Source organism: Camellia sinensis, chromosome 4 (genome assembly GCF_055761805.1).
Source record: "Camellia sinensis isolate YWXY chromosome 4, ASM5576180v1, whole genome shotgun sequence".
Taxonomy (NCBI): domain Eukaryota; kingdom Viridiplantae; phylum Streptophyta; class Magnoliopsida; order Ericales; family Theaceae; genus Camellia; species Camellia sinensis.
Window position 1 is genome coordinate 176,229,152 of NC_138964.1, and position 72,089 is coordinate 176,301,240.

General features: G+C 37.4%; 4 protein-coding genes, 1 long non-coding RNA gene and 1 pseudogene across 5 annotated transcripts in view; 3 read left to right on the forward strand and 3 right to left on the reverse strand.

Annotated features, from left to right (window-relative positions):
- Window positions 1-10,905: 10,905 nt before the first annotated feature.
- Window positions 10,906-12,769, reverse strand: LOC145789706 (uncharacterized). The gene is made up of 4 exons (XR_014327939.1): window positions 12,410-12,769; window positions 12,041-12,124; window positions 11,557-11,632; window positions 10,906-11,066 (listed from the first exon to the last, which is right to left on the reverse strand). It is a non-coding gene; the product is annotated as an uncharacterized LOC145789706 (long non-coding RNA).
- Window positions 12,770-17,741: 4,972 nt separating this feature from the next.
- LOC145824251 (uncharacterized) lies at window positions 17,742-25,946 on the forward strand. The gene is made up of 2 exons (XM_082923875.1): window positions 17,742-17,942; window positions 24,858-25,946. The coding sequence occupies exons 1-2, from the start codon at window positions 17,742-17,744 to the stop codon at window positions 25,944-25,946; spliced, it is 1,290 nt and encodes a 429-aa protein (XP_082780001.1).
- Window positions 25,947-25,952: 6 nt separating this feature from the next.
- Window positions 25,953-28,662, forward strand: LOC145824252 (uncharacterized). Its single transcript, XM_082923876.1, has 6 exons — window positions 25,953-26,462; window positions 26,646-26,970; window positions 27,121-27,178; window positions 27,634-27,733; window positions 27,832-28,138; window positions 28,238-28,662. The coding sequence occupies exons 1-6, from the start codon at window positions 25,953-25,955 to the stop codon at window positions 28,660-28,662; spliced, it is 1,725 nt and encodes a 574-aa protein (XP_082780002.1).
- Window positions 28,663-33,374: 4,712 nt separating this feature from the next.
- LOC114322628 (uncharacterized) lies at window positions 33,375-34,427 on the forward strand (annotated as a pseudogene).
- A 1,129-nt stretch (window positions 34,428-35,556) lies between these two features.
- On the reverse strand, window positions 35,557-37,124 carry LOC114322618 (uncharacterized). Its single transcript, XM_028269973.2, has 2 exons — window positions 36,418-37,124; window positions 35,557-35,984 (listed from the first exon to the last, which is right to left on the reverse strand). The coding sequence occupies exons 1-2, from the start codon at window positions 36,693-36,695 to the stop codon at window positions 35,645-35,647; spliced, it is 618 nt and encodes a 205-aa protein (XP_028125774.2). The 5' UTR covers window positions 36,696-37,124; the 3' UTR covers window positions 35,557-35,644.
- Window positions 37,125-59,718: 22,594 nt separating this feature from the next.
- DJ1D (Class I glutamine amidotransferase-like superfamily protein) overlaps window positions 59,719-72,089 on the reverse strand; it is a 13,533-nt gene continuing 1,162 nt past the window's right edge. The window contains exons 3-5 of the mRNA XM_028269972.2: window positions 70,070-70,510; window positions 61,107-61,469; window positions 59,719-60,064 (exon numbers count right to left, since the gene is read on the reverse strand). Of these exons, the coding sequence (XP_028125773.1) occupies window positions 59,876-60,064; window positions 61,107-61,469; window positions 70,070-70,510 (993 nt within the window). The 3' untranslated portion in view covers window positions 59,719-59,875. The remainder of the gene's footprint in view (window positions 60,065-61,106; window positions 61,470-70,069; window positions 70,511-72,089) is intronic.

Consider the following 72,089-nt stretch of genomic DNA (forward strand, 5'->3'; position numbering starts at 1 on the left):
ATTAGCTCTTGTTTTGTCAAGCCAACCATCGTGCCTCACCTTGAGGTTCCAACTGCTGCCAAGCTAAAGCTGCTTCGGGGTGTTTTAGATTCCCCCTTTCTATCTCTGTATTGTATAAACTGTATAGACTCGTACTGTACTATTATGGTAGGGATTTGGACCCTAACCCGAATGTTTGTATATGTATGTATAGTACTGTTTTGTTTTGAATGTGAATATGTTTTAAAAAAGTCTTTTTGCATACAGACTGTCACAGCTCATTGGACATCTTTTAATTACTGTTTTGGCTTTCGCCAGCCCCTGTACTCTGTATTACTGTCTTACTGTTAAGCAGGCCTTCGATAATCTCGGATTACTGGCCGGTTACGGTGCTAAACCCATAGGGGCGGGTTTGGGTCGTGACATAAAGTCCCACTTCTTGTAACTTTGACTTGAATTTTGAATGAAAATCTTCTTCTTTTTGTTCGGTCTGTTCCATTCCTGTACTTATTTTTCAACTGTAATTTGTATTCAGTTTTACCCAGGGTTTTAAAAAGCGGCCACAACCATTATGTAACGCCGTTACGTAACGGTTGTGGTGGTTATCGCCATCCGTTACAGCCGCTTTTGCAGTGTGATTCAGATTCACAGGTGTGTCGGCCGTAGCGGCTAGTATAGCGGTTGTAACGGTGTTGTAACGGCTGTAACAGCCTATTACGCACCTTTACGTAACGGTTCCGAACTGCTTTTTTTGAAAAAAACACAGCAAAAAAAAAGTTAAAAATGGGAGAAGAGAGATAGAGAGAGAAGAGGGAAGATGGAGGAGCAAGAGATAGAGAGAGAGAAGAGAGAAGATGAAGAACATGCTATTGATTTGTTAAAACTGCAAGACCTATGCTATTATATTCAGCTGCTATCATTCAACCATTTTATTTGTGTGCGTCTATCTATATATTGTTTGAAAATAATAATAATAATAATAATAATAATAATAATAATAATAAGTGTGGTCATTATCTATTTGACTTGATTAAAATATATATATATATATATATATTTAGTTTTTTATTTATTCTCTTACTGTTGTCATTGTTCATCATATATATAATATTTAGTGATTGATTTTTTGTATAATATAAAAACATTAATTATTAAAATAAAATGTAAAAAACTCAGCTTATAGTGATTTAAAAATATGAAATATATTGGATCATACTTAAAAATTTGTAAAAATTGATCAATATTTATTTTAAAACCCAATAAATATGATCATGGAAAAAAAATATGTGTATCGGTAAGTTTTTTTCAAATTGTGCAAAAAATAAAAAAAATTCACAGTTCTGGTTACCGCAACCGTTACGCTACGACCTTTACACCCCGCAACCGCAACTGCGCCACCGCCACCGTTATGGCGACCGCAACCGCTTTTCAGAACCTTTACCTTTTTCTGTTCTCCCCGAGATTCTTATCTCGGTCTTGGAACATTATAATCTATTTGTTCAGACCTGCCGTGTTTCTTCAGCCGAGATCCTTATTTCGGCTGAAGGGTACTCAAAGTTAGTTATTCTAGCTAACCACTCTTCAGCCTAGATCTTTATCTCGGCTGAAGAGTACTTAAAGTTGATTATTCCAGCCAACCATTCTTCAGCCTAGATTCTTATCTCGGCTGAAGAGTACTTAAAGTTGGTTATTCCAGTCAACCACTCTTCAGCCTAGATCCTTATCTCGGCTGAAGAGTACTTAAAGTTGGTTATTCCAGCCAACCACTCTTCAGCCTAGATCCTTATCTCGGCTGAAGATAGATAAGTGTTGGTTTTTTTAGCCAACCTTTTCAGCCTAGATCCTGATCTCGGCTGAAGAGAGCTCAGTGTTGGTTATTCCTGTCAACCTAGAGCCAAGTGTTTGGTTATTTCTGCGAAACCTCTTCAGCCTAGATCCTGATCTCGGCTGAAGAGAAGTAAGTGTTGGTTTTTCCAACCAACCTCTTCAGTCTAGATCCTGATCTCGGCTGAAGAGAGCTCGGTGTTGGTTATTCCTGCCAACCTAGAGCCAAGTGTTTGGTTATTCCTGCCAAACCTCTTCAGCCTAGATCCTGATCTTGGCTAAAGAGAAGTAAATGTTGGTTTTTCCAGCCAACCTCTTCAGCCTAGATCCTGATCTCGGCTGAAGAGAGCTCAAAGTTAGTTATTCCAGCCAACTCTGATTTCATTGCCCCTAGCTCACTAGAACTACTTTTACAGAAGAAAACAATTATGCTGAAAAGGAAACTACTTGTTTTATTGAAAAAAAGAAAAACTACAAGTACGTTAAAGAAAAGCTAAAAATAAAATAGTTTGAGATTGGCAGTGTTCCATGGCCTGGGAATGGCCTTGCTATCTCTATTTTCCAAGTGGTATGCCCATTTTCCGGCTAATCCAACCACTTTGTAAGGTCCTTCCCAATTAGGTCCTAACTTGCCATCTCCAGGTACTAGGGTGTTTCTCATTACTTTGCGCAACACCCAATCTCCAATCTTGAATTGCCTTGGATATACTGTCTTGTTATATTTTCTGGATAACTTTTGCTGGTATGAGGCGATGTGAACCAATGTTCTTTCTCTTCTCTCTTTCGCAAGGTCGAGTTTCAAGGTTATGGCTTCTCCATTTAAATCTGGGTCAAAATTTTCACTTCTAATAGTGGGAAGGCCAGCTTTTAATGGGATTACTGCTTCCATGCCATAGACCAAGGAAAAAGGTGTTTCTCCAGTTGACTGCCGAAGTGTGGTACGGTAAGCCCATAAAACATGAGGAAGCTCTTCAGCCCACTTTCCTTTTGCTTTTTCTAGCCTTTTCTTCAATCCATATAAGACGACTTTGTTTGATGCTTCCGCCTGGCCATTTGCTTGGGGGTATGCTGGTGTAGAATTGTAGAATTCTATCTTGTACAACTCACAAAAGCCTCTAAAAATTTTACCATCGAACTGAGTGCCGTTGTCAGATATTAGAGCTTTGGGTATGCCGAACCGAGTGATGATATTCTGCCAGACGAATTTCTTTACGTCTTTCTCCTTTATTGATGCGAGTGCTTCTGCTTCCACCTACTTTGTGAAGTAGTCTGTTGCTGCGAGAAAGAACTTTCTGTTGCTGGGTGCCGTTGGAAGTGGTCCTACTATGTCCAAGCCCCACATTGCGAAGGGCCATGGGCTAGTTAAAGGTAGAAGCTCTCTGGCTGGTTGATGTATTTGGTGTGCGAACTTTTGACATTTTCGTACCTCTTGACATACTTCTCTGAATCTGCTTGCATGTATGGCCACCAATATCCTTGTGAAATTGCTCTGTAGGCCAATGATTTTCCCCCTTGGTGGCTTCCGCATACGCCTTCGTGTACCTCGAACAAGAATGCCTCGACCTTGCTAGGATGGACACATTTCAAGTAAGGTCTTGTGAAGGATTTTTTGTACAAGGTCATTGATGGGGAGAGCCAAAATTGCTGTAACTTTGTTCTTATTTTGTTGGCCTCTTTCTTCTCTTCGGTTAAGATGCCGTCTTTTAAGAACACTATAATGGGATCCATCCATGAAGGGCCTAGTTCGGCATAACATACTTCAGCTACTTCTGGTTCTTCAATGCTTGGTCTTGGTAGGAAGTCGATCAGTAATGGATGTGGAATGGATGTATCTGCCATCGAAGCGAAGCCTGCTAGTTCGTCTGCTCTACTGTTTTCTTCTCGGCCGATCTGCTCTATTCGTTCTACTTCGAATTTCAAGATCTCCTTTCTGACTAACTCTTAGTACCTAGCTATCCTTCCATCTTTTGCCTCATAGTCACCTGAAATCTGATTTACTACTAGCTGGGAGTCACTTTAAACCATTAGCTCGGTGGCCTTCATGAAGAGTGCCGATTTTAAGCCTGCTAAAAGCGCTTCATACTCCGCTTCATTGTTTGATGCTGAGAAGCCAATGTTGACTAGTTGTTCCACTAGTAGGCCATCTGGTGAGGTGAGAACCATGCCAAGTCCTGCACTGTGCCTGTTGGATGCTCCATCCACAAAGAGCTTCCACATCTCTCCAACGAATAGCTTCTAGTAAGTGGAGGGGTCGGATGATGTCTTGGGGTCATGAGTGTTGCTGATGTCTTCTTCAAAGTCCACACCTATTGTTTACCCCTCACTGTCTGATTGTACCAAGTTATGACTTGTTGATGAGTCTTTGCCAGGTATAGCGCGGTTTGTCTCTTCCTCCCTTTTTCCAATCCGGCATGCCTTGGGATGTGGCTGGGTTTCTGCGGCACTCTCCATCCCTTTTTCTATTGTACCAGTCAAGTCCACTGGGCAAATGTGATGGCTTCCTGGTGTGAACTCTACCACAAAGTCTGCCAAAGCTTGGACTTTTATTGTGGTTCTGGGTTGAAACTTGATATCGAATTGTCTTAATTCCACCGCCCATTTTAAGATTCGCCCAGAAAAGTTCGCCCTCTCAAACAAAGCTTTTAATGGAAAAGCTGTTAGGACGATTATGGTGTGGGCGTGGAAGTAATGCGACAGCTTTCTCGAGGCCATCATCAAGGCTAAGGCCAGTTTTTCCAATGGTAGGCACCTGGTTTCTGCTCCCAACAAGGTTTTGCTAACATAAAAGATGGGCAGATGTTGGATTCCTTCCGCTCTGACTAACACTGCGCTGATTGCGTGTAGTGAAACTGCCAGGTACAAAAAGAGCTCTTCTCCAGGTATTAGGGTTACTAGCAACGATGGAGAAGACATGTACTCTTTCAGGCTTTTTAGGGCGCAATCGCATTCTTCATCCCACTCAAACTTGGCCTTTAATGCTTGGAAGAATGGTCGACATCTATCTGACGACCGACTTATAAACCTGTTGAGTGCAGCAGCTAGGCCAGTGAGATGCTCCACCTCTTTTACTGTGTTGGGCCTCTCTAGATCCTGGATTGCTTTGATCTGAGAAGGGTCTACTTCTATATCTCGGTTGGTCACCAGAAAGCCTAGGAATTTGCCTGATCCTACGCCAAATGCACACTTGGATGCATTTAGGCGCAACTTGTTTTTCTTCAAAATCTGGAACATTTCACCTAGGTCCCTGAGATGGTCCTTCTCATCCCTGCTTTTGGTCACCATGTCATCTATGTAAGCCTCCATTGTTCTGCCTATCTTGGTGACCATCCGTTGGAATGTTGCCCCTGCGTTTTTTAGGCCAAAGGGCATGACCTTGTAACAATACAATCCTTTAGGCATTGTAAAGGATGTGACCTCCTGATCTGATTCATACATAGCGATCTGATGGTAACCTTTGTACGCATCAAGGAAGCTAAGTCGATTGTGTCCTGCCGTCAGGTCTACCAGTTGGTCTATCCTTGGTAGGGGAAAACTGTCTTTTTGGGCATGCCTTGTTGACTATTTTGTAGTCTACGCAGACACGTCCTTTTCCATTTTTCTTTGGCACTACGACGGTATTGGAGATCCACCCGAGATAGCGCACTTCTCTAATAGCTCCTACCTCCAACAAGTTTCCCACTTCTTCCGCCACTATCTCGGCATGATAAAGTGTTGATCTGCGAGTGCGCTGTATAACTAGTCTGATAGTTGGGTGGACGTTCAGTTGGTAACAGATGAAGTTTGGGTCAATGGCAGGCATGTTATATAGTGTCCAGGCAAACACTTCGATATTAGAGGTTAAGAATTCCATGACCTCTATTCTCTTAGTGCTGGACAAAGACGAGCCGAGCAAAAAGAACTTTTCTGGGTCTTTTTCATCTATCCTTACCTGTACCAAGTCTTCCACTGCCTTCTATTCAGCTGCCTTGCCAATATCCGCAAATAGTTCATTGCTCTCAGGTTCTTTCACCATCTGTACATATCCTTTGGTAGCGCGGTTGCCATACTGTGATGAAGCACTATTTGGACATAATTTGGTCTCCAAAGACCTCTTCAATTACTCCGGCTTTGTTGGGGAACTGCAATACTTGATGGTAGGTTGACGCTATCGAATGCATGGCATGCAACCATGTCCTTCCCAAGATTATGTTATAAGTGGAAGGGACTTTCAATACCCAGAATTTCACTTGTTTCGTCATGGTTCCCGCTCTGACTAGGAGGATTATCTTACCCACTGGCCACTCTGGCATTGTGTTGAATCCGATCAGGGGAGATGTTGTAGGTGCCAAGTCTTTATCCTCCAGTTTCAGTTGTTTGAAGGTTTCGTAATACATTATTTCACATGAGCTCCCTTGGTCAATCAAAATCCGCTTGATGTCGAAATTCTTGACGCGTAAAGTGGCAACTAGTGCGTCATTGTGAGGGCAGTACATCCTTGCTATTGTTTGAAAAAGATATGACATTTGTGGCTTCTGTTCTCCCATTTTTGATGACAGGTTGTGCACTTAATACCTCCCTTAAGTGCTCAGTCTTTTTGATCATTCCCCTGAGCTCACATACCCGCTCAGGTTCGAATACCCCATGTATTACGTTAATTACGCCTTGAGGTGGAGCGTCGATCGACATCCCATTTAGGTTGTTGTGGTCCTAGTGAGCTGGCTATGTTCCTCCTTCTATGTATTGGTCCAGGTGCCCAGCTGCCACTAACTCCTCCAAATGCTGCCTCAACGACGAGCACTTTTCAGTGCAGTGCCCCTTTTCATCATAGAAAGTGCACTGGGACCTTGCGTCATAGACTTTTTGTGATTCTCCCTATTTAGTTGGCCATCGGACGAAAGGTTCATTGCGTATCTCACTGAGAATTCGGTAGATTGGTTTTTTGAACATTGTGGTAATGGTAGTGCGGACTCTTAACCTTCTTTTGTCTGGGTCTTCTCTATTAGCCCGCCTGCCTCGCCCATTCCTGCTAGGTTGTTCTACCGTGTTGACTTTTGCTGAAGTCTTTTTATTTGGTATTGCTGTTGTGCCAGATTTCACTTTAGCACGGGCGCTATCTTCCTCCACGCGAATATGTTGGCGCACTCTCTCCATTAAGGCCTCCATCGTGAGGGGTGGCGTCATAGTAATTGAGTCCTTCAACTTGTTTTCGACTGGTAGACCCCTTTTGTATTGCGCGATGGCGAGATTGGTGGGGCAATCTCCTATCTGGTTAAAAGTCTCCCAATATCGACCGTTGTAGGATCTCAACGTCTCCTTGTCTCCCATGTCTATAGAGAGTAGCTGGTCGATCTCCACTGGTGTCTTGGTGTTCGTTCTGAATCTAGTCACGAACGCCTCTGCCAACTGTGCCCATGAGGCGATGCTGCCTTCTGGTAGCCTTTCGAACCAGGTTAAACCTAGGTTGCCAAGGTTGGATGGGAACAGGATACACATTAAGGCCTCGTTCCGCCGGTATACTGCCATAACCTAGCGAAAGTGGCTTAAGTGCGTGTAGGGGTCGAATTTTCCCTCATAAGTGGTGAACTTAGGCTGGTGGAAGCTTGAAGGTAATGGTGTGTTCTCAATTGCCGGAACAAACGACGAACTTTGTAACCTTGCTAATACTTTGTCTGCTGGTTCGTAAGCAAGGCGCGACATTGGCATTCCTACCTCGATGCTTCCATATGTCCGAGGGGCCAACCGCTAAAGGGCTGAAACTCTGCACGGGTCACGTGCCCTGGTATCCTCCTTTCATCGGGCCCTTTCTTCAAGCACAGTCCGTAAGTCAGATAATCTAGGCAACTCTGTGTGCCTAGATGACGTCTGGTGCGTGTGCGAAGGCCGATAAGTGCTTCCCTCAGTGTATGACCTCTCAGTTCTCGTTCTCTCAGACCTGGAGTAGGAGCCTCAGCCTGTTCTGAGGCTCCTACTCTTTGCTTGTGATGGTGTGGTACGCATATCACGATCCTCCGAGTGGCGAAAAGGCGTGTTGCCTTTGCGCCCATCTCCTGTCGCCACCCATTTTCCTTTTATCTGGCACTTCATTGACTTCATGTCTACCACCATCTTCCTTATTAACTCGTCATGTTCCTTCACGTGATCCTCTAGAACTTGAGGGTCCATCCTCCGTCTCTGTCTTTCAAGACTTTGAGAACGACGGGGACTGCCAACCTGCCTCCCTCTTGTATCTCTCCGGGGGTTCTGTCGCTGGGGTTCTAAATCCGCCATAGGAGGGATAGAAGGCAAACCTTCGCGCCTCTCACCCCCCTTCGGGGTTTGCCCGTCAATTGCTGATTGCGACAAGTCTTCATTGTGCGCCATTGCTTCCAACTAGCGAGGAAAACTCGATCAAGAGGCTTTGTTCTTTCTGGAATTCCCACAGACGGCGCCAATTGTACGAGCACGAAATTATCTTCTCGTATAATCCTGTTGATCAAGTTTGTGCTCCTCTAAATGTCGTCGCTTTACTCCCTGAAGACACAAACGTGAGCTAGCCGGCGGGAGTGTGCCGGATACCTCTCTGATGCCTAAATTAGCAAAATAGACAAATAGACAAAAAGTCTGTGTATTCGAGAATCAAAGTTGTATTACCTCTACATAGGTTCTGTTATGAGCTTTTATAACTTTCGCTTGGCACAATTCTAGTAGGACTCTTATTCTTCCATGTAGAGTCCTCTTAGGAATCACACTCTTGAAAGATAATGCTTATCCTTCAACACCTCCCTCACTGCTTAAACCAAGCGAGATGGTTTTACCCCGGTTGGATAACAGTATGACCGAGCTAATACTAGCCCTTTGTCATACTCAATAAAGTGCCTTCCCATGTGTTGTATAGCTCGGCTATTGTTCACTTGTACTTCAGTTTTGGCTATTGAGACCGAGCTAACCATAGCAAGTCTTGACCGAGCTAACAAGAGCAAGGTTCACCAAAAGAAGCCCAAATATCTCGGCTCCAAATACTTTGACCGAGATAATTACCTTCATTCCGACCATGGTGACTGTAACCTCTTAGACCAAACTAACACTATCCACTTCACTAAGCCCTTTTTACCCCGGCCCATAAAGCAGCCCCTCACTATGCCTGGGCCTAGCTCGGCTCTAATGCACATAAAAACTCCCTCTCAGATATCATTTAGAATGCAATGCAAATATATTAAGGCCTAAAAGACTTTTGATGGATAGCTTTGCATTTTTTAAGAATATGAATAACATCATCGATGACAGACAACGGATGAAGATGAGGGTGTATCTATAAAAAAAAAAATGAGATGGTTGGATAGACAATAGATGGCAACAGCCCATTATTAGAAATGCGATGAATAAAGTTTGAATTGGACAGTAACAACGATGGACACATCAATGAATGAATAAACAACAGACAAGGGACAATGAATGAAGGACGAATAGTCCACGAGAAATAGACAAAGGCTTAGTTTTGAACAATAATAATCACAGTGGACACACTAGATAATGGATGAAGGACAACACATGAGTCTCATTTTTAGTCCTACTGTCTAAACAAACAATGGCAGTTAGATTTTAGTTGGTTTTTTTTTTTTTTTCTTTTAAATCCTTCGAACAAATTGGGTTATCGATGTTCAAAAGGTAACTCAGGGGTAGGAATGGCAACGGGCCGGGGCAGGGCCGAGGATCACCCTCCCCGTCCCCGATCCCTGATGGTGGAAATTCCTCCGTCCCCGGCCCCGATCCCCGACGGGGAACCTATCACCGCCCCCGTCCCTGCCCCCTAACGGGGATCGAGTTTTCCCGACCCCGAAAATTCCCCGGCCAAAAAATAAACTAAACTAAACAACAACAACAACAACAACAACAACAACAGATCTGATATTCAACAACAACAACATATTTGATATTCAATACAACCATAGATTTAATATTCAACAACAACAAAAACTCCAAATCTGATCTGATATGTAAAAAAAGCTTCAGATCTGCCATTTAAAATGGCGAGAAAGAGAAAGAGAGAAATAGATCTGCAATGGTGAGGTGGTAGTGGAATGGAAGAGACGGTGGTGGAGCAGCGGTGAGGGAGGGAGAGGAGATGAGCTGCGATCGACTCTCGTCGTCGAATGGCAGAGGCGGAGGTAGAATGGCGGAGGTGGAATGGCGGAGGCGGTGGTGGACTCCATCTCCCTGGTTTATTCCTTCTCTGCTTAGATCAACGTTGGTTTGAGGTCTGAGAGAGTTCTGAGGAAGATAGAGAGAGAGTGAGAGTAGATACAAATAAATAAAAGATGATGATGAAAGAGAGAGAGATAGAGGAACATTGAATCAAAAAAGTATATATATATAATAAAAGATAATGATGAAAGAGAGAGAGACAGGAACATTGAATCAAAAAGTAAATATATATATATATATATAATGAAAGATGATGATGAAAGAGAGGGAGAGAGCAACATTGAATAAAAAAGTATATATATATATAATACCACTACAAGAATTAACACTATTGGCAACAAAAAAATTGGTCGCTAAAAGTTTATTTTTGGTCGGCAAAAGTTATCTGCGACTAAATTTTTTGGTCGCTACTTTGGTCGCCAATTGAGGGTCGGTAAAAGTAATTCGCGACCAATATTTTGGTTGGTCAGCAAAAGTTAGATTTGCCAACTAAATTTTTGGTCGCTAAATATTTAATTACCGCGACTAATTCATTTTGTCGCTAAAACACTTTGGTCGCGAAAAGTGATATTTTCCCGACCAAATTTCTTAGTCGCCAATTGTCACATTTCGCGACCAAAAAGTTTGGTCGCCAATTATCACATTTTGCGACCAAAAAGTTTGGTCGCCAATTATCACATTTCACGACCAAAAAGACCAAGTCGGCAAAAGTGAGTTTCCACGACCAAGAGCTGTTTTGGTCGGCAATAGATGTATTTTTTGCGACCAAAACTCTTGGTCAGCAATTGTCATTTTTTGCGAAAAAAAATTATTTATTTGTCGCGACTAATAAATTGGTCGCCAAAGCAGGAAAACAATACACCTGTAATTCCTAATAATTCATTCAATCCATAATAAACCTATAATTTTAAAGCATCATTCAAATTAACTGAATCATTAACATTCGACACAATACATAATTCATTAACATTCGACACAATACAACTCTAAATTGAAGCATTAACATTCATTAACAACACAACACAATACAACGTCAGGGCGAGCAAAACTACTTGATCCTCTGCGAGCTGTAGCTTCAGCTGAGTGAGAAGCATCATTACCTCCTGAAAGACAAGGCATGAACCCAAATGTTCAATTCACAGCACATCCTATTTGGTTTGCTCAATCAAACAATGTCACAATACTCCAATTTGAAAAGAAATAAAAATACTTCAGCTTTCTTCATGATCTAATAAGGGATTTGGGGGGCAAGGCTTTCATGGATTAATCAAATTATATGAAAAACAATGTGCCATGAAATTCAAACACATCTTGCCCAAATTAAAATAAATAAATAAATAAAAATTACAAAGGCAGGGGACAGAGCTACTGTAAATTGAAGCATTCCAAGTACTTGCCATCACCACGTATTGACAACAGTATATCTGTACTGCTTTGTTTAGCTCAAAACTAGTTACCAGAAGGTCAATTTAGGTTTATATACAGGTATTACAGTGAGCTAGTTTAAATCTGTGCTGCTCGGCTTCAGTGCTTATGTGTCTCAGACTTGCTAAAAATAAAAATTAAAAAAGAAGGAAAAAGTGTGTAACATACTCATTTAAATCTTGAGCTAGTTTTGACGATGATGCTGTACATGAACCAGTGTCTTGACTCTCAGCAATGCAAGACGCTGTAATTCCAATTACACAATACCAATGAATCAATACGAATTTCAATTACTAATACTAATGTCATGAAACATCCATCGTTTTCACTCCCTGATGCATCAGATATTCATCTGCTCCCTCCCTTCAACGATATGCTCCCTCATATCCCACATAAACCACACACACCCCAAAACCAGACCTTCAATATATGAACTTAATGGAAATAAGGATGCCTAATACCAAAGGACAAAAAGTTCTCACATTTGTGTGCATTTAAATTTTCAAGTAGTTCTAACTTATTTTTATTAGCTTGATTTGAAGATCACCTTAAATTCAACATACAAATGTAGTGGATGGGCTAAATTTCATATGGTTTGTCAATAACGCAATGTACAAACTACTAAGCATTATAGTGAGAACAAGGTTGATACCATCTTTAGAGCTGTCAGGTAACTCCTTGCAAGATTGCTTCCCCAAACGACATTTCTGCAAAAATGAGACACCAAATACTATGCCTGTGAATACATTAAAGATTGTTATCTATAGAGTCAGCAAATGAGCAAAGCTAGTAACAAATCAACAGAATGAAACTGAAAAAGAATGGTTCAAATTGGTATTCAAATGTTCAACCCCTTCCAGCAGGAAAGCTCAAGGAGTCTTTTCTTTTTCTTATATTTTCCTTTGTGCTTGTGAATAGGTAGGGTCATGGGAAAGAGGTTTGACATTTGAGCATGTCAAACAAACAAAACTAGAGAACAATATCAAATTATATGCATACAAAAAAATTGGAAACAACAAACCTGAAGATGTGATTTCAAGTGATAAAGGGCAAGACCTTTTACCCCCATTGTCTTAGGTGTTGCTTTTGCAATTCACATTAAAATAAAATTCAAAATTAGCTCACTACACCAATATATAATTTCGGAAAGAATTAATCATGGGAGATGTAACCTTGCAATGTACAATAGTCAGCCATAGTAAAATGATCTGTTAAACAAGGCAGAAATATGTTGCAGGATCCAAAAACAAAATGTACTTGGGTTTGATCCCAACAATACAGGCGTTGGCTGGAAAGTGATATCATCAGTTAAACCAAACGTTTAAAAGAAAATCTGTTAACAGAAGGCTTTGAAGCACAATAAATCACTTTCTTTAAAACAATATTTGCTCCCACTCAATCAAAGTTTACTAATAGGTTCACTTTCTATCAGAGTTTACCAAGTTCATGCCTCATCCATCAGGCCAAACCCTTGGCGTTAACAGACACCTTTAATTAACAATTACGTGTTGATCAAACATGCCTATTATAATTTACATTTAAAATTTAAAACGAAAAGTCAAGTGTTTCACACACACTGAGTAATCTGTGTACCACCATGCCAGGTTAAGGATTAAGGCATAGGGTCAAAATTAGCTTTAATTTATTATTAGAGTGCTGTGTTGACAACACCTGCTCCAGAACCATCAACTTTGAGAATGCACATCTCTTAATCTACTTACTCAAAGATCATGAAATTTGGTCGAAGTGTTCTTTATTAAGTCTATTTTCAAATGCCGCTAGTCGCAACAAGTCAGATTGTGTGTAAGTGGAGTTATGATCTAAACAATACATGGAACTCATTTTTGACAAAAAGACAGAACAAATGGGTGAACTGCAAAAATCATTATCTCTTAAACCACAAACCCAAAAAATTATGAAACTCAACAGGTTTAACCTACTATTGAGTCTAGTTTCTAATCCCACTGGTCTTGCTTGATTTGGTTTTGTAAATCTCATTTTCCAAACCTATTTGTAAAATCAACAAAATCTGTTCAGTTATGTAAAACACTATCATAAAACCCATTTTATAAGGCCAAATGAGGTATCAAATGTAAGGACTCATGAATCCAATGAATTATACTGGTGTATGTAACCTGCAAGGAAAAAAAAAACTGGTAGAATAGATCACCAGCTTCAGTTTCAATACTGATTCATCCAGTAGGACTTGGTTCAACTTAACAAATCTGACCAAATTTGTCAAAAGTAATTCGTACCACAATGTTAGATTAATAAATAAAACTAAAAAAATGAAGAAAGATAAGTGAAATTCATCAACAACACATACTTGAACTCAATAATGAAAATAATAATAAATAAATAAATAATGAAAACCAAACTTTGTAGCAATATTATCAAATTACAAGTATATAAATTGCACTTGATTTGAAACAATTATAAGTTATAACCAAATAGCCTGTGTATTCTTGCAGTTCATTTAAGTCCAAATAAATGTCAGCCCCATCAAAAAGATATTCTGCATTTTCAAACACCCATTCCCCGCTAAACAAGTTGCTCCGGAGGATTGGGGGAGGAGGGTTTCAACTACCACATTTTCAAGAAAATGATATTTTACAGAAACCCAATTCCCAATCTCATAAAACCTCAAATTCTTTCTTTTCTTTTCTTTTTATTAAGTTCTTAACAAAAATCTCCAAAATTAATGCATAAATCTTGATCGATTCCGAAAACATAATCAACACAAATCAAACGGTTAAATACTAAATCACTAATAGCTCAACTGCAATAAGCCAAACAGAACAAAACCCAATTAAGATTTAAGGGCAATTAACGTATATACACGAGCAGAGTATAAAAAAGAGCATGTTTTTGATCACTTACAGTGACAGGTGTGTCGACCCTTTGAACATTGCTCTCTTCGACGAGGATTTCCATGGCTTTCAGGCAAAGGGACTTGACTTCGGACTCTTTCAAAGGCTCGCACTTCTTCAGCCGCTCAATTTGACTGTCTAGGTCTGATATCTTCCTCTTTGTTTGGTCTCCTCTGTTACACACATAGAAGGATCGAAAAATAGAGAAGAAGAAGAAGAAGAAAAGTCGGAACTAACCTGTTAGAGCTGCAAGTCGAAGCTATGTTGAAGAAGAAGAAGAAGAAGAAGAATCAAAGCTATGTTGAAGAAGAAGAATCAAACCAGAAAAGGAATCAATTCATCAGAGCTCAAATCTCTCTCTCCGTACTAAAATTCGCCGCATTATATATATATATATATATAGAGAGAGAGAGAGAGAGAGAGAGAGAAAGGGAGAGAGACCGAGGGCAAAGGTTGAGTATTGTTGAATTCTTGTACTATAGTGATTTTGAATGGTGGCCTAGGGTTTGTGTTTATGTGAATGTCAAAGAGAAAGAGAAATAGACAGTGAGCAAAGAGAGAAACAAAGAAGGGCAACGGTGAGAGAGAGGGAGAGGGAGAGCAAGCGAATATTTTTATTTGTTTGTCTTCTACGTTTCAAATTTCCCTCCCAAATTTTTGGCGACCAAAAGATCATATCAGTCGCAAAAAAGGTACCTTCGCCGACAAATTTTTTTAGTCGCCAAATCTCAATCAACGACGACTAAAATATTTATCGCTAAAAGTACTAATTTGGCGACTAATTTTTTTTAGTTGCTGAAAAAAAGTTTTTGGCGATCAAATTTTTGATCGCCAAAAAATATGTGACCTTCCACGACCAAATTTGTAGTTGGTCGGCAAAAGTATACCACTTTCTGCGACCAACTCATTTTTTGGTCGCCAAAATATAACCTTCTGCGACCAATAATATTTGGTCGCCAAAAATAATGGTCATTCACGACTAATTAATATTTGGTGGCCAAATGTCATTTTTTTGCGACCAAAATTTTTTGGTCGGCAAAAGTGGTCGGCAAATGTGTAAATTCTTGAGGTGCACTTCGGGGGACAAACGGGGCGGGGTCGGGGCCGGGGTCGGAGTTGAAATATGTATCCCCGTCCCCAGCCTGAATATCATCGGGGATTTATTTTTTAATACCATCTTCGGCCCGTGAGGGATATTTTCCGAGAAATAACCACTTAATTCGAGATCGGGTCCTTGTCGGGCCGGGTTCAAATTGCCATCCCTACTCAGGGGTAGCTGCTATAGCGAATATTGGAAAATGAGACTCGAGACTGCATTTGAAAGATATTGCGGAAACTTGGGTAATTAATCGAGCCCAGAAGGTGGGATTTGGGCCATGTTGCAGAAAAGGCGTCATCTAGATCGAGCCCGAAAGGTGGGATTTGGGCCATGTTGCAGAAAAGGCATCATCTAGATCGAGATTAGACTCTAAAATGGCAATAGCACTAGTTCAAATGGCGCCAATTCTAAATTTTCCCACAGGCTACTAATAAAAGATTCAAGATTACTTCATAGTTTATGCAAATGTTCCACTAGCCACACTCAGAGAAGGGAACAAATATGTAGATGCCTTGGCTTGCGTCAAACTTATAGAATTTATTGTAATTTTTTTTTTCAAATCTCAAAGAAAATCTTTCTAATTTATCCAATAAAAAATCATATTTTAAGAGCATACAAAAATTTAGAACCCAGCCATGTTTCCCATTCTTCCAGAAGAATAAGATTTTGGAACACAATTCAATAAAGTTTTCAAACAGCATACAATTAAGTTAGAGTAATGATTCATCCCTCTTTTTCCCCCCACCCCCTTTGACCCCCCTCTCTCTCTCATTGGTTACCTTTTCTTTTTCTTTTTCTTTTTTTTCCTGCTCCACCAATCATCCCCTGCCACGTGGCAAAGGGGGTGAGGGGGTGACCCCCAAAAGGGGGTCCCAAGCATTATTCATTAAGTTATTGATATTTGTGAAACAAGAGCATGCAATTAAGTTATTGATATTTGTGAAACAACAAGATCTAAACGATCGAATTTGATTTCAACTCTGTAGTTCAATTATTTTTAAATTGAATTTTTTATTTTTTTATTTTTTAATAAATATTTTTAAAATTTTAAATTATTTTTTTATTTTTTTAAAATTTTAAATAATATTTTTATTTTTTTAAATATACCTTAAACATATTTAAATAATAAAATATTTATAAAAAAATATTTCAAAAAATTAATAAATACATAAAAAAATGAAAATCAGTGTGTTTGGTTTGAGTTTTCTGAATTAAATTTTTTGAAAATTGAGTTTTTTATTTTTCGTATTTTTTTGTTTTTAGTGAATATTTTTAAAACTTTAAGCATTTTTTTTTAATTTTTTAGATGCACCTTACTTAGATGTATCTAAAAAGTAAAAAAATTGTGAAAGAATATTTAAAAAAATTAATAAATACATAAAAATACAAAAATTGTACTGAATTCTAGTAATTTTTTTTATATTTTTGGTATTTAGTGAATTTTTTTTTAAAAAAATTTTACAATTTTTTTACTTTTTTGGTATATTTATGTTAAGTGTGTCTAAAAATTAAAAAAATTACTAAAAATATTAAAAACAATTCAGTAAAAATAAAAAAATACGGAAAATAAGAAAGTAAAATTTTCTGAAATTTGTTTTCAAAAAAACGATACCAAACAAGCTGATTAACAATTTGTATTTTTTTTTTTACATTTTTAATATTTAGTGACTTTTTTTAAAAAAACTTTTATCAATATTATACTTTTTAAATGTTTAAAAATTAAAAAAATTACTTAAAATATTAAAAAACTTAGTAAAAAAAAAAATCTAAAAACCAAAACCAAAACCAAACAAAATGATTGCTAATAAAGTTATCAAATTCCAGTAGTTTGACAACTTTAAGATATCGCAACTCTTTGAAATCGAATTTTGAAAATACGATTTTATAAAACAATGCAATGAGAAATAAGTTAAAAATCATACATAATTAGGATATTGTGGAGACATAATTTTTGAATGACAACACGTGGTCGAGGTGTCACCGAAGTGCCAGCCAAGGTGCCACATGTCCTAATCATGACGCCGAGATGATCTCGGCTAGGCCAAGGTTATCTGTGAAGAAACCGGAATCCGAGATAAGCGGATAAGGGACAAGAGTCCTAGATTGGGAGAAGACTTCAGTTTGGGTAAAGATAAGACTCTTAGAGAGTTTATCGTAATCCTACTGGGAGTCCAAGATTAGCAGTAATCCTAAGTCCATTAGAGCTCGGCTTCTATTGGGATTAGGATTGTGTTGGCTATAAAAGGGAGACACTCCCATGGGTCTAAGGTTGTTCGGGCTTAATCTATTCTGCCGGTGCTCTCCAGCTAAGTACTAATTTGGCAGTGTGGTCAGAAATCGACACACACAATTTGGCGCTGTCTGTGGGAAAGAAAGAAGAATAGATGGCCAACGATGGACAAAAAGAGAAGGTTAGGGACGACACTCCTAATGGGAGTGGGAAACCTGTAGACCTTGACGTCGAAGAAAACAATTATAACAAAGAGACTCACGATAAGAATCACGCCGGAAAGAACGTTGGCCAAGAGAGCGACGTACCAAAGAAAATGGACCGGAGCAGGTATTACAACGAGGACGACCATCAGGTATGGAAAGAAAGGTGCCTACGGAGGGACGATGAGGTAAAGGCCATGGTGAACAAATTGGCGGACCTACAAACAGTGGTTAATTTCATGATGCAGAATAACGTCATGCAGCCACCGTTCCCACTACAAGATACGCCGATTCCAGCAGTAAAGGAGGATGCTTGAAAAGAGGGGCAGAAAACAGTCCCTACAGTCCCCCAGCACACCAGGACCGAAAAACACTGTCACCGGCCTTCAAGAGAGGTCGGGCGAAGAGAGTCAAGAAGGGAAGAATCGAAAAGGACGCATCGCACCAAGGAAGCCGACCCCAAAGAACATCGGCATGTTCCAGGGCAGGAGTTGTGCTTCGACACAACCAATGGAGGGAAGTCCAAAAGGACCCATAATGAAACTGCGAGTAGTGCACCGAAAAGGCTGAAGTCAGAAGATAGCCGAGCTCTTGGACGGACCAAAGAGGATCTGGGGGATCACCTACATAGGAAGCAACAAGATGCCGAGATAACCTCCCCGGTCAAGCCGAGAACGCCGTTCTCGGTAGAATTTGACAAATTCGAAGCCCCAAAGAGGTTTAGCATGCCGAGATTCCAGATCTACGATGGTAAGTCGGACCCCAACTTTCACGTCGGCTTGTACCTGAACTCGATGGCGTTGTACACCGGGAACGAGCCGTTGCTCTGCAAGGTGTTCCCCTCATCCTTCGGAGAAATTGCATTGGACTGGTTTCACAAGTTGCCGAAAGAAACTATGAAAACCTGGGAAGGCCTGGTTGAGATGTTTGGGGCCAAGTTCGTGACAAACAAGCTACAGCCATTGAGGGTGGACGCCCTAATGGCCCTGAAGATTGACGAGGATGAAAGCCTTAGGGTCTATGCCAGAAGGTATTATGAGGTATTCAACTGAATACCAGGATGCAACCAAGAGGTGGCGGTCGTGTCGTTTAAAAACGACTTAAAGGATGACTGCCTGCTTCGAAAATCACTGGCAAAGACATTGTCAAAAAGCATGGAGGAGCTGATGGCCAGGATAGAAAAGTATGCCAGAGCCGAGGAGGACACGTTGGGGACAAAGGCGTCCAAACAAGAAAAGAGAAATGGTTCGCCGAAGCAAAGCCAAGATAACACTGGATACGAGAAGACAAGAGCTCAGCCCAAGTGAGCAGATCCCGGATTCCAGATCTCGGATCCCAGATCCCAGAAGACAAGATCTCGGCCTAGATGGTTAAGTCCGAGAAGAGAAGAGCTTGGCCTAAGTTAAAGAATTTTTATATAAGGTTCACAAAGGAGTATGTGGAAGCCATGCAGGGGGCAGATCCCTTGCCCATAGAGCAATATCGTAGGGATTCTTTTGGCCTTACATGCAAAAGGAAGCTGAAGCCTATGTAAAAAAGCATGAAAATGCTTTGAAATCTACCTGCAACGTGCGATAGAACATCAATTCGGCTAGGGGCATACCAGCAACAACTTGTTAGGGCTTACAACAAGAAGGTCAGCCCAAGAGAGTTCAAAGTTAGGGACCTCAGCCTGAAAAAGGTTGTCGACAATGGGGCATAACGGCTGAAGCAATAATAAAGTGCTAGTTTGATTTTTGAAATCTGTGCGATAGGACTGACCAGTCCTATGACAATGTTTCTGATTGAAACATGACGAATAACTTAGACTTATTATATGGCAGAGTAGAAACTTTACTTGCATATAATAAAGTTGAACTAAGTTGGGTTAACTTGGACTTGTCATATCGGCAAAATCAGACACAGATTGGAACTAAGTGCCTTAGTAAAGAGACCAAGGTTGATAACCTCGGCCAGTCTTTGTTCGAATCTTATGTCGGTGACGAGGTCAAAGCCACGTGCCTAATGAAAACCCAAGTGGAACTTAAGTTCACATTAGGGGGCAAAGGGCAAAAGAATGATGCTTGGGATTGGTTTAGACACTTGTTGAAATTAAAATTTACAAGTTGAAGTTAAACCGAGGACGTATTTAACACTTGTTGAAATTTGAAATTTACAAGTTGAAGTTAAACCGATGTCATGTTTAACACTTCTTGAAATTGAAATTTACAAGTTGAAGTTAAATCGAGATCATATTTAACACTTGTTGAAATTTGAAATTTATAAGTTGAAGTTAAACCGAGATCATTTTTAACACTTGTTGAAATTGAAATTTACAAGCTGAAGTTAAATCGAGATCATATTTAACACTTGTTGAAATTTGAAATTTATAAGTTGAAGTTAAACCGAGGTCATTTTTAACACTTGTTGAAATTGAAATTTACAAGTTGAAGTTAAACCGAGGTCATGTTTAACGCTTGCTGAAATTTAAGTTTACAAGTTGAAGTTAAACCGAGGTCACGCTTAACGCTTGTTGAAATTTAAGTTTACAAGTTGAAGTTAACCGAGGTTATATTAAAAGAAGATTGGCTTAAGCACTTGTTGAAATTTTTGAGAAAAATTTACAAGTTAAGCCAAGGTTATGTTGAAAGAAGTATCCACATACTTGCCGAGATTACCATGTTGCCAAGACTTGGAAGAAACTTGAAGACAGAAGTCTTACTAAAAGTGAAGTATCGAGTTATAAATAACATTTGTGAAAATATTGTAAAAAATATTTTCAAGTGTTAAGCCGAAGCTGAGATGAACCGATTAGTGGGTATAACCGAAGTGTTACACCCCAAGGAGATTGCACAGTTAAGATGTATTTTGAAGACATGCAAATTATTTTAAGTATAGAATCATACAAGAGTAAAAAGAAGACACATACAACCACGTTGAAAGAAGAAAGTAAAGAATGCATTCAGAAAAGGAAGGAAGACACTTCGACCTAACATTGAAGAATGATTGTTTAGATTACAAAAAGGCTGGTGTGAAGTACGCCGGTGTTAGACGGTGGCAGTAAGCAAAGAAGTGCAACGAAAGCCTCATCGGAAGGAGAGAGTGAAACTGGTTGCAGAAAGCTTTGCAAAAATAGCAATGGAGGATTTGAGAGAGAAAGTTTGAACAAGAACGAAGATGTAGAAGTGAAAAGACAGAAAGAGAGTTGATTTTGATCAAAAGCATGAAATGGCGGCAAAATGGCAATTATGGTGCCTTGGACAACGTGCTTGTCAGACGGCGCACGTAAAAGTGATGTGACTTGATGGGGCGTATCAGGTACGGTCGAGTAGGGAAAAGATGCATGGTAAAAACGGCTGAAATACTATGCGTGCCAGCTCATACGCGTGCTGAAACTCTTAGAGTTCTTGATTCAATAAAGCAAATACCTCGGGTAGGGGGACAGTTTTGGCTGAAAAACTTGAACGAACTTGGTCGTTGGTTCTAAGGCATTGATGAAAGTAGACTATAGGTCATGGTCATATTGAGTCGACGAGTTCTGACTTCGGCAATAGATGATGAAGCGAGCTTAGCCGACGTGCTAAATGGAAGAAATGATATAGGTTCCATTACCTCAAGATGCTGAGGAATAGAACCTAGGGGGCAGTTGTGGGGACATAATTTTTGAATGACAACACGTGACTGAGGTGTCACCGAAGTGCCAGCCAAGGTGCCACATGTCCTAGTTATGACGCCGAGTTGATATCGGCTAGGCCGAGGTTATCTGCGAAGAAATCGAAATCCGGGATAAGCGGATAAGGGACAAGAGTCCTAGATTGGGAAAAGACTTCAGTTTGGGTAAAGATAAGGCTCTTAGAGAGTTTATCGTAATCCTACTGGGAGTCCAAGATTAGCAGTAATCATAAGTCCATTAAAGCTAGGCTTCTATTAGGACTAGGATTGTGTTGGCTATAAAGGGAGGCACCCCTATGGGTCTAAGGTTGTTCGGGCTTAATCTATTCTGTCGGTGCTCTCCAGCTAAGTACTAATTTGGCAGTGTGGTCAGAAATCGACACACAATTTTCTCAAACTACTATCTGATCTGGATCTAGGTTTTCGCAACTATCTCTTTCTGATCAATTTTCTCAGCAATGTTTAGGCATGGAAACAAATTATCAAGGTCAATGAATGGTATTAGGGGTTTTCGAGTGCCTGTATTGTTTACAGTTCTAATTCTATTTCTTGTGGCTTTGATACTTTTGTTTCGAAATGATGGGGAGAAACCCAATTCTTCGGTTGGGCTAGTAAAGCAAAAGTGGCACTATGCCAAATTTGATCTTTAACGGCGGTTTCATTCACGACGGTAACAAGACTATCGTTAAAAATATACTTAAAATGGCGGTAAAGATACCGCCTCTAAAATTTTAGTATTTACGGCGGTTACGAAAAACAGCCGATAAAATGTGAGTGTTAATGATGAAAAAACAGAGTGAAAGTGAAGGGTCAGTCTTTTATGGCAGTTGTTTGAAGACTGCTGTAAATGTAGTCCACATTTTTCTAATTCCCTCTCAAAAAAAATTGGATTCCCTCAATTAATTGTTAAACGACATCGTATTTTACCTATTTCTTCTAATTGATTAGTTTTTTTCCCTTATATCTCTAACTTCTGGAAGAGAGGTGTTGCAAAGTGAAATGAAAAGTCACCGTTGTCGTTTGAAGGTCATACGACGTACCAGCATTAGAGGTCGTTCGAAGCACCATTGTCGCACTGTAGCACCATCGTTAGAGGTAAGAGATCTTTGCCTACCTTCTGATTCCCCTATTGGCTTCATGTTGCCTCCATTGGTTTCTTTTTCCATGCTTTTCCTTCTCTTTCTATTGCCATTCTACCTTTGCTGATAGTGTTTCTATGAAGCTATCAATGATTAGAGGAAAGGTAATTTCACTTTAGGGTTTGTTTCAATGGAATCAAGTATCAACTATACATTTCTTAAATCTCCCTCTTATTATTAGTTTTGATACACATACATATACATATATACATATATACGTACATATATATATATAGGTTAACAAAGATTAAAGAAGCCAAAATAAACAAACCCATAAATCAAAACACAGTTTTTCAAGGAGATTTGTGTGGGTTCACAGATTAGAGACACTAAAATTGGGGATTTTTGCATATACATGCAGGCTCTCTCTCCTTCAAGAGAGCCTTCCCTCTCACTCATCAGTTTGGATCTCTCTTTCATTGAAGAAATTTTAGAGAGTTTTGAGCAAAACCCAAGTTGAGAAAGACCTCCATTTCACTAAATGTTCTTTTTGCTAATCAAAAAAATGCTTGAACTCATTTTATTAGTTATTGAAATTCAGAATTATTATGCTTTTGTATGTTCAAATTTTGAATTTTAGTGGCACTCACTACCTGTTTGATGAAATGTCTATTATGTCTTGTGTTTGTTAAACTTGTAATATGAAGGGTAATGGATTATTTATTAAGGTCTATAATATGTAGACTTGCATATATTTCAACTTGTAACTATTGTAATATGTAGACTTGCATATATTTCAACTTGTAACTATTGCCATGTAGAGATGTACATGCAATGACCTTTACTTAAATCTTTTTGGATATTACCCATAATAAATAAATAAGTAGGCACATAAGTTTGTTTCCACTAAACCCAACTATCAGGTATTGTCAAGTAATAATTAGAGACAAATCATAATGGATGTTCCACACACACACACACACACACACACAAAAAAACAAAAACAAAAAAACTTGCCTGCACACACCCACAACAATTTGAATTTCAAACCTTCCTAATGACTACCCATCTTACTTTCCAGTCCTTTTTGCTTACGACAGTCCCAACCTTGAAAAGAACCATAAACATCTTTATCTTAAATCTGAATAGACTTTGATAAGAAACCAATCTAAAGATTTAAACTTTCAAACTCCTATAGCAATTCAAAACTGCCACTGATTACTATCACAAACATTTCACATGACTATCAAGAGGCATTGCCACAAAAAGCCTTCATAACAGTCCTAGCTACAATAGTTGATGCTAGAAACTCCAAATTTAACCAAAAGACTAAAAATGAGTAATATCAGTTCATGTAGTTTTTTCATGTACTCAAATAAGTAGTGGATATCATAACACAATTCCTTAAAAAAAGACTAAGCTTTTGGAAAAATTCTGTTTGCAGTACACGAAAAAATAGTTCTTGGAGTCTTTGTTCCTAAGGATGATGCATAATTAGTTAGTTGTATGATGCAGAATTTTAAGGACAAAACAACATTGAAAACAACATACAGAATTTTCAAGGATTGCATCATGTATACAGAATATAGAATTTTTAAGGATAGTTCAGAATTTTTAAATAGCATACAGAATTTTCATTATGATTAATTTTCTGAATTTTCTGAAACTGAAGATTTAAAATTTTGAATTTTAAAACAGCATACAGAATTTTTAAAACAGAAGTTTTAAAATTCAGAAAATTCATAAATTTTCTGAAAACAGCATCATAATTTTATAAACTTCTGAATTTTAAACAGCATACAGAATTTTATGATTAAACAGAAGTTTTTAGAAAATTCAGAATTTTAAAAATTATGTTTAAACAGAAGTTTTTAAAAATTCAAAAAATTCAGAATTTTTAAGGACAATTATGTATACAGAATTTTCAAGGACTTCTTAAACAAATTTTGTTCTTAAACATCTCCCACAAATTCAGAATTCAGCTGTTTTGTCCTTAAACATTGTATCATAAACATTGAAAAAATTTTGTCCTTAAACATACAATCCTTAAAAAAAATTTGTCCTTAAACAAAGACTTCTTGGAACTAAGATGCCAACTGTCCTATATTTAAGATTCTTTCTTTTCGTGTTGATATGTATCAAAATAAGTTATTTGAAGACACTTGGCAGTCCAACTAACTAAGGGAAATGATTCTCTATGTTTATATTCAGAGACTTGCACCTTCTTCTTTTTTTTTTTTTTTTGAATTTCTTTATTGTATATAATCATGCTAAGTATATGTTGACTCATACTTTTTAATTTCTTTGTTATATGCATGTTTACATATAAAATTTCAGGTAATCTTGAAGATAATTGGTATGGATAAGGATTGGATTCGTATAAAAAATAGGTTAGACCCTACATATGTGGAAGGGGTTGAAAAGTTTATTGAGTTTGCTTATGCTAATAAGCCTTTAGAGTCGAAGATATATTGTCCGTGTAAGAAATGTGTCAACCTTAGATATGAGACACGAAATGGCGTAAGAGAGCATATCATCATAAACACTAACTACATAAGATGGACAATTCATGGTGAGGCCTTGGCTCCATGTGGTAGAAATGAAGTAAATGAAAATCAAGAATTCGATGTGATTGATGATATGATTGGTTTGGTACATGACACATTTCGAGTTCCAATGGAAGATGGTGTCTTTACTGAAAATCAAATACATGAAAATATGGGATTGGGGCCTAATGAAGAGACAAAGAAATTCTTTAAACTATTAGAAGATGCACAACGTGAGTTGTACCCAAGTTGCAAGAGGTTCACAACTCTTTCTTTTGTTATTCGATTGTTGCACATAAGGGTACTTAATGGATGGAGTGATACATCATTTGATATGTTGCTTGAGTTGTTGAAGGAGGCATTTCCCGAGGGTGAAACATTGCCGAACTCATACTATGAAGCAAAGAAGTTCAACGAAGCCTTAGGCTTTAGTTACACAAAGTATGATGCTTGTCCTAAGGATTGTATGCTGTTTTGGAAAGACAAAAAAATGCTTGATAAATGTGAAATTTGTGGGAGATCAAGATATAATGAATCGAAATTTTGTTTAGAGGATGGAACCACTAAAGTAACACAAATTCCTGCCAAACAAGTAAGGCATTTTCCTTTAAAGCCAAGGCTCCAAAGGCTATTCATGTCAACAAAAGTAGCATCACTCATGACATGGCATGCAAATGAACGCACCGATGATGGGATGTTGAGACATCCAGCTGATTCACTTGCATGGAAAACTTTTGATGAAAAAAATCAAGATTTTGCTAGTGACAGTCGAAATGTTAGACTTGGATTAGCATCTGATGGTTTTAACCCATTTAGGACAATGAGCATTGCTCATAGCACGTGGCCTGTTGTGATGATGTCATATAACTTGCCTCCTTAGTTATGCATGAAGCAACCATATTTCATGTTATCTTTGCTTATTGATGGGCCTCGTGGTCCTGGAAATGATATTGATGTGTATTTGCAATCTTTAATTGACGGGTTAAAGGAATTATGGACTGATGGCATACTTACTTATGATGCATCAAGCAACCAGATGTTTCATATGCATGCAGCTTTGTTGTGGGCCATAAGTGATTTTCCTGCATATGCTAATTTATCTGGATGGAGTACAAAAGAAGCATTGGCTTGTCCATCTTGTAATAAAGATACCCATTCTAGATGGTTAAAACATAGTCAAAAGTATCGTTATATGGGCCATAGGCGGTTCTTAGATGAAGGGCATAAGTTTTGGAAAGATGCAATAGGTTTTGATGGAAGTGTTGAAACAAAGAAAATGCCACCTCAATTATCCGGTGATGATATTTTCAAACAAATAGAATTCATTGAAAATAAATATAGGAAGGGTGATGGAAATGAAAAGACACGTGTGTCTAAAAAAAGAAAAGTTGTTGAGGTTGGGAGAGGCATTCATAAAACCTTGAAGGAAGAATATAATTGGAGAAAGAAAACTATTTTTTTTCAATTACCATATTGGAAGGATAATTTAATTTGACACAATCTTAATGTTATGCACATTGAGAAAAATGTGTGTGAAAATATACTTTGGACCCTATTGAATGTTGTGGGAAAAACAAAGGATAGTCTAAAAGCTCGTCGTGACCTTCAAGAGATGGGACTTCGTAAAGCTTTTCACCCTCAACAACGGCCAAATGGTAAAGTTTTTTTACCTACAGCTTGTTTCACAATGAATAAAGAGCACAAAGAAATATTTTGCAAGGTGCCAAAAAATGTGAAAGTCCCGAATGGATACTCGTCAAGTATTTCACACCGTGTACAACTCAAAGAGAGAACTATTTCAGGGCTTAAGAGCCATGATTGCCATATTCTAATGCAACAATTGTTGCCTCTAGCTGTGAGAAGGACACTGCCTAAGAATGTTTGTGAAACCTTGATTGAATTAGGTACTTTTTTTAGATAGTTATGTTTAAAAGCAATACATCCAAATGATTGTGGTCATCTTGAAGAGAAAATTAGATTAACTCTTTGCCATCTTGAGAAAATTTTTCCACCTTCCTTCTTTGATATCATGGAGCATTTGCCTGTTCATTTAGCGGAAGAGGCAAGACTTGCTGGACCAGTGCATTATCGATGGATGTATGCTATTGAGAGGTATGCATTAATTTTTTAATTTTAGGTACATATAAATGACGTGCGCTGATCAAGCTTATCTTCTAACTAAATAAATTTTATTTTTTCATAGGTATTTGCTTACACTTAAAAAGTACGTGCGTAATTGAACCCATCCAGAGGGTTCCATTGCAGAAGGGTATTTAGCAGAAGAGTGTTTAACATTTTGTAATCGATATTTGCATGATGTTGAGACAAAATTAAATCGGCCGATACGAAATTATGAGGGTGAACAAAGGGGAAGTTCTTTAGGGAAAGGGAAAGGGAAATTATTCCTACTTGATAAAACTACATGGGAACAAGCATATAGATATGTGCTAGCCAACTCTAATGTAGTCACTCCATTCCGAGAGTAAGAAATCTACTAAATTAAATATTCAATTTCTAGTCAATTAAATAACATATTTAATATCCTATACCTATTCTCAATCATGCAGGAAACACATTCAAGTGCTTAAAGCTGATAGACATCGTTTAAGTGAGCGTGATCTTATGAGAAAGCACAACGAACAATTTCCTCTTTGGTTAAGAGAGCACGTAAGTCATACATGCAAACATTGGATTAAAATAGTGGTATATGTATACATAATGGTATCTCTGATATGTGATTTCTAATACATTGGATTAAAATGTAGGTTCAACACTTGCAACAAACTGAAAATGCAAACATCTCAAATGAAGTAAAAATTTTGTTCGTAGCACCAGATAATTGGGCAAGAAGATACAGTGGGTATATTATAAATGGGTTTAGGTTTCACACTAAACAACGTGAGGAGAGTAGAAAAACTCAAAACAGTGGAGTGTCATTGACTACATATACACAAAGTTATGTAAGTTCAAGAGATAGACGACCAATTAGTGGAGAAGTTACTTTCTATGGGGTTTTGACTGATAGAATTGAGTTGAGATATTCTAATGACTTCAAGTTTGTGTTATTCAAATGTAATTGGGTTGATAACAATGTGGGGAAGAGGCAAGATGAGTTCAAGTTCACACTTGTGAATTTTAAGCATCTTTTGTATCAACAAAATTGAATGTCAGATGAACCATTCATCTTTGCATCCCAAGCACAACAAGTTTGGTATATTCAAGACCCTATTGAGAAAGATTGGCATATAGTTGTGAAGATGACACCTAGGGATTTGTATGATATGCGCGGGAGGGAATCTTTTGAAGATGCAATAACATGTCTGCAAGTTGAGCCATATTCTAGTCAACATCTAGATGATCCAACATACATTCAGGAGGATAATGTTGATTGGGTTCGGTCAAATGTGAATGGAACAACTGTTGATGGTGGTGATGATGCCACTATAGATTATAGTGGTGAAGAGAAGGATTATGACGATGATAGTGATGAAAAAGAAGATGATTATGATGATGACAGTGATGATATTTATGTTAATGGTGGTGACAGTGATGATGACGACTATGATAATGATTATCAGTTCTTCTTTTGTGCATGATTCTATGTTATCCTAAAAGTTAGCACATGTAAGGCAGTGAGACTTATTTACTTTTTATGTAATTTGTATTCATTAGTTAGTGTTCATAGATTCATTAGCATCTAACTAATAAGTATTCAAATGTGTTTTTTTTTTCTTTTTTTTTTTAGATGACTACGAAACGAAAGCAGCCTTGTTGGACAGCTGGCTCCATGGCTAATGTTTCAAAACCAGCACCTACTACTAATCAGTCACAACATCAACCATAGCCTCAGTCTCAGCCACAACAGGCGCAGCTGCAATCACAGCAACAATCACAGCCGTAACAGCAGGCACTACAACCTTGTATCCTTGCATAATTTTGCATATATAATTTCATATTTATTTGCACATCCTTTCATCTAACTAATAAGCATTCAAATGTGTTTTTTTTTTTTTTTAGATGACTACAAAACGAAAGCAGCCATGTTGGACAGCTGGCTCCATGGCTAATGTTTCACAACCAGCACCTACTACTAATCAGTCACAGCATCAGCCACAGTCTCAGTCGCAGCTACAACTGGCACAGCAGCAATCACAGCCACAACCGCAGGCACTACAACCTTGCATCCTTGCATAAGTTTGCATATATAATTTCATACTTAAGTTCGTAACAGATAAGTTTGCATACATAATTTCATACTTATTTGTACATCCTTGCATCCAAGTAACAAGTGTTCAAATACTTTTTTGTTTCGTTTTTTTCCAGGTGACTATGAAATGAAAGCAACCCCGTTGGACAGCTGGCTCCATAGCTGATGTTTCACAACTAGCATCCACTACTAATCAGTCACATCCTCAGTCCCAGCCTCTGCCACAACCGCAGTCAGAATCACAGTCGCAACCACTACAACCTCTTTGCAACAATATGACTCCAACCTTGAGCTCTTCCCAACAAAGTAATCATGAATTGCAATCATCAAGTGAAGTAGGTAATTTAATTTGAATAGCCATCAAATATAGAGCAATTACCATTACATGCTACGCTATGAATTGGAACCTTGAGCTGAAATTCACATGTTTACTTAATTTTTGCTTTCTTTTATGCCTATTTTATAAAAGTTTCAATAGCTACCAGCACGGGTCAATCAGCAATTAGACAGACAAGAGGGCCTGGTCGTCCTTTTGCCAGATTGGGCACGGGACAAAAGTTAATGGTTACATTAAATGAAGAGAATCAACCTATTGGCGATGAAGTTGCAAAATTACAAAGTCAGTTAGGCATTCTAGCCCGGAATGGGAATTTTGCACCATTAACTTTCAATGATTGGAGAGCTCCACAGTTAAACCCCTATAAAGAACGTATATGGCAGGAAGTTAAGGTATGAAAATGCAAGTACTATATAAATCTTATTCTCGTACTCATACTTTAATTAACAAATATATTTGTTTGATATCTCGTTATATATATAGGAAAACACTGATGCACCAGATATTTTCAAGCATAATTGCTTGATGTCAGTTGGAAAGAAATTGAAAGACTGGAAAGACCAACTGAAAAGAAAGCACTTCAACAAGTACAAAACTAATGAAGAACGCTTAGCAAATTGTCCTGATAGGGTGGATCCTAGTCAGTGGAAGATTCTCGTTCAATTTTGGAATAGTCTAGAGGCACAGATATTAATTGTTGCATTCTATAATTTTTTTACCTTAGAATTCTGTTTTTTATGACCTGATAATGACTTATTGTGGTTGTTATTCCGGTTATGGTCAATAAAGTCTTTGGCTATGCTTTAAGTAATGTTTGAGGATGACTGATTTTAGTGTTAGTTAAGACTTAATGATGACTTGTTACGGTATTGATTACATGACTTATTATGATTATTATTTTGGTTATGACCATAAAGATAGCTGCCCTTGACTGAAGTAAAATAAAATCTCAATTAGTTTATGAATATAGAGCAAAGCATTGTCTAAACACATGCATATATTTGCCAAAGAATATGGTGTGTAAAGGTTTGGCTATTAAGCTCTTTTGTTAAAAGGTCTAAATTGTTTCAAGAGTTGTTGGAGAAAGACTTGTACCAAATCTCGATATCTATTTATTGTGGCAGGAACGCAGTACAACCAACAGTGACAATCGAAAAAAAATTGACAATGTGCCATACAAGTGGGAGAAAGGCCCATTGTTGGGTAAAGGATGAGGTAAATGATAGGTTAACAATTTTTTTCTCAATATGCATTGTATTTGGTAAAGTTATTATGTACTTATTGTTCCTAATAATGAAGATGTATAAGAGAGATAAGGTGCAACCAGATCGATAATGGTCTACATAGAGACATACACAAAGAAGAAAGGAGATCCAGTTGATGAGGCATCAAATGTAGCCATTGCATGTGTAATAATATGAATGTTTACGATTAATTATTTATCTATTCATGTTCTAATAATTTTTTTTTTCTTATATTTTAGTCTCGTTTGAAAGAGGGATTGTCTCAAGTGCCCGAGTCCTTACAAACTGAAAAATTTCGAGAGGAGCTATTCACTGAGGTCTTAGGAGTAAATAGGCATGGTCGTATACGTACCTATGGATTGGGACCTTGCCCATCTCAGGTGTTTGGGACAAGATATTCTGGACCTCGACAACGTATAGACATGGATAAATTGCGCACAGAGGTACGAGAAGAGGTGCGGCAGGAATTATTAGCTGAGTGGGATGAAAGGTTTACTCAGTTAGAGTGCAAGTGTGACAAAATGCAAGCTCATGTGGAAACTATGGGATATCCAATGCCTCAATCACCATCAATGCCTTCACATATTAGAAGGGTAATGTGTATTTAATCCTAGTTTAATTTAAGTATGTTTTACTATAATAAATTAGATATTGTAAAGTTAGCTAATTATATGGTTATGTTTAAACAGAATGGTTCCAGACTATCATTCAATATGCAACAGATTCCGGATGCCTCTAGTTCTCACCAATTGAATGAAGAGCAAATGGTATCATATGAAGTAAGACAATGTTTACGCATAATGAGTATTTAAACATAGTTATTAAATTTTTTCATAAACATTATTATTAGTTCTATTTCTTCAAGAAATACTAGTTAAATTTCTGGGTTAGTTAGAAAACACATTATTGCCTCCCTATAGTTTAAAAATATACACATCTCTGGTATGGAGTAAAATGCAAACGCTATTTTCTTTTGTTTTTGAGCTAAACTAGAAGAAGGTAAAGTGTATTTAATCCTAAATACTTTAATGTGATTGCTTTCATACATAACATTTACACATTAATTTTTTTTTAAGGTTGGACAAGAAGTAGAATTACTTACTTCTAAATTGCCAAAACAAGTTGTGGCAATTGGCATAGTTGTTTATAAGGACCCAAGTAGTAGGTGGACAACAATTGGGGCTAGAATTTTGGAAAGTTCGTATTACGAAAGCGATAAAGCCTTGTCAAAATTTGGTGAAAGCTCTTAAAGGTGTCAAAACAGTTGGAGATGCATTTCACAAATGTGTAGCTTGGCCTTTGGTTGATGTAATGCATATGCACTAATACTATATTTATTATATTTTTAAATCTTAGGGGTAGCTAAATTTATATCTTTTATACATGTGCAGATTGGGGATCCATTTGCAGACTTTGCAGATTGAGGGGAATTAGATGGACCATGTAGATAAAGGACATACTTTTTGAAACTTTTATTTTGGCACTTGTGTTTTGAGACAAATATTTTGCAACTAATTGCTACATTTGCAGGTTTGAAAGGAGCTAGATAAAACATGTAGATGATGTACATGCTTTTTGGGACTTTTTATTTTGGCACTTGTGTTTTGAGACAATATTTTGGAACTAGTAGCAGCATTTTGTAGATTGGGGGAGCTAGGTGGACCATGTAAATGCAAATGTCTTTTGGAACTTTTATTTTGACACTATATTTTGAGACAAATATTTTGAACTAATTGCTACAAGTGACATGTATTTTGAAACTAATTGCTACAAGTGACATGTATTTGGAACTTTGTTACATGTGACATGTATTTTGGAATAAATTTTGTTAATTGAATATGGTGTATGGATTTGTATGGCTATAAATTGTATTGTGGCAGCTTATATATTGTTATGTATGGGAGCTTTAGTAGGTTATACACTTCTATTGAATGATTTTCATTGAGTACACTAGCAGGTATTGAATATAAATGTATAAACAAAGTCAGTTTAACAAATGGTTCATAATTTTCGGCGGTTTAATTTTGTCGCTAAAAGAAAATCATATTTATTTTGAAATATATTTAACGGCGGTAAATAAATGCCGCTAATTGTTGTAATCTTTTGCGGTAGTAAAAAACTGCCATTTTTTACTCTAAAAATACTGTCATTAACAAAAGGTTCATAATTAACGGCGGTTTAGTTTTGTCGCTAAAAGAAAATTATATTTAATTTTGAAAATTATTTAACGGCGGTAAATAAATGCCATTAATTTTTGTAGTCTTTTGCGGCAGTAAATAACCGCCATTTTTTACTCTAAAATACCGTCGTTAACGGCATGACATTTACGACAGTTCTACAAACCGCCTCCAATTTTCAAGATCGTCGATTTTTTATGTGGCGGTTAATAACCGCCGTTAATACCGCCGTTATTAATAATGGCGGTAAAATAACCGCCGTTAAATTATTTCCGACACTTGTATAGACGACGGTTACACTTTTTGTTATCTTACCGCCGTTAAAAGTTTTTGTGACGGTTGTATGGTTATTAACGGCGGTTACAAACTGCCGTTAAAGGCAAATTCTGGCGTAGTGTGGAATAGTTTTGAATCATTGGTTCAATTTAACCTCAATGTGGAGTTCAGGAATGGAACAGATGTTATATGGCAAATACCTGATTCACCGAATGTAGTTCTGTTTTTAGCTCATCGATGTAGTGGCCGAGCTATTAATTTTTGGGACAAATCTCCTAAATGCCCAAACTGTATTGGTTTGCCTGAAGAAAGGCTAATTGTCCTTTACGCTCTTGCTCGCAAGTTTGCAGTTCTTACCATTTTGAGTGCGGGAACTTGCTGGTCAGTTGAGGAGGAAAGAATGATTGTAAAAGGAATTATCGAGTGGTGGGTTGAGAAATACAAGCTTGAAAAACTTCCACTTGTGGCTTTGGGGGCCTCCTCTGGTGGGTACTTCGTTTCAATGCTTGCCACTGATATGAGATTTAGTAGCATTACGATAATGATCGCAGAAGGCTTATTTATTAATGGATATCACAAAGGACTACCCACCTACACTATTTGTGTACATGCCCGAAGATGAAGCTAGCAAGCAGCAGATAGATGCAAATCTTAGGTTTTTGAAGGAAGAAGGCATTGATGTTGTAGAGGTTAAATGCATGGAGTTCCCGTTGTCACCAAATTTCTTAGCTGACAGGATCCCAGGTCTTGATAAGACTATTTAAATGAAATTATTTGATCTATTCCAGGACAAGGGCTTTATTGACAAAAATGGTTATATGAGAGCTGATGGGCGAGCAATACGTTTGAAAGCAGCTCTCAGGGAGAGTAAAATTATTCCGCCAGATATGCACTTAGTCCATCACATTCAAAAGGAACTGAATCTTGCTTTTGCATATCATGAAATGACTAGCTTGCAGTCTGAGGAAATTTTTGACTGGTTTGAATCTCAAATGAGGTGATCAATAATCTAATTTGTCAGTTTCTTCCTTTCTTCAGTCATTGATCAGCATTAGTGACGGCACATTGGTCAAACTGACTTTGAACTAAGTAATGTAACTTAGATGAGTGCATAACTAGTGCCCCCAAAACAACTCAAATTGGCGGGAAGCTTAGTTGTAAAAATTAAATCTCTATAGCCCATCTAAAATCTTGTGAGTGAGTTGTGCAAAAAGGAAAAGGCATGGCATCTTCTCAAATGAGTTAGATAATGGTGGAAGTGTGCAAAAATTTGCAGAGTGTGTAATGCATGAATCTTGAGTCTCAGGAAAATATTTGGAAGTAATGTCATCTCAGATATAGAAATCAGCACTCAACTCCTACAGAGGAATGACATTTTTAACATTGTTCCGAAGGCAAAGGTTCCTGTTGATGGTATTATTATTAATGGTTAGAGTCATGCGAATGAGAGTATGATCACAGGAGAATCAAAGCCAATAGCTAAGAGACCCGGTGACGAGGGCAGTGAGTATCACTCCACCAACCGCACATCAACTAATTCAAGGCAAGAAAAGAAAAGATACTATCTGCATTGCACTTGCTGATGACACTTATGATCAACCAAAGATTAGGACGAATAATGTTTTTATTACTCCATCATTCAAGATTTTATTGCGTTGTGCATAATGCTTGGGCTGAACATACATTTTACTAACCTGATTTGAGTGCAGAACTAGATTTTTTATGAGTGGATTATTAGTGATTCTGTGGGAACATAATTTTTGAATGACAACACGTGACCGATGTATCACTGAAGTGTCAGCCAAGGTGTCATATGTCCTAGTCATAACGCCGAAATGATCTCGACTAGGCCAAGGTTATCTGCGAAAAAACCGAAATTCGGGAAAAGCGAATAAGAAACAAAAGTCCTAGATTTGGAGAAGATTTCAGTTTGGGTAAAGATAAGACTCTTAGAGAGTTTATCGTAATCCTACTAGGAGTCTAAGATTAGCAGTAATCCTGAGTCCATTACAGCTAGGCTTCTATTGGAACTAAGATTGTGTTGACCATAAAAGGAAGGCATTCCTTGGGTCTAAGATCGTTTGGGCTTAATCTATTCTGCCGGTACTCTCCAGCTAAGTACTAATTTGAAAGTGTGATAAAAAAATCGACACCCACAGATACAATATAAATATTCCAAACCACTTAGTTTGAATTTAAAATTAAAATAAATAAATAAAAGGGTCACTGCAAGCATATGCAGCAACTCATGTCTAATCTACCCTTGCTAGATGTTGAAACCAATTTGTTGATTACATCACATAGATTACTGATCATCTAAAATTTCCAAATTACATATCAAGCAAACAAAGGTGTTTGATTAGAAATGCTACTTGTGCTAGTAGATCTATGAGGAGGAATGAGAGGAGGCCTCTTTGCAGTGAGAGAAGAAAAGGAACCCCTAGATGAAGATGAAGATGATGCCCCTTTTGAGATGAACCTTGAGGAGGAAGTAGTCCTAGAAAGGTGAAGGCGACTTGATGATCTGTGGCTGTCTAATAATCCTCCATAGCTTTTGCAAGTCTTTAACCTCTTATTGTAAGGGTTCTCTGGTTTTGCAAGATCCTCCAAGCACCTCACATTTGCCAAAGAAGTGAATGACTGTGACTTCCCCTGAAAGTGCTTTGACAACCCTCTCCTACATATTGGAAACAAATTAACAAATAAATGAATAAAGAGAGAATTCCATCAACAATTTTGAAATTCGTTAATTTAAGATTACCACAAGAGATAAGCAAACTCGACTAAGTTCATAGGAAACACAGAACTAGAAATATATATATATATATATATATACTCAAACTTGAATCATTAAAACTCGTTCAAGATTGGCTCGAAAGATAAATAAACTTGAATACATTTTGAAACTCAATAAATTTTTGAATTTGATACAATTATAAAACTATATAAAAAAGCCAAATGGCTAGAGCTCATCTCAATTAAATTCCTTTGAGATTGACTTGCAAAATAAGATTTAAAAACAATTTTGAAGTTTATTAAGTTTTCAAAGAAAGTAGATGCAGTTTAGGCTGCAACTAAACAAGAAGTAATTAAAGAGAATAGGTACTTACTTGAAGGGTAATTGTTGCATAAGAGAAGACATGTCATGCAATGAGCCATTTTCCAGTTGGCCAGAAGCCACAGATGGCAAAGGGGGTGAAGAAGATGCAGAGGAAGTTGTTTCTTCCATTAAATCGGACTCCGAAGAAGAAGAAGATGCAATACTACTACTTGAAACCTCAGAGGAAGAAGATGATGAAATTGAATGATCAACTCCATTTCCATTACCTTCTTCTAAGTCATCCATAATCCCATGGTTGCTTTGTTGGTTGAAAGAAAAAGACTCCATTCTTATTCTTATATCATCCAAACAGTACTACCCTTTTAATATCAGTTTCTGTCTTAACAACCAATCAAACATGCAGCTATTCACACCACCTTCAAATCTCAGCCTAAACACACCAAAAAAAAAAAAAAATGGAAACTCAAAGATATATGCTTTATGATAAACTTGGAAACAGAGGAAAGAAAAGTCCGGAAAAAAAAGATAAGGGTAAGGACTATATATACACATTTCATTCTATAGATTGATTAGCAAGATTCGGCATTATCCACTTACTTTTTTTATTTTCTTTTTTCCCCAATGGCCACCACACCACTTGTCCCTACCACAACCCACCTACAAATAGTAAAAAGAGATATATCTGAGGCCTATCCCAAACCAGCTTCTAAAGTGCGTGATTCGAATTGTAAGTTTGTAATTTCTGATACCAGAGTCAAACTTATCTAAACCCATATGTCCAAAATATTCTCAATGGGAACCGTGACTTTCCCCGTCCATGATTAGAATGGAGTGGTCAATACACTGTTTATCTCGCGGGATTTATCCAATATAGTCGTATGAAAAATTAAATTAATTAAATATTGGTCATATCAAATTATATTTATTTTAAAAAAATAAATAAATTAATTTTAAAATTATATAATCCTTGTATTTTTACAAACATATATGATATAATTAAGTAATTATTGATATTTGATCAATTTAATTTTTTTTTATATCAATAATATTATCGACTAATATCAAAAGATAAACAATTTGAATTCTCGAAATGACCCAATATGAGTTCACAATGAGCCGAACCAGACATTTCCAACCTAATCATGGACTGGAGAGGCTGGAGAGGAGCTCCTCCCAGCTTGTTTTTCCAAATCTCTTTGTTTGTTACTTGAAATGATATTTAAAATTGTTGAATTATGTACAAATTTTTTTTAAAAAAAAATTATATATAAGTCTACTTTCTAGACTCATCAAAAAAATTATTGACTAATTATTAGAAAAAATATGAGAGAAAAAGTTATCTTACTCATATTATTGAGTTTGAAAAATAAATCTCATTTTTAAACTTAAATAAAAATATCAATTTTGAAATGTAAAATTTTGATAATGACAATGGCAAAAGTAATTTGAAATAGAAAGATAAAAGGATTTAAGAAAGAAGATTATACGTACTACAAGTTACATTTCGGTTCATACTAATGAGAAACATGTTCGATTTTTTTTAATAGAATATAATGCCAAAATAGTTAGAATTTTAATGTAGTTTACATAGTTTTATATATTTTATTAGAGATGGCCATGTGAGAAAAATGCTTGGTCCATACAATTGAGTTGGGTTGAGAATTTGAGACCATTAATTTTTGAATTGAGCTTGAAATAAAGAGTTTTAATCTAGTCCAGCTTAGCTCGGCCTAACTCATTCATTTATAAAATATTAATTTTAATTTAATATTATTTAGTTATAAGATAATAAAAAATAAGAAAATTATATACACAGTTCTTAGGCTTAAATCAAAACATCTGTTCAGAGATCATATTTATTTTTAGTATTGAATTTTATTAATGTTTCAAATTAAAATAATCCAAATAATTTAATAGCTTTTTAAGATAAAATAAATAAATAAATAAAATTATTAGCATATACTAATTAGGTTAAGTGAGCAAGTTTGGAATTTAAAAATATCTTTTAAGGTTGAGTTAGAAATAGCTTAGATTATGCTTGATTTTGGATTCGGTCAAGTTTGAAATAACCCATATGCTTAAAGTCTAGTCCAAACTCTGCCTATCTAATGCCTTGTCCTCCCCTAATTTTTATACAACGATGCTCCGCCTATCTCATTTTTTTGGATCATATTATAGTGAAAATCTTAGTTGGTAACATAATAGTAGTGTAATGAATCACATTACTCAAGTATATCTTACGCTCAATGTAACTGAAGAGATTAATGCTCATATGTAACATAATAGATCAATGGTCATATGTTATATTTAATTTTCATTATTATAATTTTAATTTATTAAATTTTATTGTAATATATTATGTGAAATAAATAAAAAAAATATATAAAAAACATATTCTTGATGTAATCCTGGCAACTACCTTGACATATTAACATGTATGTAGATTATTATATAGACTAGTTGGTAATTTAGTTTGTATTTTTATTTATTTATTTATTTTGAATTTTTCCACATATATTAGCATGTTCTATTTATTGAATGTAGATACTAAGACTGTGTTTGGTTGGGGGATTTGGAGAGAGATTTGGAAAGGGAAAGAGAAAATGTGTGTGAAACTATGTGAAATGTAAGCATGTTTTTTTCACATTTCACCTACCTTTTCCATTTCTCTTTCCAAATCCCTCCTCAAATCCCTCAACCAAACACAGCATTCGGAAACAATTCTGAGAGTTGTCCTGAGTAACTAGTGACGGTTGTTTTGGGAAGATTGTTAAAAATTAATATTTTAATATTTTTTAATTTTTTTAAAAAAATATGTAAAAAATATAAGAACTAATATGATTTAAAATAGATTAAAAATTAAAAAGTATTTTTTAACTCACTTTTCTAAAAGAAGCTTGAATATACTTGCTTATACAATGGCTCGGGGTTTAATTTTTTGGGTCAAGCAGTAAGAAAAAAAATCTCATAAATTTTCTACTCCCAAAATAGGTGAGTTTTTTTAAAAAAATATTCCCCCCCCCCAAAAAAAACTAATTAGAAAATTAATTCACTTTTCAAACTATTTAAGAAACTAACTTACTTTTTAAACGTATTTTTAAAATGCAATTTTGAATTTGAAATTATATATTGAACATGTAATTTCATCTTAAAATCGCAAGTTAAAAATGATGGCATGATAAAATTACATGTTGAAAATGTAATTTCAATTTCAAAATCGCATTTTCAAAATTCGATTTCAAAAGCAGGGTAGTTTCTCAAATAATTTAAAAAGTGAGTCAATTCTCTAAATAGTTTCTTTTTTTGAAATATTAAAAAAAAAAACTCCAAAATAGGTAGGTCTGCCTTTACAAATTAATCAAAATATATGTAAACTGATCTAAACCCTCCTAATCTTTGAACAAAAAATAAAAGGCAAATTACCTACAACTCCGTTGAGATTTAACAAAATTATAGATTTTCTTTGAGGTTTCAAAAATTATATTTTGTCCCATCGCAATTAGCGCCGTAACGGATATCATAAATAGACTAAAATGCCCTTTTGATAAAAAAGAAAAAATTACCTACATTCTCTTGAAATTTAACTAAATTACAAATTCTCCCTGAGATTTAGCTAAATTACATATTCTCTCCTGAGATTTAACTAAATTATCATTTTTAAATAAGTTATAAAATGTAAAAATTAAAATGGAAAAATACTTATCACACTACAAAAAATTAAGATTTTAGAGACTAAAACTTAGGGACAATTATTTTTAGGAGACTAAGCCTCTGTTTGGCAAGATGGTTTTGAGGCTTTTTTGGCTATTTTAGCCACAAAAAACAAAATATGCTATTTTAGCCATAACAAACAAAACATCACATCCAACCCATAATCATTACATTCTTCTCTCACAAAAAAAGCCAAAAAAGCCAAAAAGCCAAAAAGCCCTTCACGAACCAAGCTTTTTAGCCCAGGCTAAAATAGCCAAAAAAGCCAAAAAGTCAAAAAGCCAACCCACTTCCCAAACCAAGCCTAAATATGTTTGTTGTGAAAAGTAACGTTATTATATTTTTAGCAACGAAAATTGAACATTATTTTTAACATTTTTGAAATTTTGAGACATTATTTTTTTGCTTAAAAAAATAAGCCATTTTGAGATCAAATTATTTTGTTCCAGAAAGTCTATTTATTATTGACATTTTCAAAATTTTATTGCTAAAAACCTTATTTTTTACTTTTCAGGACGACTTTTTAGCGATTATCCTCACGACGATAGAAATTAATCCCTAAATATTTTTTGTAACAAAATTTTTTCTTTTAGAGATCAAAAAAATTGGTCTCTAAAACTCTTACATGTTGTAGTGTTAGCTAGTGAAAATATCATAAAATTAACAAATAATTAAATAAGTTAAAAATACAAAAAATTGTTTGTCAAAAATTCTTAGAATATGTTTGGTTTGATTTTTAGAAATTTATTTTAAATTTATTTTTAAAAAAAATTTAAAAATTAATTTGGTTAAGTAATAAGAAATAAAAAATTATTGTTATTTTTATATAATTTTATCTTTTGAGTGGTTAGAAATAATTTTTACAAATTAAATATATTTTTTCATATTTATTTTTGTTAAATTAGTTTTTATTTATTTTTTTAAATTTTAATTTTTTTTAAACAACAAATCAAATATGGTTCTAAAAACTTTTTTTTTTTTCCATCTAACATAATTCTTTTGTAAATTTTGTTAATTTATCAAAAGAGTTTCAACAGAAATAATATTATCTATCAATTTATAATTTGATGATGTCAACTAATTATTCTTAATGTTTTGTTATAAATAAGAGTTAAATTATTATGTGAATATAAATCTCAAAAGACGAGATATAATTTTTGAAACCTCTAAAAATGATATGTAATTTAATTAAAGGATTGTTTGGAATGACCTAAATAAATGTAATTTTTGTCTTTTTATAAAAAGATGTACAAAAAAATAGAGATGTGATGTGATAGAAAAAAGATAAAAAGATAAATTATTTTAATGTTGCCAAACTTGACCTAAATCTGAAAAGAGAGGTAAGTTATTTACACAAAAATAAATAAATAAATATTTACGTGAACAATTGTATATGAGCGCAAGGTCTCTGGATCCACCAAAGATCTTTTAGAATGTTTTTTTTTTAAATTTTTTAAAAATAATATATTATATGATTGAGATTTAATATTAAAAAATTAATATAATTTATCATTAAATTTCAACTACACAATAATCACTCTTTAAAAACTTTAAAAAAAAAATTCGAAAGAATCCTTGCTGACGAAGAAAACCCTCGAAACAATGGATAAGGCTCGGCCCCCGACGCGTCTTATTATTTATTCACATCTCTTTTTTTTCCTTCTTCCCGCGGCGACCGTTGTTTTTTAACAACAATTTTTCTTTTTTCATACTGATTTGACAACCTATGCCATGTGATAAACCACTATTTATAGGTAATAAAATTTTCATTATTCATCACTATTAATGTGATTTATCACAAAACATACCATATTTTTCGTATGATAAAATTTTTCTCCGTATCATTTGACTCAAAAACTCATTAAAATTTCCATTGCATATTTTTTTTTTTATAATTATTCAAATATTTCACAATATATTCAAAGCAATTCAACTTATAATTTATTAAAAGTTACTTATCATATTATTAGAGAAAAATTAGTAAAACATTTCTCTATAATTTTAGATAATAAGAAAAATTTAATATATTTTTTCTTATTAGTTAAGATTCCTTAATAATATTATTATAAAAATTTTAAATTAAAATTTTTCTGTAAAATTAAAATTTCACTTTAAAAAATTAAAATTTATCTATAAAAATATTAAGAACGGATTTCAACTATTATAAAAATATTATATATTCTTCCTCTTATAAAATTTTTAATATCAAGAATCTAAGGCCTCTTTTCAATAAATAGATAAGATATAAAAAACGACCCCGCTACGTAGCTCGAAATTTTTTGGCACGAATTTGGCTCAACACCAAAATGACGTCATTTTGGTGTCTTTTTTTTTTTTTTTTTTCTTTTTTCCTGTGTTGTTTGCAGAGAAGGAGAACGGAGAAGAAGAAGAAAAGGAAGAAGAAAAAGAAGGGAGAAGAAGAAGGGTGGAGAAGAAGATCGGGAGGAGGAGGAAGGGGGGAGGGGAGGGGAGGGGGCCATAAAAATCGGGCTGGAGGAGGAGGCGGGGCTACGTCGGGCTAGCTGCTGCGACAAACTGGACAGGAGGTGGTTGCGACTGCGACTGCGACTGCGACAATCAGCGAGGCGGTGGTGCGACGATCGGCGAAGAGGTGAGGAGGTGGTGCTGCGACGACGACGGCGAGACGACTGCGACAACGGTGGTGCTGCCTCCTTCTCTTTCTCTTCTCCTCTCTTCTTCCTCTCTTCTCTCCCTCTTTCTCCTCTCCTCTTCCCTCTGTTTGTGCAGAGCTCCTTTGCTTGAAAAGGAAAAAAAATTTCGAGCCATTTCGAGCCATAGAGTTTCGAACTTTGGATCATTTTTTGTATGAAAAAATAAAAAAATAAAAATTCAAAGAATCCGTACAGTTAAAACGTGGCAGACATGCTGGAGGGATGAGTCAGCAGGCACTAATCAAGTTCGGAACATATCATCATGTGTGAATGTCCATTATCCTGCTCCGCACCTTTAAAGTTTAGGCTCATACTTATCCATCCACATAAGAGAGACCAACATTAAATAGGTACTCCTCCTTATGAACCCAAAGGACACTGTAAAATCAGAGCATCTCCAACGGTAATAGGTATTTTATCTATCTAAATATTATTATAAAGTATATATTTCATTTTGCCTATCAACTATTTCATATTTCTACTCCAATCATGCTTTTTATTTTAGCTATTCATCTAAATACTATTAATTTTATAAAATGCCACATCAGCAACAAAGATGGAGGGAAATGATCCTAATGATTAAACTCATTTTGCCTAGCCTTGAAAGCTAGCCACATGTAGCTAGTGAATATGAGTTGAGCTAAAATGCCTAATCATATGCCTAGTGCATTGGAGTTGAAAAAAATGAGTTATACTAGGCATTTTAACTAACAAGCATTATATGCCTAGTGGGTTGGAGATGCTCTTAGTTACTAGTTAGGTCCCATCCTACACATGTTTATTTGTCCTTAAATTCTATCAGTTTTATTTTCCTTCTTTTCTTTTTTTTTTTTTTTTTATGCCCTGGATATGGATATTATCAATTCATATTCTAAATTCTTGAAAATTCTATTTTCGGGTGTGTATTATATATTCTCAGTTATGAAGTTTGTAGTATTTAGTTATAACTTATGTGATTAATTATGACTTGATTATATATATTGTAATATTAATTATAACTTTTTGTAATGTTAGTTATGATATTATTTATAATTTAAAATATCTTTAATTATATGTTTTATAGTGTTTGATTACGATTTAATTTTTTTTGATTATAACTATAAAAAATTCAATTATGACATTTGTAATAATTAATTCCACAAATATCAAAACTTGCCTATGATACGCACCCTAACATAATTCCTAAATTTATACTACATAACAACTCATTTCTTTTAAATTAAACCCTGTTAGATTATGAAACTACAACGTTAATAATTCAAGTATCCTTCCCACAAAAAAAAAAAAAAACAAAACAAAACAAAACCTTTATATATTAAATTACATACACTTTATTAGAATATTAATGGTCAAGTTTTGTCACAATTAAGACTCTACATTTTTATGTTATAAAAATAAAACTAAAAAATAAAAAACAAAAAATAAAACTACATTTTTATGCTACGGCCTTGTAAGTTCAAAAAAAAAAAAAAAATTCCATTTACTTTTATAGAAGAAGAGAAAAATAATTGTTATACATCATTAAAATATTTTAGTAAAATTTTTAATCTATTATGTGACTCAATGTGGCATGTTGAGGTAAGTTTTATTATCTTATTAATTTTTTAATATACTAATTGTGTGAGTGATTTTCTGATCACGTTGCCCGTTTAATAATCAGTTAGAGAGTATCGGCAGAATAGATGGCTTCAGCTAACCTGTAACAGAAAGAAAAGGCTCCGGCGGTGGCTCTTCCACCCGGAGGCACTCTGATGATCAAGTCAGTATATTTCTCAAAGATAATCAAGTGCTAAACTCACAAGCTTGAGTCTTAAAAGCGTACCTTAAACCCGTGGGGGTGCCTCTCTTTTATAGCCAACTCAATCCTAATCCCACTAGAAGCCTGACTTCTATGGACTCCCATTCAGTGCTTACTTTGGATTTCACAAGAGATAAAGATAAACTCCCTAAGAGCTTTATCCTTATCTTAGCAAAGTTCCCTCTTTACTCTAGGACTCTTGTCCCTTATCTTTTATCTTCTTATCTCGGATTCCGATATCTTCGGAGATAACCTCGGCCTTGCCGAGATCACCTCGGCGTCACGACCAGGACACGTAGCGCCTTGGCTGTTACGTCGGCGTCACCTTGCCACGTGTTGGTATTCAGAAAATACATCCCCACAACTGCCCTCTAGGTTCTATTACCTCGGCATTCTGAGATGATGGAACCTATATCTGTATTTTCTTCCAGTAAATCGGCTTAAAATTTGACAGCTGAGATCATTCATTTCAGGCCGACATGCTTTCCCTAAAAAATCAAGATTTTTAAGGACCTTCTTACGCACATGAGCTGTCATGCACTTCAACCCAACCGTTTTAGCCACGCGTTTCCCTCTTACTGGTCCGTACACGTGACATGCCTGTTAGCCGCCTCTTTCTTTATGTGCGCCGTCTGATGCCCTCGTTCTTCTAGGCGTATTGATTGCTTTTGCCGCCGTTTCTGTTTAATCAAAAACTTTTTCCCTTTTTTCCGTCTCTTCACTTTTTCATTCGAATCTCCTGCTATCTCTCTCTAGCTTTCGAAACCCTCCATCGCTTAAGCTTCCAAAGCTCTGCAACCTTCTCCGTTCACCCTTTTCGGCGAGATTTCCACCAGTCTTCTGCTCCTACAACCGTTGTAGGACATCGGCAAATCCCTTTCCGGTTTCTCTTTTTCTGGTAAGCTACTGTTCTTTTTGTTTTAAATTCCCTGATGTTTCTTCTTTTTCTTTTTTTTTTTTTTTTTGCTGTCGCCATTACTGTACCGTTTCAACCTTTTTTAATTCATAAATCGTACATCTGAATGCATTCATCTATGATTTTGCCTTTGCCCATATTTTGAATACACGCACTGTTTCACCACTTCTTCGCACGTTTGCCACTGTTCTTGGCCATATACTCTTGTATTCTTCATGTTCTTGATAGCCCATCTCGGTTCTTGTTTCTGAAACTTCGTTTTTGTTTTCTGTTTTTTGCATCTTTTCTAGATTCTTGCTTTCAATCCGTGTTTCCATAGATTTAGGTCTGGGATTTGTCTATAGAACCCATAACCTAGGAAAAAAACTGAATCCTGCACCTACCTTATTGTTTGCCGAGGCCCCAATAACCTTTCAAAAACATCTTCTGAAACTCACCTTCTAAGATTAAGCCGATATCATGGGTATGTGGGAACATAGGGTAAACACCCCCTCCAAACTAGAATACTTTAGACAGGAGTTTGAGATCCCAGCCGACGTCCATTTGAGGTTGGCTGGGGATGATGACTCCATCATGCCCACTGCCGACTCTATGCCTTTCCCGTAGTCGCTTTTATCGAGTGTGGACTTCGGCTTCCACTAAACATTCTATTTCGTGAGGTCCTCCATTACTATAAGTTGAACCTTATGCAACTGGCCATCAATTCTTACCGAGTGATCAATGGTATTATAGCCCCAGCTAAACAGAAAAACGCTAGGATCACCCTTGCCGACATCCAATATTGCTATACCATGTGTGGCCTTAACTTGAAAGAAAAATGCTACATTTATTACCTTAAGCCGAGGTCCACAGAATTCAAAATTGTAGCCGACCTCCCAGACTCCAACAAGGGAGCTGGTAACGATTATTTTATTACCTCGGGGAACTGGGAGTTCGCCCCAGATGAAGACCTCCATCTCTTCCCTCTCCCACGATCAGTCTTTATAGAGGGTAATGGTAAGAGCCCTGTATTCATACTTGTTTTACTTTTAAAGTCTTGTATACTTTATCTGTTTCCTAATGTCTGCTTTGTCTTTACTTTTGCAGTTCTTCCTCAGCCGCCAAAAAACTTTTGCCAATCCTTTCTTCCCAGCAAGGATTTAAAGAAATTACTGGACCTGCCAGTTCAGAAGCGAAAAGCACCCCTGCTTCTCAACTTCATCCCAACATACAAATCAGCTCTCCCCAACGTCCCCAGGAAAAAGAAGAAGAAGAGCTTATCTCCTCCCTTTGCTACAACTCTTCTAGTTGCATCAACATCGCGAACAGACCAAGGATCAACCTCTAATCCAGCAGAACAGCCGTCGATCTTGGCTCCATACCTCATTCCACCATCCCAAAGAAAGCGTCGCCGACGTCTTGTTCTTACAGCCGAGATGGGTCGTGCAAAGCCAGTTGCTAAAGAACTCCTAGCCAACATTCCATCATCCATTGACGAACAACCAACACAAACCCAACCTCCAACAAAACCAAAAAGAGTTAAGAAAGCTCAACTGAAGGCCAAGGTGGCTCAGGTTGAGTCTGAAGACGCTCTGCCTATTTTAAAATTGACTGAGAGTGACAAATCTCAGCCTTTTGCTGGGAAGAGGCGCTCTGAGTCTCAACCATCAGAATCCCAACTGTAAGGCCCCGGTGTCCCATATCGGGAATGGAGGGGGAGTTCCTAGGCTATAAAAGTAAAAACCTGGACCCTTATATAGCATCGAGGCCTTTTCCCGAGTGGTGAAATCCCTATTAGAACTCCCCAGTTAAGCGTGCTTAGGCTGGAGTAGTTCTAGGATGGGTGACCCACTGGGAAGAACAAATCCGTGCGGGTATGATCCAAAGCGGACAATATCGATGACGTGTAAAGGGTCGGGGCGTTACAAATGGTATAAGAGCCGACTCTCCGGAGTACCGAGTGTAGGCCCCTGGCGTCTCTCGGTGCATGTGGGCGGGCTTGCGAGCTGGCAAGCTACTGCACGGGGACGTGCAACCTTATGGGGGGTGGATTGTAAGGCCCTAGTGTCCCACATCGGGAATGGAGAGGGAGTTCCTAAGCTATAAAAGTAAAAACCTGGACCCTTATATAGCATCGAGGCCTTTTCCCGAGTGGTGAAATCCCTATTAGAACTCCCCAGTTAAGCGTGCTTAGGCTGGAGTAGTTCTAGGATGGGTGACCCACTGGGAAAAACAAATCCGTGCGGGCATGACCCAAAATGGACAATATCGATGACGTGTAAAGGGTCGGGGCGTTACACCAACAACCAAAAAAGTCGAGATCTTCTTCCGCAACAACTTCGGGATCAAAAAAGCCCGCTGTCCCCTGGGCCCCCGAAATCACCCTAGAGGATAAGCCCGTATTGGCAAGTGACAGTGCCGACGATATCAATGTCAGCGTTGCACTCAGTACCGCTCTACTTCTCCCAGGTGACCTGGAGCGGAACGCCAAGTATAGCGAGTATGAGAACTATGCCTTAATGTTACAGCACTCTGTTCAGGTAAACGTCTTCTACTTGGCAAATTTTTCTTTCTCTTTATTTTACACTTTGAATATTCTTTAATACCCCTGTTTTCTTTCAGGCCATCCAGCATGCCCACTCTTTCTCAATGCAGTTTTTTGAGAACAGGGAGAGGCTTGCCGAGATGAAGAAGGAGATCTCCAGCCTCCAAAAGACCAACAAAGGCTTTCAGTCAAAAATGAAGAAGCTGGAAGACCAAGCTGAGGAAGCCATCAAGGCTTAGATCGATGCCGAAGAAAAGGCTGAGGCTACTGAGGCCATTAGGAAGGTGGCCGAATCACAAAAGAGAGAGGCCGAGGAAAAAATGGCCCAAGCTGAAAAAGAGCTTCAGGAGGCCCTGGCCACCAAAGAAGCTGAAATCAAAGATGCTGACGAAAAGGCGTACTCACAGGGTATGGCCGACGTTACTGAGGCCTACGAAAAACAAGTGAACGAGGCATGCAACAAGGGTTTCACCCTTGGTTGGATGTCCCTTCTTAAAAAGCTTAATGTTCCTGATGACTCTCCATTGCGGAAGGCCGACGCCATTCCCTTGCCATTTCCTCCAGCCCCAACTCCAAGTGAAGATGTCGGCGAATCTGATGTTGAGGATGAGGCCGAGGAGGAAGAGGACGAGGCTTTGGTTAGAAAATCAAAAGATGCTGATGGGGCCAAGTCCCCTCTTCAGAATAAGCAAGTCCTAGACTTGACTCAAGATGAAGAAGGCGATGAGGTTGTCCAAGAAGCTGTTCCCGATATCGCACCAGCCGACATCCCTTCTGAGGTCAAGACTGTTGAAGAAACTCTCCAAGAAATTGACGCCGAGATAGCGGCAGAGAAGGAGGCCGAGGTGGTATCTGATCTTCAAATTCAACAATCTGGAGGAGAGGAGCCTTAGCTCTAAGTCTTTTTCTTACTTGTATTTTGTTGTTTCTTTTTCTTTTGGAACAATATATGTTTTTTTGTATGGCCGATGTGCCCTTTTCTTCATGAATGAACATAACCTTTCTTCTTTAAGTGCTTGCACTCCTGTCTTCTCTCTTTTTTGCCTTTGCATGATTCTATACTTAGAATATTCTGCATATGTATACTCTTCCTCCTTTGTGTAACCTTCTCGGGGTGACACATCTCGGTTATGCCAACCGATGATATACCTCAGAAAGTTTCTTGTCTTTGGTTTATCTTCAACTTGTAAATTGCTACAAATTTCAACAAGCGAAGATAAACAAATATCTCGGCTTAACTTCAATTTGTAAATTGCTACAAATTTCAACAAGCGTTAAGCATTACTTCGGTTTAACTTCAACTTGTAAATTGCTACAAATTTCAACAAGTGAATATAAACAATTATCTTGGCTTAACTCAACTTGTAAATTGCTACAAATTTCAACAAGCGTTAAGCATTACTTCGGTGTAACTTCAACTTGTAAATTGCTACAAATTTCAACAAGTGAAGATAAACAATTATCTCGACTTAACTTCAACTTGTAAATTGCTACAAATTTCAACAAGCGTTAAACATTACTTCGGTTTAACTTCAATTTGTAAATTGCTACAAATTTTAACAAGTGAAGATAAATAATTATCTCGGCTTAACTTCAACTTGTAAATTGCTACAAATTTCAACAAGTAAAGATAAACAATTATCTCGGCTTAACTTTAACTTGTAAATTGCTACAAATTTCAACAAGCGTTAAGCATTACTTCGGTTTAACTTCAACTTGTAAATTGCTACAAATTTCAACAAGTGAAGATAAACAATTATCTCGACTTAACTTCAACTTGTAAATTGCTACAAATTTCAACAAGCATTAAGCATTACTTCGGTTTAACTTCAACTTATAAATTGCTACAAATTTCAACAAGTGAAGATAAACAATTATCTCGACTTAACTTTAACTTGTAAATTGCTACAAATTTCAACAAGTGAAGATAAACAATTTTTTCGGCTTAACTTCAACTTGTAAATTGCTACAAATTTCAATAAGCGTTAAGCATTACTTCGGTTTAACTTCAACTTGTAAATTACTACAAATTTCAACAAGTGAAGATAAACAATTATCTTGACTTAACTTCAACTTGTAAATTGTTACAAATTGCAACAAGCGTTAAGCATTACTTCGGTTTAACTTCAACTTGTAAATTGCTACAAATTTCAACAAGTGAAGATAAACAATTATCTCGGCTTAACTTCAAATTGTAAATTGCTACAAATTTTAACAAGTGAAGATAAATAATTATCTTGGCTTAACTTCAACTTGTAAATTACTACAAATTTCAACAAGCGTTAAGCATTACTGTCTTCTCTCTGCCCCCAATGTGAACCTGAGTTCCACTTGGGTTCTCATCATTTCAGAAACAATCATTATGCATTTTTTATCAATTTACAAGTCATTGGAGAACTCTGCTAAAATTTTATTGATGACGTCGGTAAAAAATAACAAGGAACATCTAATGATAGAAAAATTTTAAATTACAAGTGTTCCATGGTCTTGGCAATGCTTTGCCCTCATTATCTTTGAGTCGGTATGCTCCATTGCCCAATACCGAAGTAATTCTGTAGGGTCCTTCCCAGTTTGGGCCAAGCTTGCCCTCTCTGGGGTCCTTCTTGTTGCCAACAACTTTCCTCAGGACTAGGTCGCCGACCTGAAAATCCCTTGGACTGACCTTCTTATTATAAGCTCTAGCAAGCTGCTGCTGGTATGCTGCGAGCTGAATTGCAGCTTTTTCCCTTCTTTCTTCTAAGAGATCCAGATCTCGGGCTAGAAGTATATCATTAGTGCCATTCTCTACTCCCTGGGTTCTGACCCCTGGGATGCCGATCTCCAGTGGGATGACTGCTTCTGTGCCATAAGCCATGGCAAAGGGGGTTTTCCTTGTTGATCTTCTCGGCATAGTCCGATATGCCCATAGTACATTGGGCAACTCGTCTACCCACTTTCCTTTTGCTGCCTGCAGTCTCTTCTTTATCCCGTCCAGAATTACTTTGTTAGATGCTTCTGCTTGCCCATTGCTTTGAGGAAAACTTGGTGTTGAAAAGTAATTCTTTATCTTGAATTTCGCACAGAAGTTCTTGATGAGTTTGCTGTCAAACTGCGTTCCGTTGTCGGCAACTATTGCTCTTGGAATGCCAAATCTGGTGATGATGTTCCTCCATATGAAGTTCTTGACGTCCACATCTTGGATTTTGGCAAGAGGTTCTGCTTCTATCTACTTCGTGAAGTAATCTGTTGCTACCAGCAAGTACTTCCTTTGCCCAGTTACTTGGGGCAACTGCCCAATGAGATCCATGCCCCATTGGGCAAATGGCTATGGACTGAATACAGGGTTCAGGTCAGCAGCTGGCTAGTGTATCAAAGGTGCGAACCTTTGGCATTGTTCACACTTCTTCATGTAGGCTTCTGCATCTTTTTACATGTAGGGCCACCAATACCCCTGGGTAATGGCCCTGTGAGCTAGTGATCTGCCCCCAGCGTGGCTTCCATAAATCCCTTCATAAATTTCGTATAGAAAATCTTCAACCTGCAAAGGGTGTACACACCTTAAAAGGGGTCCAGTGAAGGACCTTCTGTAAAGATGTCCGTCCGCTGTCAGACTGAATCTTGCCGACTTCAATCTGACCTTGTGTGCTTCCTTATGGTCTTTTGGCAGTTTTTCCTCTTTTAGGAATGAAATAATTGCATCCATCCAGCTTGGTCTCAAGTCCACACACATTGCTTCTTGCTCTGTGATCGGCTGTTCTATGCTCGGGCTTGACAGATAGTCAGTCATTATTGTTCTTGTTTTTCTAGTTTGCATTGAGCTTGCCAAGTTGGCCAACGCGTCGGCGTGGTTGTTATCATCTCGGCTGACTTGAAAAAGTCGACAGTTGCGAAACAAGGCTGCCAGCCTGATGACTTCCTTTGCGTATGCCGACATTCTCTCATCCCGGGTTGCAAACTCTCCTGTTGTTTGATTTACTATAAGTTGTGAATCACAAAAAATTATTACCTCATCTGCTTCTGCTGCCACTGCTAGCTTTAGTCCTACAATCAGTGCTTCGTATTCTGCCTCATTATTTGTGGTCTTGAACCCCAATCGAATAGACTGTTCTAATATCTCCCCATCAGGAGATATTAACACTACTCCTGCCCCCGCTCCTTGCCGGTTTGAACTCCCATCGACAAACAGGCGGAAGGAGTCGCCGATGTAAATGCTGCAGGGTTTGAGTTTTTCCTTTCTTTGTTCTTTTGCCTTTGGCTGGGCTTCTCCTTGTTTGTTTGGACATCGTTCATCTTGGCTCGACGGAGCCTGATGTTCGATGGATTCTGGCGTGAATTCGGCCACGAAGCCGGCCAAAACTTGGCCCTTAATTGCTGTTCTTGGCCTGAACTCCAGGTCGTACTGGCCCAAGGCCACTGCCCATCTTGCTATTCTTCCAGTTAAGTCTCCTTGTTGTAGCAAGGACTTCAGTGGGTGTTCTGTTAACACTATAATTTTGTGTGCTTGAAAGCAATGGTTTAGCTTCTTTGAAGCCATTACTAAGGCCAGCATTAGTTTCTCTAGTGGTAGGTACCTTGTTTCTGCATCGGCCAAGGTTTTGCTTATATAATAAACAGCCTTTTGCTCCCCCTTTTCCTCTCGGGTTAGCATTGTACTTACTGCGTGTTCTGAAACTGCCAAATATAAAAACAGTTCTTCTCCAGGTTCAGGTGTTGAGAGGACTGGGGCCGTGGTCAGATACTTTTTTAGGTCGGCCAAAGCGGCCTCACATTCCTCAGTCCATAGGAAGTCCGTAGCCTTCTTCACCAGGTTGAAGAAAGGTTTACATTTGTCTGAACTCCTGCTGATGAATCTGTTGAGGGCTGCGGCCCTTTCAGTTAGCATCTGCACCTGTTTTGCCGACGTCGGACTCTTCAACTCTTGGATGGCCTTGATTTGATCTGGGCTGGCCTTAATGCCCTTTCTTGTAACCAGGTACCCCAGAAACTTACCTGATCCAACTCTAAATGCGTACTTCGATGCGTTAAGTCGGAGCCAGTATGTTTTGAGTATATCAAAGACCTCTTTTAGATCGGCAAGATGGCCCTTAGGTTCCTTGGTCTTCACGACCATGTCGTCGATGTAGACTTCTACTGTTTGGCCAATCAGGTTTTTGAACATCTTGGTTACCAACCTTTGGTAAGTTGCTCCTGCGTTTTTCAACCCAAAAGGCATTACCTTGTAACAATACAGCCCTTTCAGGGTGATAAATACTGTCTTCTCATCGTCTAGGGGGTACACGGCTACCTGGTGGTATCCTCTGTAAGCGTTCAGGAAGCTCATCCTTCCATGTCCAGATGTGGCGTCTACCAACTGGTCAATCTTGGGTAGAGGAAAGCTGTCTTTGGGACAAGCTTTGTTCAGGCTTGTAAAATCTACGCAGACCCTCCATTTACCGTTCTTCTTCTTTACCACTACTGTGTTGGATAGCCATGTCGGGTAATGAACTTCTCGGATGGCCCTGGCCTCCAGAAGTCTGTCCACTTCTTCCTCTACTGCTTCGACGTGTATCAACGTCGGTCTTCTGGCTCATTGAATCACAGGTTTTGCCGACCTGTCGACATTCAGTCTGTGGCAAGTGACCTCGGGGTCGATGCCAGGCATTTCCTAAGGTGTCCAGGCGAACACCTCAATGTTGGCTCTTAAAAAAGTCTCCAACTCTTTTTCCTCTTCTTCGGCTAAGCCCGAGCCGAGAAGAAAGAAGCGTTCTTCATCCCCATCCTAGACGAGGACTTTCTTTAGCGCCTCTTCGCTCTTCTGGGCTGGTTCTTTGCCGACGTCTTCTAGGACTTCTACGTCCTCATCCTCAATTTCTGCCTTTTCTGGCTCTCGAATGTTGCAGGTGGATTTCATTGCTGCCATGGAGCAATTCTTTGCCTGCAGTTGATCTCCTCTGACTTCTTCAATCCCATGCTCTGTTGGGAACCGCAGTAGTTGATGCAATGTTGAGGGAACTGCCCTCATTGCAGCAGCCATGGCCTTCCCAAGATGATGTTGTATAGCGAAGATGTGTCAATCACCATGAATTCTGTCCTGATCTTCTTAGTGCCAGCTTGTACTTCCAAGCTTGTTGCGCCCAGTGGCCACGTCGGTGTTCCATTGAAGCCGACCATCGGGCCATTGGATTGCTCCAAGTCATCAGTATGAAGCCCCAGCTCTTTGTAACATCTAACATATATGATGTCGCAAGAGCTGCCTTGATCAATCAGGATGCGTTTCACTTGGCACTCCCCAACCTGGAGGGATACTACCAAGGCATCATTATGTGGATGCTGGACCATCTCTAGGTCGGCTTCAGAAAAGGCTATCGTCGGTCCCTGGCATTCTTCAGGCCGAGGTCTTTTATGTCCAACCTGGTTCACGTGCTGTAGGTGTTTTACCTTCTGGGTCTCCCCTCGTATGTCGTTTTCGTTCACCTTTGAGTGAATTACGTTAACCACCCGTGGTCTTTCTGCGGGTGGTTGCTGTGCTGGGGGAGGCAGAGCTGCTGGTGCTTGAGGCAGTCTTGCTTGTTCTTCTCTAGTCCTGGCCTCATCAACAAGGTCCCTCATATGTCCTTGCCTTACCAAGTCTTCTAAGTGTGCTTTTAGGGCTCTGCAGCCCTGAGTTGGGTGCCCTTCTTCATTGTGGTAAGCACAACGCCTACCGACGTTTCTTCCCATGAATTCCCCTAGTGTTCTTGTCGGTCGTCTAAAATAGGGTTGGTTTCGTATTTGATCCAAGACTTTGTGGATCGGGACTCGGAACATAGTCGTTACTGCCTGTTTAGCCTTCAATTCCGTTTCTTGTTTGGTCAGTCCGTTGTTACCTCGGCTTCGCTTCGGCGAGCCGTTTCCTTTCTCCTGCTTTGTTTCTTTATTTCCCGACGCATCTTCCTCGGCTCTGGCGTACTTCTCGATTCTCGCCATAAGTTCTTCCATACTTTTTGGCAACGTCTTTGTCAAAGATTTCCGTAATGGACAGTCATCTTTCAGGCCATTCTTGAAGGATACGACCACCACCTCTTGGTTGCAATCAGGTATTCGATTGAACACCTCGTGGTACCTTTTTGCGTAGGCCCTAAGGCCTTCATCCTTGGTGATTTTTAAAGCCATCAATGCGTCGACCCTTAAGGGCTGTAGTTTATTTGTCACAAACTTGGCCACAAACATCTCGGCCAGGCCTTTCCAAGTTTTTACGCTTCCCTTTGGTAGTTTATGGAACCAATCTGATGCAATTTCCCCGAAGGATGAGGGGAATACTTTGCAGAGCAACAACTCGTTCCCACTATATAACGCCATTGAATTCAGGTATAGTCCAACGTGAAAGTTGGGATCTGACTTACCATCATATATCTGGAACCTCGGCATACTAAATCTCTTTGGTGTTTCAAATTTGTCCAATTCCATCGAGAATGGTGTCCTCGGCTTAACCGGGGATGTTACCTCGGCTTCAGCATTCTGTTGTTTCCTCTTGAGATAATCTCTCAAGTCTTCTTTGCTCCTCCCTGGAGCTCGGTTATCTCTGGACTTCAATCTCTTTGGTACACTACTTTCGACCTTGTGGTGGGCTCGTTTTGATCTCTCTCCATGTGTTGTGCCAAAGTAGAGCGCCTGCCCTTGAACATGCCGATGTTCTTTGGGCTCTAGGTCCTTCGTATGATACGTTCTTCGGGACTCCTCTCGTCTCGGCTCCTCTCGTCTGACTTCCCTGGAATGTCGGTGAGAGTGCCTTCCGCTCCTGGTGTGCTGAGGGACTTCGGGGATTGTTCTTCTTCCTCCCTTCTGGGTATTAGTTGCTGGCATCGGCGTATCCTGCAGCGGGTATGGTGGCTACATGACATTGTTTTGCATCATGAAGTTAACGACCGACTGTAGGTCTGCCAACTTGTTTGCCAATTCTTTTACTTCCTCATCCCTCCGTAGGAACCTATCCCTCCATACCTGAAGGTTATCTTCGTTATAGTACTTACTTTGGTCTGTCCTCTTCGAAGTGTCGCCCTCCTGGCCGACGTCTTTCTCTCTGTGGCCTTGGTCATGAGTTTCTGCATTGTGGTTGTCTCCTTCAATGTCAAGGTCAATTGGTCTGCCACTCCCAGCAGGAGTGTCGCCCCCAATGTTTTCCTTCTGTCCGTTACTGGCCATCTATTCTCCTTTCGTTCCCACAAACGGCGCCAAATTGTGTGAGTGATTTTTTGATCACACTGCCCATTTAGTAATCAGTTAGAGAGCACCGGCAGAATAGATGGCTTTAGCTAACTTGTAACAGAAAGAAAAGGCTCCGGCGGTGGCTCTTCTACCCGGGGGCACTCCGACGATCAAGTCAGTATATTTCTCAAAGATAATCAAGTGCTAAACTCACAAGCTTGAGTCTTAAAAACGTACCTTAAACCCGTGGGGGTGCCTCTCTTTTATAGCCAACTCAATCCTAATCCCACTAGAAGCCTGACTTCTATGGACTCCCATTCAGTGCTTACTTTGGATTTTACAAGAGATAAAGATAAACTCCTTAAGAGTTTTATCCTTATCTTAGCCAAGTTCCCTCTTTACTCTAGGACTCTTGTCCCTTATCTTTTATCCTCTTATCTCGGATTCCGATATCTTCGGAGATAATCTCGGTCTTGCCGAGATCACCTCGGCGTCACGACCAGGACACGTAGCACCTTGGTTGATACGTCGGCGTCACCTTGTCACGTGTTGGTATTCAAAAAATACATCCCCACACTAATTAAGTCCTTTATATGTATATTAATATTTGTCATGTGCAGTGGTAGTAGCAAAATTATTGTTTTAGGGAACCAGTACTTGTAAGAATCAAGATTAGGTTGTGTGGGAGAAGAAAGAGCAGGATAGTTGTGATGGTGTATATTGATGTTTCACACAGAAATGATGTATTATTATTAGAAAACGATATATAAATTTATTTTTTAGATTCATTTTCTATAGTGAAAATAATCACATAAAGTGTAGATGGTCATTTTCCATTATAAAAAAAAATTCTAATAATACTAGATATAATTGACATAAAGTGAAATCAAGTGTCAAAAACATTACAATTGAAATCACAATGACTAAATTAAAACTAATGAGAAAATTTAGGAAGTTTCTAGATTTTTTTTCTGTTCAAAAAAAATCTAACTTGGTTACCTCTGTTCAAATATATATATATATATATATATCTAACGGGGTTACCCATTTAAATTGAAGTTTACAAATCAAACTAAATTATTAAATGAAAATATTATACATTATAATTTTTTTAAACTAACTAATGTGTTAAGCAATACCAAAAAAAATTAGAATTTAAAACAACACCCATGTAGGTGGTGCAACATTAATAAACAAGAAAATTTTATAATATTTTTTTAAATTTATAGAGCATTGCTTTTTAAAAAATTATATTAATTTAAAATAAATTGTGGAGGCCACTTTTGTTTCATGGCTTATCGGAATTGAAACTTGGAATTTGGGGCCCACACTCACTTACACTTCAATAGACCAAAGACAAAATTATAAGGTTAATACTATTACCTTATTTGGTTCTAGAATTTTGAACCTACTTATTTTTGATTTGTTATATTTTTATATTTTTATTGAATTTTTTAAACATTTTAAATTAATTTTTTAATTTTTAGATACACTTAACATAAATAAATATAATATTTTAAAAAAAAAATCTATTAAAAATTTACTATATACCCAAACTATAAAAATTTAGTACATTTTCATATTCTTGTGTATATATTAATTTTTTTATAAATATTTTACTTTTTAAATACATCTAAGTTAGGTGCATATAAAAAGTAAAAAAATTACTTAAAATATTAAAAAAAATATATAAAAAGCAAAAAAATTCAATTTTCACAGAATTGGATTCAAAATTTTGGAACCAAACAAAATTATTTACACAAAATATATATAGAAACACCATAAGAATAAATTTTGTGAATAAAAGTCATCTTCATAATTATAATTATTTTATTTTAAAATGAAGAATTTATATTGACTCATATTATTCTGTATAATTTTTTTATTTGTATAGCATTATTTAAAATTTAAAATTTTCAAAATTTTTCATATCTTTGCAGATATCATAGCCCCCTAGCCACTAGAGGTGGTCATGGTTCAGTTTTGGATTGTTTGCGAATTAGTTTAGACCCGTTCGCATGTATGCAGTTTGAAAAAAATTCAACCGGTAATCGACCGCAATGCAGATTGCAATTTGTGCAGATAGGGTTCACGGATGTGCCGGCAATTTGCAGATTGAACTTTTTTTCTATAAAAATTTATTTTGAAGTCCTTTTTTCCTCCATTTTGTAAATATTTATTTTGGGCCTTTTCTCCCATTTTTTAAAATGCTCCAACATTAATAATTAATAAATTAAAACTTATAAAATTAAAAATATAACAAAATTAATTCCTAACACAAACAAATCAATTAAAATCTTAAACTTTTAAATCAAATAATAAATTAACACAAACACATCTTTCAAAATCCTAAACTAGATCATCAATCTCATTCACTATTTATTACCCAACAACACAATTAAAGTAAAATCATTCAAAATCCTAAACTTACCTAAAAATAATTCTTCATTAACTTTTACATTCATAAAAAGTACAATAATAAAATAAAAATAAGTCAAAGTGCGGACAGATTCTTACGGTTGCGGGTGCCCGCATCGCACGATCATATCATATTCCAAACAACATTCACCCATATTATATCTGTAAAATCGCCCATATTATATGATTCAAATAACCTTATACCCAGTCCTACTAGCCATCACTTGTGCCCCGAATGATTGTGTGAGAAAGAGGTGAGAAAAAATATAACCTCCACTTTTTTATAAATATTATTTTTCCCCTTCCCACCATCTTATAATTTTCCCAAGAATAAAATGGAAGGAAGGGCCAATTGTGACCAAAAAGAAAAAGTGGAGGAACATAAAGGTTAGAGTGGACATGGTGATTGTTAGGCTTTGACCCGACAACATGTGTGCCTTTTCGGTGCAGAACTGAAGAAGACTCTCCTGAGCCAATGGAGCATCAATTCTAATTGTCTATCAGAAGAATGGACTTTTACTAGTCATGCTTGTTGGCCAACTAGAGTGGATTCAAATCCTCTCTACCAATTGTTGTAATAAATTTTCTCAATTTAAAACAAAAACAAATTTGTAGGATTATTTTACAATCATTAAATAATGTAATTGAGATTCTCTCAATGGAAAGCGGCAGTACCAATTATCAATTCTTGCCTCTCAAGACTCACAATAAAAATTAGATTGAATATTGAATAATTATCCTAATTTCATAATAAGCTATCCCTAAAAATCATTTTGCACAATAAAATTCGTACACATGCATCAAAACCCCATCCCGTGACACTGGCCAAGAATCTTCTTTCTCTAAATTTCATTGCCTCAATGCATTATGTGAAAATCTTGATATACAGATATCTTAAGATATAATCTTACGACTGACAATACAGTAAAGCAGATAGGACTCTCAATTAAAAAACTCACACTTCAAAGTTTTTTTTCTTTGATATACATTACTACAAAGTAAATGATTACCCATTGAATACACTTTACCTTGAACCAAAATTGTGATAAGAAGTCTGAACTCTTTATCCTCCTACTTGAATGGAAATGAAATGAAGTTCTTGTTCTAAATATAAATAATAAACAAAAAAGAAAAGAGAAACGAAACACAACCCGCAAAAACATTTGTAGTTGAAAGCAGAAACCAAAATGAAAAGCACCATGCATTACAACACCACATAGAATGTCATTTGTTTGTCACTGGTACTCACAGAAAGCCATATAAACATGTCTTCCTGTATTTTTCTGCAGACAATGTACATACACAAACTGGAAACATGATAAACAGTTAGAACAATACCCGAACACCAAGCAACGCCATTAGCTGAGAAATGAACTCAGGGTGACCTGGCCATGCTGCTCCAGTTACCAGATTCCCATCAGTAAAGCAGCGACTTATTGGATCAGGTTCTAACCATGTTGCCCCACCTAAGACCACGTTGAGTTTCACTGCAGGGTATGCAGTACATTTCTTGCCCTGCAAAAGAGTCCATCACTAAATCAGAACACAGTAATAGCACACCGACAAACTTCCATTTTCTCGACAAAAGAAAAAAACACACACACACACAGCAACTAATGTGCGGACCATAACTAACATTCACTGGCAAAGAATTGATACTTTATGACACTGTTGGCATAGCATTTACAGTTTTTCTGATGTAAGATTGAGGAAAAGTTTGGGTGCCAATATTATATTCTGGACTAAATATCTATCATTTTCATGTTACTTAAAGGGAGAGATTCACAATCGAACTTGAGAACAAAAGCATGTCCTCATCAGCACAGAGGAAGATGGCGTGAATATTGAATTGTCAAAAAAAACCCAAGGTAAGCTCAAATTGCAAAGTTTTGATGCAAAACATCATGACTAAATTATAGAACACTATCTACAAACTGCCCTTGAACACCATCTCCTGTTACCGCATATCTCAAAGACGGCCAACTAGCCATTGTATAAACTTAAATTTGGGTAAACCACTAAAATTTCTCTCCCCCAAACTCCTTTCCTCCCGACACCAAATTGAGTTTTACTCAAATTTTGACTCGAATCAAGAGAGACCCATTTCCTTCACTCAAATTTCTATCCAATCAAAACTTGACAGGTGCTTTTACCCAAATTTGCCAAATTCTCCTGTACTCCCAACTCCTAGCATCCGCTCAAAACTTGACTCTTGGCAATTTTGCTCTATTTTTATTTTTTATTTTTTAGAAGGGGAATTTTACTCAAATTTTAGTTTATCCATTGGAGTGCTTCATATCAAATGAAACTTTTCATTTAAACTTCTACTCTAATTTCTACTCAATTAGAGTACAAGTATAAGCAGGGGTTGGATGATAATCAATTTAAAAAAACTAATCAAGAAATTTAAAAAAATCACAAAAGCAATAATTGAAAGTGTAATTACTATGGATGATAAGTTCACCACAAAATAGAATTTTCTTGCTATAAATGTTGGATCAATGAAATATGCTAAACAAAATTTCATATTAAAGCAACAAAAATGTTAATAATCTACCTTGAGAGCACCAGCAGCAGACAAAATCTGCTGTCCATGGCAGATTGATGCTACTGGCTTTCCAACCTCCATGAATTCCTTCACCAATTTAATAACTGACTCATCCAATGCTAGGTATTCTGGAGCTCTGCCTCCCGGGATCACAAGAGCATCATAGCTTGAAGCATTTAAACCTTCAAAACTAGCTGTTAGCGTAAAGTTATGACCTGGTTTTTCACTGTAAGTTTGGTCACCTTCAAAATCATGGACTGCTGTTGGGCATTTATCACCCGCTGCCTTCTTGGGGCAAACAGCATCAACATGGCATCCAAGCGCTTGAAGGGACTGAAAAGGAACCATTACCTCATAGTCTTCCATGTAATCCTGTAAAAGAAAAATTGAAGCAAGGATGCCTTGTAACATTAGATAAACTTGCAAACAACTAGTATTATGAATAGGAGTTGAATAATGATAAACTTAAATATTTCATATAATGAAGCAGTTTGTACACTAGAAATTTCTTTAACATTACAACCAATGAAGAACTGCTTATATTGTTTATTTAAAGTTTCAAGGCATAGTTTCAGTCCAAAATAGTAAGACTTTGACGCATCTATCAAGGCAGTTCTCAAAATATAAAGACCAAAGCAAAATAACTTTTAAGTGCTTTATCACTATCATAATCATTCAATTGCATTCATATGGATTAGAGGAAATGAGACAGCCTTTGAGCACTCCCTCTCAATTAAAGGACAATGCACCCTTCTTTTGGTAAACTTTACTCAGAAAACTGTAGACACCCCATTTTTGACCAACCTTAAGATTCAGACGTCACCGATTAAGCGCTCGGTGATGTTGCATATTGTGCTCCTTCAGAAGTTTCAGAGTCTCGGCTGCGAGCCTTGCCTCCGGACTTCCGGATTCTTTTGTACCTTGCCTCGGTTCGCGAACCAGACTCGGTTTTCTCTGTTTCTTTTCCTGAGGGGAGAGAGAGGTCCCGTAGAGCATCTCTCAGTGGCCGTGGGCTACATTTCGTGGTCATAGGCCATTTTGCCCGTTTCGGAGCCCGGTTCCCGGTTTTCGGAGCCGTCAAGCCGTGTGCCTCGGTTCGGGACCGCCTAACCACTTCCATTTGCTCCGGTTTTTGGCATGCGTATTATTTGCTCCCTTTTGAGGGACACTGTGGTCCGAGAGACCAACTTCGTGGTCGGACACCACTTCCGGTGCCTAACAGCCCACTTTCGGGGCCCCGAACTGCGTGTTTTGGCTCCCGAACCTTCATTTTGCATTTTTGGGCTCCGACCCGAACTTGAGATAGTCATATTTTGAGGTCCTTTTCATGTTTGATTAAGGACCTTTTGTTGTTTGAGATCTCTTCCTATCACTTGCTTCTTTAACGCTCTTTTAGGCCTATTTTTGCGCGGTATTTTAGGCTTACTTGTGAACTGTTTTGGACTTAGTCGTAAACTACAAAGTGTCTTGTTTTGAGCCCCTCTTCAACTTTGTTGAAGGGCTCTCGGTCATTTGGGTCCAGCAGCTACCACTTGCCTTTATATCCCACTTTTTGGCTTTTTTGGAGGGAAACTTGGATTGTTTTCCCTCCATTTTTTTCCCTCCATTTTTCCCCCCCATTTTTCCACCCCTTTTGCCTATATATACAGCATCCCAGGTCTGTATTAAGGGTTAGAAAAAAACTATTTGGAGCTCCTATATTGTATCTCTATCTCTCTATAATTCTAAGCTTCAAAATCCTTAAGTTTCTACACCCATTTCTTCACCACCACCACCAAGCACCACCACCACTACTCCATTCCAGCAGATAGGAGTGGCTTTCCAGCAGCTAAGAGGCAACATTTTTCAGTCCTAAAGGCAGCAAAGGTTGGGTCTTCAAGGGTGAGCACTCTTCTCCCTCTTTCTAGCTCATTTTTGCCTCATTTTTTTAGCCTCTTTGCTTGCTGTTTTGAGCTCCGACCAAAACATAAAATGCCATTTTTTTGAGCTATATTCCATGTTTCATTAAGGGCTTATTACAGTTTGAAGCTTATTTTTGGCACTTTCTTCATTACCCCTTTGTATGCCATTATTTTGCATGATTCTTTTAGCCTATGTGTGATCTGTTTTCTAGCATGATGTAAACTGTGGTTAGGCTTATTTTGAGCCCTTCTTCTACATTGAAGAAGGGCTCATCCTTGTTTGGGACCTCCATGTATCACTTACCATTATACCCCTCTTTGGTCCTCATTTTTGCATGTTTTTTTAGCTTATCTTGCTTCTGTTTTTCGGCCATGATCAGAACTGAAAGTGGCCATAGTTTGACCCCCTTGTCATGTTTCATTAAGGGTCCTTGGCTATTTGATGAATATTTTGCATACTTCATGTTATACCCCTTTGTTGGCCTATATCTAAGTTACACGGACGCGGGTACGAGGATCGGGTGTGGGTGCGTATCTAGGGGTCGGACACTTCAAAATTAAAAATTAAAGATACGTGGATATGTATCCAAATTTGGATACGGGTACGGGGATACGTTAAATATATATATATATATATATATTTTAAATATAGTTATTAAGATGAGTTATATTATATAAATAACAAATAATTATTTTACATATATGTGTTTATTTATTTTTATTAATATATATAAGTATATATTATCTTATAAATATCTTATATGTTATACAATAATTATTATATAATATCTATATAATTTATATAATATCTATTGTATTATATAATTTTTTTTAGATGAATAATATTACATATTATTATATTAATGTAATTTATACTATATATATTATATATTAATGTAAATGTAATACTTGAATAATAATTTATAAAAATTATTATTATATATGATAAATTATATAAATTATATATATGATAAATTATATAAATTATATTATATATATTATATATGATCACTATATATGATCATTAAATCAGAGGCGAAGAGAGAGAACAGATTGAGAGACGAGAGAGAGAGAGAGTAGCAGAGACGAGACGAAGAGGGAGAGAGAAGCAGAAACGAAGAGAGAGACGAAGACGATCGAGCTCGAGGTCGAGATCGACAGTGATCGAAGCCCTAGACGAAGACGATCGAAGCCCTAGACGAAGACGATCGTGATCAATAGTGAGAGCCCTAATCGTGATCGATGATCGAAGCCAACAGTGACCAGTGACCAGGTTTTCTTCCTTTCTCCTCTTCCATTTCTTTGCTGTCTGTAAAATGCCGTGTCCGAGAGAGATGAGGTGAATCCGACACAGATCTCACACCCGCACCCGTGTCGTGTCGTGTCGACACGGGTACTTCGCCCCAAAGTGACGAGTCCATGTAACATAGGCCTATATCTTGCGTTGCATTTTGGGCATGTTTGTATATTGATTTGGGGCTTGCCATCTACTGTAAATGTTCATATTTTTAGCCCCTTTTCAGTGTTGTAGAAGAGTATTTTTTTGTTTGGGCTTTGCATCTACCACTTGCTTCTTTGTCCATTTTTCGGTCCAATTCTTGCATAAGAGCTTAGCCATACCTATATTTGTTTTTGGGCTTTTTACAGTTCTGTAAAACATCATATTTTTGTCCCCTCTTCAATATTGTAGAAGGCCCCTAACCTGTTTGGGGTCAGCAGCTGTGAGTTGCTTCTTTGTCTCACATTTAGGGCCATTTTTGCATGCTAGTTTTGCCCTATTTATGTTTGCTATTTGGCCATGCTTTGAACTGTAAAAATGCTTATCTTGGGGCTGCCTTGCTTCTGTCTTTTCATTCCATGTACCAATTATGCATGCTTTGTATAGCTGTAGTTCATTCTATGTGCCTAATTTTGCATTTCGGGAGAGATTCCATGCATCGGGTGCACTTTCGCCTCATTTCGGGGTTGTTTTCTCCCACATTTCAGTGCTGAAATTCCATTAGCATGTTTGCATATCATTTTCCATGCCATTGCATTGCGTATGCCATTGTCTCGGTTTGCGTAGGGGTGCAACTCGGGCGGGCTCAACCCGAGCAACCCGAGCCCAGCCCGAGTTTTTTTAGGGCTTGGGCAACTATATCTTGCAATCTGGACGGGCTTGGGCAAAATTTTGATGCCCGAATTGCAATTCGGGCCGGGCTTGGGCAGAACCAATGGCCAACCCGAGCAACCCGAACCCGAACCCGAACCCGAATTGAATTTAATATATTATATAAATTATATAATATATAATATATATATATAATTTAATAAATTATATAATATATATAAATTAAGTAAAAGAGTTAGTCTTAATTTTTATTTTTTATTTTTTTTTTTGGTTAGTCTTCTATTAAGTAAAAGAGTTAGTCTTAATTTTTATTTTTTATTTATTTTTTGTTAGTCTTCTACCATTAGATTAGCATCTTTTATGTCTACCCTTAGATCTACCTACAGGTTTCTGGACTCGGGCAATTCGGATAATTCGGGCAATTCGGGCAATTCGGGCTAACCCGAGCTCAAAATACAAAGCTCGGGCCGGGCTTGGGCAGCAATGCTTGGGTTCATGGTCGGGCTTGGGCGGGCTTGGGCACTGCCAAATACAATTCGGGTCGGGCTTGGGCAGACCCCCAACCCGACCGAACCCGCCCGAGTTGCACCCCTACGTGCCCGTGTGCACGCATTTCGAGGCACCTCATTTTCATCCATCGGCCTCTTATGTGAGTGTGGCTGAGGCTCTCTCATGTTAGTGTAAGTCCATGTTGCATTCTATATGCCATTTTAGCCATATTGCATTGCGTATGCCATTGCCTCGGTTTGCGTGCCCGTGTGCACGCATTTCGAGACACTTCATTTTCATCCATCGGCCTCTTATGTCAGTGTGGCTGAGGCTCTCTCATGTTAGTATAAGTCCATGTTACATTCTATATGCCATTTTAGCCATATTGCATTGCATATGTCATTGCCTCGGTTTGCGTGTCCGTGTGCACGCATTTCGAGGCACTTCATTTTCATCCATCGGCCTCTTATGTGAGTGTGGCTGAGGCTCTCTCATGTTAGTGTAAGCCTATATCATATTTCCATGTCATTTGCATTGCGTATGTCATTTTCTCGGTTTGCGTGCCCGTGTGCACGCATTTCGAGGCATCTCATTTTCACAGCATAGTGCATACTAGGTTGTATCTTAGATCGCATTCATGCATTTCCTCGATTTGCGTGCCCGTGTGCACGCATTTTGAGGCATCTCATTTTCATAGCATTGTGCATGCTAGGCTGTATCTTAGTTGCATTCATGCATGTCATGCATATTGCATTGTGTTCGGAATAGGAGTTAACCCGGGCGCGGGAAACGAGGTGCGTTTCGTACTCCGAGTGACGGAACGCGTCTCAATTCCCCAGTCACCGACACTCCGGACCATCCATGATGGAGTTAGGTTTTGTTGTGTTTTCATGTACATTCATTCTACATTGAATTGCGCAATTCGGCTCCTCGGCCATCATGCATCGATATGCGTGATTGGTGGCACGAGGATCGAGGCATGCATATATTTGTGAAATACATTGCTATGCCCCTTTCCTGCTCTCTGTTGCAACAAAAATCAAGAATCAGCAACTTTCCGGAGTTTGGCGCGCATTTCAAGAAAAAGTGCAAACAGAGGCTAATCGGGGCATCGCCATGGATTTCCGCGCAAAGGCAACCCGCACATGCATCATTCATCACCCGGAGAAGAGTCAAGGCAGTCCCTGGCTTGCATGCCAGTTTATTTATTTTTTTTAGTTAATTCGTTAATTAATTAGAAATTTGTACATTATTTGGATTGTATTATTTGGACTGTACTATTCTTTTATTCGGGACCGTATATTTATTCGGACCCTCCGAGCGAGGGCAAAACTGTAATAAGTGTGCGTGAGTGTGATGTATGTCTTCCAACCCCACGTATTTCTTCCCTTTTATTTATCCGCTTATGATGGTTAGATTAGGGCATGTTTCAATTAGCATACAGTATGACAGCATGTTTGCATTCATTCATCTGTATTGCATGCACCGGGCTCGGCGCATCATACTAACTGCATTGTATTTTCAATTCCAAGTTGAATACATGTTAGCTGTAGCATTCCATATGCCATGTTTAGAATAGCCGAGCCTACTATAGTTGCATTTTGCATGTGTTGCATTAGGCATTTCTGTATGTTTAGGACCATGCATGATTTCTAACATAGTTTCTGTTTTGGCTTGGAGTACTCGGTAAGTTTTATGCTTTAGCATCCTTGCATGCGTGTGAGTGACTGCCATGAATAGCATGCTTACCATGAGTCTATTTGCTTATGTGATATAACTGCCTGAATGCCTGTGGGTGAAGGTTGGGTTATTTGGATTGGAACAAATCATCAAATGTGTATTTTAAGCCCACTAGATAGTGGCAAAAATCATGTTTTCTAAGCCCACCTGAGGGTAGCAAATCCACGTCTCAGCCTACTTGCGAGTAGCACCATCAAACCATTTTCAAACAAACAAACATGAAATGTTTTGTTCCAATTCAGGCGATCCAGTCTATACTTGTATGCTGTGCGCATCACATAGTAATCTAGGCTAATAACCGGAATAAGAACACACAATGTTTTCAAAAATAGATATCATGGTTAGTAGAGGCCGATCTTTGATCGGGCGAGCGGGGGTGCTCACGAAGTGACCTTCCCCAATCGTACCCAAGTTCCCGAGCCGAGACAACTTTGGTGATGACGGACACGTGGCCTTTGGCACCGAGTCAGGGTTTCCTAAATTCCCCCATAAAAAATATTTAGGTGGCGACTCTGTATCTGGCAAAGCAGTCCATGTTTGGCACTTCTTTTCAAAAATCTGTTTCTCAAAACGATTTGCCGGATTTGGACTCTTTGGTTCAGATTAAGAATCGTGACAAATTGAGAGTCCTGAGCTGTAGTGACCCCAAATGAACGGAACGGGAGCTCGTTCCTCCCGGGAGCGTTCGGGGACGTCTACAAAAACATAAGAACAACTTATGTAATAGTTTAGACAACATAAGACAAACATACTTAATAGTTTATACCGAGACATACATCACCAGATGTTACAGCGTTAAAAGGGTCAGCTCTTGTTTGAATTTTTTATTTTTTATTTTTTTTTTATTTTTTGGCGTTTTGCAGGCTCATTCAGTTTATTGCTGTTTCCTCTAGAGGACAGGCTTCGTGATATGAGAAAACCTGGTCACTTTATCTGTGCCCTGTCCAGGCATTTCATCCCTCACAATGAACTGAAGTCACTTGCTAAGGTTGAGATGCTTTGGCCGTTGACTGCTCTGAATCGCAGCATTGATAGTAGGGGTTTGATTTTGGCAATACTTATACAAACTTCAAATTTTCTGCAAACCTAAACTTCTTTTTCATTTCAAGAAATTCCCAAGATGGTTCCTTTATCCGTAAATTTAATTTCTTGGCAGGTACTATCTATAACTTCAACCATCCTACACCAAATTAAATTCTTGCAATACAATAAAGTACACCTTTTGGAACCTCATTTTCAGTTCCAACCATAATAGGTAATTCCATTCAATAAAACTTCAACTAAAAAGCAAAGACACAGACACAAGACACCAGATTTTCTAAAAGAAATGTAGGACATGACATGGGCAGGACACATGCAAAACATATAGTTTAATATATTTATTTATATGTCATATATAAGGAGAAGCACTTCTTATGTCATGTATATGAATATATTCATAGACAATAACCAAATACAATGTAACACTAATTTTTAAAGTCCAAAGGAGGAGAATAATAGATACAAACTTACATTAGTTTTCTTTTATCATTGGATTCCGAGATTGTTTATTCAAACTTGTAACATGTATGTCTAAGCAATAGACACAGGTTTCCCAAGTGTCTAAAACATGCCCAAGTCATGAGTGTCGTGTCAACACGACACCTCTTTAGAAGTGTTCATGCTCCTTAGAACTTTGACAATACATTAAGAACTCCAGAAGTGAATATTAGTTGTTGGGATTATAAGCAAATTTAAGGCCACAGACTTTCACAAACTGAGATGAATTTTGCAATCAGGAGTTGCAGTTTTTATCTCTCATGCTGCTCAAGAAAACTGAGAGTACACCATACCAACATATTTTGACATGACAACAGTTTAATTAGGTCAAGGATGCAATTGCATAGCTCCAAGACCCACCACCAAATCATGATTTTATAAGTACAAGCAGAAATCATTTATCTTCCAACTAGGAATTTCAATTGTCTAATTTAAACAATAGACAAGTTGTGACATCAGCACCAACTGCAATATTATTAGGGCCAAGATTGTGTGTAAAAGACATTTATACCCATGAACATCCAAAATATACTCGTAAATTCAAAGGAAAAGGCAACAAGATTTGAGACTATATGAACTCTCAAGAGTTAAAGAAAAAGGGGTGACCCCAGCCTTTGCAGGAAAGAAAAACTAATAAATAAGAAGTAAGAACAGATTCCATGGGTTTCAGTGTGTGTTACTGCAACAGAAGTTCCCATTTATTGCATACTTTAAGTGGTATATCGTGCTCACGTATAAAGCTTCTGGTGCAAGAGCACCATTTTTGTATCATGCTTTAGTCACTCCTATTCTACCTGCCAATGTTGCACTTATCTAAAGCTAGTGGTCCGCACACACGTTGCGTGTGCAACTTGAAAAAAATAACATTATAAGAATAATGACAAAGAAATATGCCCATATAGTGTGTGTTGCTAAAATGGAAAGAGCCCTCATTATTAAATCCCCCATGGTCATGGGTTCCAAACCCCTCCTCCTCTGTCCGTAATTTTTACAAAAACACATAGTACAAGGATGTTTCGGGAAAACCCAAAATATGAGACACAAAATGTCAACACCACCAGAGGCCTTCACATATATAATAGAATAGATTAAACTTTCTGTGACACACAGAGGCAGGGGTCATGAAACAGAGGTCCTAATGTAAAGAATATCCTAAAGCCCTTTTCTGCTTAAACAAAAAAATTATCACTTACCCCGCAAAGAAATAGAATCCGTTTATCAGAACCAGTTATGGTGCCTCCTAGTGCCTTCACAAAAAGCTGGATGTATTCAGGATGCCCATCATAAGTAACCCCGGTTATGATATTACCATCAACATTGCAAGCCAAAAAGGTCTCTGGTTCCACCCAATGAGCTCCTGCAGCAATGAGTACAGGTTTCACAGAAGGATATGCCGTGCACTTCCGACCTTTAACTGACCCTGCAGCTGCCAAGATCAGTTGCCCATGGCAAATAGATGCAATTGGCTTTCCGAAGTTGGAAAACTTTTTCACTAAGTCTAAAACAGAATCATTCATGGCAAGATATTCCGGAGCCCGTCCTCCGGGAAGTACCAACCCATCATATTTGCTCACTTCAATCTCATCAAATGTTGCATTAAGAGTGAAGTTGTGACCCCTTGACTCAGAATATGTCTGCAACAATTAAAAATAAGTGAGCATGCCTAGGAATAGCTAAAAGGAGGAGATGAAAGCATCTTATTAGGATGTTAGGTTAATTAAACTTACTCCTACTTCATATTCATTGACCAGCAGAGCTGCAGAAGTAAATGGAAAAAGTGATTTTACCCATCTGTTATCCCACAAGTGCTCTTTAAAGACACAGCTCCACTTGGTCAATATGCACGATCATCAAATATAACCCACCAGGAATACATGATACATAAACGGTAATAACGGGCCTACTACATACTAGAGGTTTTCTGTGTAGAATTCATTCTCTCCTAGTTTGAATTGGACAAGAAACCTAACAGTTACTACAAACAACAGGAAATAGAAAGAACAACTAAAACTGATTTTAACATGTGTGACTCATGACGTTAGAGGGGAATCTAGACCATCCTTGCCACAGTTTTGGTGTCTATTTGGAGCAGAAAAAAGATGTTTCGATATTGCTTCCATGAATGTAGGGATGAGAAAGTTTAACTACTTTCATAAAATTGCAGAACAAACATTCATCCCAGAACTAAACAAAAAAAGAAAAAGAAAAAAAGTACTCAATCTCAAAGATGATGGAGGTAATTCCAAAAAAACATTTGCCACAACAAATCCCACTTTGACTGTGATTATGGAGAGAAATAAATAAATAAAAATTAAAATTAGAAGAGTAATCCCAATCTAAATCAATTTTCCAGTTTTAATCATAAAACTCATCAGATTCAATATTATTATCTAATCCTTGTTTGCAGCTTGTATATCAAAATCTTGCACACCAAACAGGTTCTCTTACACCTTTTTTAAAAACTTCACGCATGCATCTAATAGTATCCTTGGTGTAGCTAGGATTTTAGGTCAGTAGGGTCATTAACAACTATCATCAGTATCATTATGTCAATATATCTTCTACACAACCTATATCAAAATCAAATTTTATTCTATAATTTTAAATATTTTCAATCATATCGACAAAATAATTCAAATTTAATAAATTACATATAAAACAAAAGTTGAGAAATTAATACTTCAACAAAATCAAGCAAAGATCTAGATTAACATAACTGTTCACAAGTTTTCATTTTTTTAAAATTGCTATACAATAACCTTATTACTTATGCTATCAAATATATTTTTTTTTTATATATGGCCAAATAATCATTGATTCAATCTTCACTTTGAATAAATTAAAAAATTATCACTTTGCATTAAGCAAAAGATATTTTCACATTAGTAGTTGTAATTGGTAGAATTGATGAGCATGACAATTGTAGTTGCTATTTTCACTACAATTATTTATAAATTTTATCCAAAAATTGTATTCTAATGTGAATTAAGAATCATATATGTGTAATTTTAAACACTAAAAACAAATTTTTAGAGTGTATTTATAACAAAGTTAAAAAGGAATAACAATTCTCCCTTTTTTCTCTGGGTTCAATTTGTAAAATCTCTCAAATACTTTGGATAAATTTCATATTTATTTTAAAAAATTTCATAGTTGAGTGGTGTCAAGTGACACCACTCAATATACACTAGCTCCGCCAGTGCTAACCTCACC

Bases quoted from the DNA above. Each gene is read 5' to 3' on its own strand.
- LOC145824251 (XM_082923875.1), top strand. From the start codon at position 17,742: ATGGCCAACGATGGACAAAAAGAGAAGGTTAGGGACGACACTCCTAAT. The intron at 17,943-24,857 runs GTATGGAAAGAA...ATAAAATTTCAG, and splicing joins ACAACGAGGACGACCATCAG to GTAATCTTGAAGATAATTGG.
- LOC145824252 (XM_082923876.1), top strand. From the start codon at position 25,953: ATGAAGCAACCATATTTCATGTTATCTTTGCTTATTGATGGGCCTCGT. The intron at 26,463-26,645 runs GTTGGGAGAGGC...GGAAAAACAAAG, and splicing joins AAAAAAGAAAAGTTGTTGAG to GATAGTCTAAAAGCTCGTCG. The intron at 26,971-27,120 runs GTACTTTTTTTA...CTGTTCATTTAG, and splicing joins TGAAACCTTGATTGAATTAG to CGGAAGAGGCAAGACTTGCT.
- LOC114322618 (XM_028269973.2), bottom strand. From the start codon at position 36,695: ATGGAGTCTTTTTCTTTCAACCAACAAAGCAACCATGGGATTATGGAT. The intron at 35,985-36,417 runs GTAAGTACCTAT...TCCAATATGTAG, and splicing joins ATGCAACAATTACCCTTCAA to GAGAGGGTTGTCAAAGCACT.